The 70,833-nt window shown below is 46.2% G+C and overlaps 6 protein-coding genes and 1 long non-coding RNA gene across 8 annotated transcripts; 1 reads left to right on the top strand and 6 right to left on the bottom strand.

The window, feature by feature from the left end:
- Positions 1-19,367: 19,367 nt before the first annotated feature.
- LOC139835159 (uncharacterized) lies at positions 19,368-20,119 on the bottom strand. Its single transcript, XR_011750888.1, has 2 exons — positions 20,030-20,119; positions 19,368-19,952 (listed from the first exon to the last, which is right to left on the bottom strand). It is a non-coding gene; the product is annotated as an uncharacterized lncRNA (long non-coding RNA).
- Positions 20,120-32,661: 12,542 nt separating this feature from the next.
- LOC127332741 (uncharacterized) lies at positions 32,662-33,406 on the bottom strand. Its single transcript, XM_071825119.1, has one exon. The coding sequence runs from the start codon at positions 33,341-33,343 to the stop codon at positions 32,912-32,914; it is 432 nt and encodes a 143-aa protein (XP_071681220.1). The 5' UTR covers positions 33,344-33,406; the 3' UTR covers positions 32,662-32,911.
- Positions 33,407-37,980: 4,574 nt separating this feature from the next.
- LOC139835494 (uncharacterized mitochondrial protein AtMg00810-like) lies at positions 37,981-38,529 on the top strand. The gene has a single exon (XM_071825350.1). The coding sequence runs from the start codon at positions 37,981-37,983 to the stop codon at positions 38,527-38,529; it is 549 nt and encodes a 182-aa protein (XP_071681451.1).
- A 5,112-nt stretch (positions 38,530-43,641) lies between these two features.
- On the bottom strand, positions 43,642-44,304 carry LOC139830110 (uncharacterized). The gene has a single exon (XM_071825118.1). It carries the CDS (start codon positions 44,243-44,245, stop codon positions 43,814-43,816), a length of 432 nt encoding a protein of 143 aa, XP_071681219.1. The 5' UTR covers positions 44,246-44,304; the 3' UTR covers positions 43,642-43,813.
- A 3,449-nt stretch (positions 44,305-47,753) lies between these two features.
- Positions 47,754-48,466, bottom strand: LOC139830111 (uncharacterized). 2 transcript variants are annotated; one of them, XM_071825117.1, is made up of 2 exons: positions 48,044-48,466; positions 47,754-48,001 (listed from the first exon to the last, which is right to left on the bottom strand). In XM_071825117.1, the coding sequence occupies exons 1-2, from the start codon at positions 48,393-48,395 to the stop codon at positions 47,919-47,921; spliced, it is 435 nt and encodes a 144-aa protein (XP_071681218.1). In that variant the 5' UTR covers positions 48,396-48,466; the 3' UTR covers positions 47,754-47,918. The 2 variants fall into 2 exon arrangements, with proteins under 2 accessions (XP_071681218.1, XP_051215039.2); XM_051359079.2 differs by having other exon boundaries at positions 47,754-48,465.
- A 2,986-nt stretch (positions 48,467-51,452) lies between these two features.
- LOC127332742 (uncharacterized) lies at positions 51,453-52,092 on the bottom strand. Its single transcript, XM_051359081.2, has one exon. The coding sequence runs from the start codon at positions 52,020-52,022 to the stop codon at positions 51,603-51,605; it is 420 nt and encodes a 139-aa protein (XP_051215041.1). The 5' UTR covers positions 52,023-52,092; the 3' UTR covers positions 51,453-51,602.
- Positions 52,093-54,922: 2,830 nt separating this feature from the next.
- On the bottom strand, positions 54,923-59,323 carry LOC127332740 (ribosome biogenesis protein WDR12 homolog). Its single transcript, XM_051359072.2, has 14 exons — positions 59,080-59,323; positions 58,896-58,996; positions 58,687-58,793; positions 57,570-57,605; positions 57,351-57,433; positions 57,163-57,230; positions 56,958-57,068; positions 56,738-56,872; positions 56,243-56,386; positions 55,865-55,973; positions 55,650-55,786; positions 55,535-55,570; positions 55,332-55,457; positions 54,923-55,219 (listed from the first exon to the last, which is right to left on the bottom strand). Exons 1-13 carry the CDS (start codon positions 59,225-59,227, stop codon positions 55,365-55,367), a joined length of 1,308 nt encoding a protein of 435 aa, XP_051215032.1. The 5' UTR covers positions 59,228-59,323; the 3' UTR covers positions 54,923-55,219; positions 55,332-55,364.
- Positions 59,324-70,833: the final 11,510 nt, after the last annotated feature.

Raw genomic sequence — 70,833 nt, 5'->3', positions numbered from 1 at the left:
GGTGTCGGAGGCGATCTCCTGAATCCCCCGAGATGGGATTGGCGGCGGCGGCTGATACGTCTCCAACGTATCGATAATTTCTTATGTTCCATGCCACTTTATTGATGATACCTACATATTTTATGCATACTTTATGTCATATTTATGCATTTTCCGGCACTAACCTATTAACGAGATGCCGAAGAGCCAGTTGCTGTTTTCTGTTGTTTTTGGTTTCAGAAATCCTAGTAAGGAAATATTCTCGGAATTGGACGAAATCAACACCCAGGATCTTATTTTTCCACGAAGCTTCCAGAACACCGGGGGAGATACGAAGTGGGGTGATGAGGCAGCGACACACTAGGGCGGCGCGGCCCAGGCCCTGGCCGTGCCGGCCTACTGTGTGGGCCCCTCGCGTCGCCCCTAAACCTACCTCTCCGACTATAAGAAGCCTTCTTCGATAATAACTCCAGTACCGAGAGCCACGATACGGAAAACCTTCCAGAGACGCCGCCGCCGCCAATCCCATCTCGGGGGATTCAGGAGATCGCCTCCGGCACCCTGCCGGAGAGGGGAATCATCTCCCGGAGGACTCTTCATCGCCATGGTCGCCTCCGGAGTGATGAGTGAGTAGTTCACCCCTGGACTATGGGTCCATAGCAGTAGCTAGATGGTCGTCTTCTCCTAATTGTGCTTCATTGTTGGATCTTGTGAGCTGCCTAACATGATCAAGATCATCTATCTGTAATGCTATATGTTGTGTTTGTTGGGATCCGATGAATAGAGAATGCTATGTTATGTTGATTGTCAATCTATTATCTATGTGTTGTTTATGATCTTGCATGCTCTACGTTACTAGTAGAGGCTCTGGCCAAGTTTTTGCTTGTAACTCCAAGAGGGAGTATTTATGCTCGATAGTGGGTTCATGCCTCCATTAAATCTGGGACAGTGACAGAAAGTTCTAAGGTTGTGGATGTGCTGTTGCCACTAGGGATAAAACATCGATGCTATGTCTAAGGATGTAGTTGTTGATTACATTACGTACCATACTTAATGCAATTGTCTGTTGTTTGCAACTTAATACTGGAAGGGGTTTGGATGATAACCTGAAGGTGGACTTTTTAGGCATAGATGCATGCTGAATAGCGGTCTATGTACTTTGTCGTAATGCCCAATTAAATCTCACAATACTCATCATATCATGTATGTGCATGGTCATGCCCTCTTTATTTGTCAATTGCCCAACTGTAATTTGTTCACCCAACATGCTATTTATCTTATGGGAGAGACACCACTAGTGAACTGTGGACCCCGGTCCATTCTTTACATCGAATACAATCAACTGCAATACTTGTTCTACTGTTTTCTGCAAACAATCATCATCCACACTATACATCTAATCCTTTGTTACAGCAAGCCGGTGAGATTGACAACCTCACTGTCACGTTGGGGCAAAGTAATTTGGTTGTGTTGTGCAGGTTCCACGTTGGCGCCGGAATCCCTGGTGTTGCGCCACACTACACTCCGCCGCCATCAACCTTCAACGTGCTTCTTGACTCCTACTGGTTTGATAAACCTTGGTTTCTTACTGAGGGAAACTTACTGCTGTACGCATCACACCTTCCACTTGGGGTTCCCAACGGTCGCGTGTTGTACGCGTGTCAAGCTAAATTTCTGGCGCCGCTGCCGGGGAGATCAAGACACGCTGCAAGGGGAGTCTCCACCTCCAATCTCTTTACTTTGTTTTTGTCTTGCTTTATTTTATTTAGTACTTTGTTTTCTGCATTATATCAAAATACAAAAAAAATAGTTGCTAGCTTTACTTTACTTGCTATCTTGTTTGCATTCTCCATACTAAAAACACAAAAAAATTAGTTACTTGCATTTACTTTATCTAGTTTGCTTTATTTACTGTTTCTAAAATGGGTACTCCTGAAAATACTAAGTTTTGTGACTTCACAACCACAAATAATAATGATTTCTTATGCACGCCTATTGCTCCACCTGCTACTATAGCGGAATTCTTTGAAATTAAACCTACTTTACTGAATCTTGTTATGAGAGAGCAATTTTCTGGTGTTAGTTCTGATGATGCTGCTGCCCATCTCAATAATTTTGTTGAATTATGTGAAATGCAAAAGTATAAGGATGTAGATGGTGACATTATAAAATTAAAATTGTTTCCTTTCTCATTAAGAGGAAGAGCTAAAGATTGGTTGCTATCTCTGCCTAAGAATAGTATTGATTCATGGACTAAATGCAAGGATGCTTTTATTGGAAGATATTATCCTCCTGCTAAAATTATATCTTTGAGAAGTAGCATAATGAATTTTAAACAATTGGATAATGAGCATGTTGCCCAAGCATGGGAAAGAATGAAATCTTTGGTTAAAAATTGCCCAACCCATGGACTGACTACTTGGATGATCATCCAAACCTTTTATGCAGGACTGAATTTTTCTTCGCGGAACCTATTGGATTCCGCTGCTGGAGGTACCTTTATGTCCATCACTCTAGGCGACGCAACAAAGCTTCTTGATAATATGATGATTAATTACTCTGAATGGCACACGGAAAGAGCTCCACAAGGTAAGAAGGTAAATTCTGTCGAAGAAACCTCCTCCTTGAGTGATAAGATTGATGCTATTATGTCTATGCTTGTGAATGGTAGGACTAATGTTGATCCTAATAATGTTCCGTTAGCTTCATTGGTTGCTCAAGAAGAACATGTTGATGTGAACTACATTAAAAATAATAATTTCAACAACAACGCTTACCGGAACAATTAATGTAACAACTATAGGCCATATCCTTATAATAATGGCAACGGTTATGGTAATTCTTATGGGAATTCTTACAACAATAATAGGAATACACCCCTGGACTTGAAGCCATGCTTAAAGAATTTATTAGTACACAAACTGCTTTTAACAAATCTGTTGAAGAAAAGCTTGGGAAAATTGATATACTTGCTTCTAAAGTCAATAGTCTTGCTGCTGATGTTGATCTTTTGAAATCGAAAGTTATGCCTAATGAAAATAATAATAATAAAATTGTTACTACAGCAAATTCCATCCAAGTTAGAATTAATGAGAATATAAGATTGATGGCCGAATTGCGTGCTAGGTGGGAAAAAGAAGATAATGCTAAAGAAGATAATATAGCTAAAGTTTGGACTATTACCACCACTAGCAATGCTAATGCTCCACATGTTGCTGCACCTCCTACTATTAATGGTAAAATAATTGCTGTTGGCAATGTTTCCACTTCTAATGCAAAGCGTGAAAAACTGCCTGAAACTGCTAAAACTCATTGAAACTTTTGTGATAAAACTGCTGAATTTTTTTCCAACATTGGGGACAATGACCCCATTGCTTTAGATTATAATGGTTTGGATTTTGATGATTGCCACATCTCTGAAGTTATAAAGTTCTTACAAAAACTTGCTAAGAGTCCGAATGCTAGTGCTATAAATTTGGCTTTCACGAAACATATTACAAATGCTCTCATAAAAGCTAGAGAAGAGAAATTAAATCGCGAAGCTTCTATTCCTAGGAAGCTAGAGGATGGTTGGGAGCCCATCATTAAGATGAAGGTCAATGACTTTGATTGTAATGCTTTATGTGATCTTGGTGCAAGTATTTCCGTTATGCCTAGAAAGATCTATAATATGCTTGACTTGCCACCATTGAAAATTGTTATTTGGATGTTAATCTTGCTGATAACTCTACAAAGAAACCTTTGGGGAGAGTTGATAATGTTCGCATTACGATTAACAATAACCTTGTCGCCGTTGATTTTGTTGTCTTGGATATTGAATGCAATGCATCTTGTCCCATTATATTGGGAAGACCTTTTCTTCGAACTGTTGGTGCTATTATTGATATGAAGGAAGGTAATATTAAATATCAATTTCCTCTCAAGAAAGGTATGGAACACTTTCCTAGAAAGAGAATGAAGTTACCTTTTGATTCTATCATTAGAACAAATTATGATGTTGATGCTTCGTCTCTTGATAATACTTGATACACACTTTCTGCGCCTAGCTGAAAGGCGTTAAAGAAAAGCGCTTATGGGAGACAACCCATGATTTTACTACTGCACTTTTATTTTATATTTGAGTCTTAGAAGTTGTTACTACTGTAGCAACCTCTCCTTGTCTTAGTTTTGTTGCATTGTTGTGCCAAGTGAAGTCTTTGATAGTAAGGTTCATACTAGATTTGGATTATTGCGCAGAAACAGATTTTTTGCTGTCACGATTCTGGGCCTAATTCTCCGTAGGTAACTCAGAAAATTATGCCAATTTACGTGAGTGATCCTCAGATATGTACGCAACTTTCATTAAATTTGAGCATTTTCATTTGAGCATTTTCATTTGAGCAAGTTTGGTGCCTCTTAGAAATTCGTCTTTACGAACTGTTCTGTTTTGACAGATTCTGCCTTTTATTTCGCATTGCCTGTTTTGCTATGCTTGATGGATTTTTCTATTCCATTAACTTTCAGTAGCTTTGTGTAATGTCCAGAAGTGTTAAGAATGATTATGTCACCTCTGAACATGTGAATTTTGATTGTGCACTAACCCTCTAATGAGTTGTTTTGAGTTTGGTGTGGAGGAAGTTTTCAAGGATCAAGAGAGGGAGATGATACAATATGATCAAGGAGAGTGAAAGCTCTAAGCTTGGGGATGCCCCGGTGGTTCACCCCTGCATATTTCAAGAAGACTCAAGCGTCTAAGCTTGGGGATGCCTTGGGCATCCCCTTCTTCATCGACAACATTATCAGGTTCCTCTAGTGAAACTATATTTTTATTCCATCACATCTTATGTACTTTGCTTGGATCGTCGGTTTGTTTTTGTTTTTGTTTTGTTTGAATAAAATGGATCCTAGCATTCATTGTGTGGGAGAGAGACACGCTCCGCTGTTGCATATGGACAAATATGTCCTTAGGCTTTACTCATAATATTCATGGCGAAGGTTGAATCTTCTTCGTTAAATTGTTATATGGTTGGAAACGGGAAATGCTACATGTAGTAATTGGTAGAATGTCTTGAATAATTTGATACTTGGAAATTGTTGTGCTCATGTTTAAGCTCTTGCATCATATACTTTGCACCTATTAATGAAGAAATACAAAGAGCTTGCTAAAATTTGGTTTGCATAATTGGTCTCTCTAAGGTCTAGATAATTTCTAGTAAGGGTCGAACAACAAGGAAGACGGTGTAGAGTCTTATAATGTTTACAATATGTCTTTTATGTGAGTTTTGCTGCACCGGTTCATACTTGTGTTTGTTTCAAATAACCATGCTAGCCTAAACCTTGTATCGAGAGGGAATACTTCTCATGCATCCAAAATCCTTGAGCCAAACACTATGCCATTTGTGTCCACCATACCTACCTACTACATGGTATTTCTCTGCCATTCCAAAGTAAATTGCTTGAGTGCTATCTTTAAACAATTCAAAATTTATCACCTCTGATTTGTGTCAATGTTTTATAGCTCATGAGGAAGAATGTGGTGTTTATCTTTCAATCTTGTTGGGCAACTTTCACCAATGGACTAGTGGCTTCATCCGCTTATCCAATAATTTTGCAAAAAGAGCTAGCAATGGGGTTCCCAGTCCCAAATTAATTAACCTTCATAATGTTACAAAAATAGACACTCCTCCATGGTATGTGATTGTTGGACGGCACCCGAGGATTCGGTTAGCCATGGCTTGAGAAAGCAAAGGTGGGAAGGAGTGTCATCTAAATAAAACTAAAATAAAAAGGCACTCCTTCATGGTATGAGATTGTTGGCAGGCACCCGAGGATTCGGTTAGCCATGGTTTGTGAAAGTAAGGTTGGAAGGAGTGCCACCCAAAAATAAAAAATGTTTAATGGGAGCCGCTCTTTGAAGGTTTGTCTGGCAAAGGGGTTAGAGTGCCCACTACCATTCGTTGACAACAACAAACACCTGTCAAAATTTTACTTTTATGCTCTCTATATGTTTTCAAAACCAAAGCTCTAGCACAAATATAGCAATCAATGCTTCCCTCTGCGAAGGGCCTTTCTTTTACTTTTATGTTGAGTCAGTTCACCTATTTCTCTCCATCTCAAGAAGCAAACACTTGTGTGAACTGTGCATTGATTCCTACATACTTGCATATTGCATTTGTTATATTACTTTATGTTGACAATATCCATGAGATATACATGCTACAAGTTGAAAGCAACCGCTGAAACTTAATCTTCCTTTGTGTTGCTTCAATGCCTTTACTTTGAATTATTGCTTTATGAGTTAACTCTTATGCAAGACTTATTGATGCTTGTCTTGAAAGTACTATTCATGAAAAGTCTTTGCTATATGATTCAATTGTTTACTCATTACATTTACCATTGCTTTGATCGCTGCATTCATTACATGTGCTTACAATAGTATTGATCAAGATTATGATGGCATGTCACTCCAGAAATTATCTTTGTTATCGTTTACCTACTCGGGACGAGCAGGAACTAAGCTTGGGGATGCTGATACGTCTCCAACGTATCGATAATTTCTTATGTTCCATGCCACTTTATTGATGATACCTACATGTTTTATGCATACTTTATGTCATATTTATGCATTTTCCGGCACTAACCTATTAACGAGATGCCGAAGAGCCAGTTGTTGTTTTCTGCTATTTTTGGTTTCAGAAATCCTAGTAAGGAAATATTCTCGGAATTGGACGAAATCAACGCCCAGGATCTTATTTTTCCACGAAGCTTCCAGAACACCGGGGGAGATACGAAGTGGGGCGATGAGGCAGCGACACACTAGGGCGGCGCGGCCCAGGCCCTGGCCGCGCCGGCCTACTGTGTGGGCCCCTCGCGTCGCCCCTAAACCTACCTCTCCGACTATAAGAAGCCTTCATCGATAATAACTCCAGTACCGAGAGCCATGATACGGAAAACCTTCCAGAGACGCCGCCGCCACCAATCCCATCTCGGGGGATTCAGGAGATCGCCTTCGGCACCCTGCCGGAGAGGGGAATCATCTCCCGGATGACTCTTCACCGCCATGGTCGCCTCCGGGGTGATGAGTGAGTAGTTCACCCCTGGACTATGGGTCCATAGCAGTAGCTAGATGGTCGTATTCTCCTAATTGTGCTTCATTGTTGGATCTTGTGAGCTGCCTAACATGATCAAGATCATCTATCTGTAATGCTATATGTTGTGTTTGTTGGGATCCGATGAATAGAGAATGCTATGTTATGTTGATTGTCAATCTATTATCTATGTGTTGTTTATGATCTTGCATGCTCTCCGTTACTAGTAGAGGCTCTGGCCAAGTTTTTGCTTGTAACTCCAAGAGGGAGTATTTATGCTCGATAGTGGGTTCATGCCTCCATTAAATCTGGGACAGTGACAGAAAGTTCTAAGGTTGTGGATGTGCTGTTGCCACTAGGGATAAAACATCGATGTTATGTCTAAGGATGTAGTTGTTGATTACATTACGCACCATACTTAATGCAATTGTCTGTTGTTTGCAACTTAATACTGGAAGGGGTTCGGATGATAACCTGATGGTGGACTTTTTAGGCATAGATGCATGCTGGATAGCGGTCTATGTACTTTGTCGTAATGCCCAATTAAATCTCACAATACTCATCATATCATGTATGTGCATGGTCATGCCCTCTTTATTTGTCAATTGCCCAACTGTAATTTGTTCACCCAACATGCTATTTATCTTATGGGAGAGACACCACTTGTGAACTGTGGACCTCGGTCCATTCTTTACATCGAATACAATCAACTGCAATACTTGTTCTACTGTTTTCTGCAAATAATCATCATCCACACTATACATCTAATCCTTTGTTACAGCAAGCCGGTGAGATTGACAACCTCACTGTCACGTTGGGGCAAAGTAATTTGGTTGTGTTGTGCAGGTTCCACGTTGGCGCCGGAATCCCTGGTGTTGCGCCGCACTACACTCCGCCGCCATCAACCTTCAACGTGCTTCTTGACTCCTACTCGTTCGATAAACCTTGGTTTCTTACTGAGGGAAACTTACTGCTGTACGCATCACACCTTCCACTTGGGGTTCCCAACGGTCGCGTGCTGTACGCGTGTTAGCGGCGTCTCTGGAAGGTTTTCCGTATCGTGGCTCTCGGTACTGGAGTTATTATCGACGAAGGCTTATGTAGGCGGAAGGGTAGGTCAGGGGGCGCCACGAGGGGCCCACACGCTAGGGCCGCGCCGCCCTACTGTATAAAACATGTAGGTATTGTCATAAAACAAGCATGGAACATAAGAAATTATCGATACGTTGGAGACGTATCAGGCGCCTAGGGCTGCGGATGTGGCGGCGGTGGAGGCAGTGCCCAGGGCTGCGGTTGTGGCGCCGTCGAGTCCTGTAGTGCCAGTCGAAGGGCTTCATCCTCCGACAGCCCGGCAACATGACGCCGGTGGCGTACCGGGGCAGCGGCGGCTGCACAGGCGCGTCGTTCTCGGAGACGAGGACGCCGAGCTTCGCCATCTCGTCGTCCGTGATGTTCTCCGGGAACTCGAAATTGCGGTCCTCCGCCACGGCCTGCTGCCATTCGTGGAAGACAGCCGCGACGTAGTCGTCGCTGTCGTCCTTCACCTCCTCGTTATGGTACGCGAGCGCCTCGATGTAGTCGTCCTCATCATCGTACGCGGTGTAGGCGTCATCGTCGTCGTTGTGCTGCGCGCGCGTCGCCGCCTGCTGACGACGACTCGACGCCTCCTATCGTCGTGGACGAGTCGGCGGTGCAGACCCGAAGGGAAAATCCATGTCGCCCATGAAGCCCGCCCTTCTTCTCTTATCCGTCTCAGTCGACAGATACGTACGCCAGCTGTCGGAGTCGATGGCGTACGCCGGATCGTCGCAGAGGTCCGGCGGCAGGTACCGCCTCCTTCGCCAGATCTCCGCGCTCCGATCAGGCTCGCGCGCAGGGACGGGAGGGATGGGCGCCCGGCTGCAGCTGAGCCACCAGGCGCCAGGCAGTTGCACCCCGGCCCAGCGCTTGCACGGCATCCATTTGTCGTGCATGAGCCTCCCCAGCGTGACGGGGAGCGGCACCCTCTTGCAGCCGCTGCCGGAGGCCTCGAAGTCGTTTTTCTTCCCCATGGCGCTGCGGCGGTGGTGGTGCGAGTGGAGGTGTGGGGGAAGGAGGAACGCGGCCGGTGGTCTTAAGCGCGGCCGCGCGCGGGATACGATGGCATCGAAGGCGGCGCAGAAGCCCAGCCGCCGTCCGCCAGTGCGCGTGCAAAACAGGCAGCCGCGCCACTGATGGTGAAGCCTGCGACGCAGACGCGGAAGCGCTGACCGCCGAAGCGATGCCCTCGATGCAGGCTCGCTGCCAGACGGACCCGGTGGAGAAACGAACGGACACTTTGCGCGTCCGCCGAGACGCAAACCTGGCGTATATTTGGGCCAGGTTTGCGTCTCCGCGCAACGTTCGTTTGCATCGCGCCGCTGGAGATGCCCTTAAAGGCAACACTTGTATTCGGGCGACCGATGTGGGGGAGTTATCGGTCGTTCCAAACCGCGCCTAGATTCCGATCCTTGGCGTGGGTCAATCTGCCACTGCCGCACGCCACCAGCTGACCAGCATAGTGCTGGCCCCAGACCAGTTGCTTCCTCTTGCACGATACTTGCACCGCACAGATCTGCAGCGGTACTATCCTGCATGCTTTTTCTAGCATGTGCATGTTAGATGCCTAGCTAGCTAAATATTTTTGTTGTAACTTAATTTGTAGCAAATTAATGCTTGCTTGACCGCTTTAAATTGTTCACAAATATATAGATTTTGTTGTAATCGTTTGAGATTTTTGTAAAAATATATTTAGTTCATTTTTGTTGTAATTAAATCCATAGTGATTTATTTGTTACTTGACCACTTTGAATTGTTCGCAAACATATGGATTTTTGTTGTAATTGTTTGTTATTTTTGTAATTAAAAGTTTGTTGACTTTTGTTGTAATTAAATCTGTAGCAATTTAATTGTTACTTGACCACTTAACATAAGGACTTTTGTTGTAATCATTTGTGATTTTTGTAAAAATAGTTTGGTGATTTTTGTTGTAATTAAATCTGTACCAAATTAATAGTTGCTTGACCATTTGCATTGCTCGCAAATATATGGACTTTTTGTTGTAATAGTTTATGATGTTTATAAAAATAGTTTTATGATTTTTGTTGTAATTAAATTTGTACCAAATTAATAGTTGCTTGACCACTTTTCATTGTTCAAGAATATATGGATTTTTTTTGTTGTCATAGTTTATGACTTTTGTAGAAAGTAGTGAGTGATTTTTGTTGTAATTAAATCTGTACTAAACTAATAGTTGTTTGACAACTTTGCATTGTTCACAAATATATGGTTTTTTTTTTGTTGCCACTCTTTATGGCTTTTATAAAAAATACTTGGTGCATTTTGGATAACTAAGAGTGAAGCGAGCAGCCTAATTGTAGTAGATAGCAAGTAGCAAAGGTGGAGCCCATCTGCGCACAGGCAACAGCTAGCAGCGGCCAAAGGATTCGCCCATGCATGCACTCAGAAGGAGACAATGCGCGGCACGACTAGCTTGAAAAGCCACCTGACACCGCCGCTGCAGCATGACAGCGACATATCCTTGAGTAATTCCCGAGTGTTGGATCCGCTGAACGAACAGCGGTGCAGCGACCGATCCAGGGACGGGATCGGTCGGCCGACGCCTAGCACGACCCTATAATTAATACTCAATACCAAGTTAGAAAAACACAAATTCAGGTGGTATAAATAGAAGTATGGGATATATTTTACCAAACAAAGGGGGTGTAACAATATTGTACACTGGTCAACTAAAAAATGAAGACTGTAAACGCAATGGCATGCCTATGTATGTATTTTTTTTTTCTTTACTCAAGAAGTGGATGTGTTTCTGACAACTTAATGTCAGTCACAGAATAGACTTTGGTAGTGATGTATAGACCCTTTATTGTATATTTCCAGTGCATGAGGGGCTTCCATGCATATTGTATCACCTGTACATGTACTTTGGCCCACAGTGAATACTAGTTGCTCATTCTCAACATGGTATCACAGCTCTAGGCTTAGCACTTTGCACGCTACAACTGACATAGGCATCCCAAATGGGCCTGCCGAAGATAGTACCCGGGGTTTACTGAAGGCCCACTACCCGAAGAATAAGAAGATTCGGGAGCCCAAGATATATCAAGGAAAGTCAAGAGTTGTAATAGGAAGTGTTATTTGTAATCTGGCGGGATGAGTTAGAAACCGTCCCGGACTCTGTAACTTGTATAGCACGAATCCCTCGGCTCCACCTCCTATATAAAGGGGGAGGCGAGGGACGAAAAGGGAATCGAATCATTGTCTGCAAACCCTAGTTTTCATATTCGTCGAGTACTTTCCGGCTGAAACCTTCGAGATCTACTTACCCTCTACTTCCAACTAAACCCTAGCCTACAATCCATAGGCATTGACAAGTTGATACCTTGTCAATTGGCGCCGTCTGTGGGAACTAGAGGCGTAAGGAGCTGATCTCGATGGCACGCTCAAGATCTTCGACATCGTCAACCGCAAGCAACACAATGGATCGAGGTAAACAGATCGCTGCTGGTCTTGTCGATTTTGTTCCTCACCCACCCTCCCGTTTGGATGCATATGCGTATCTGGCGGAGCCCATGGAGATGACGTTCGGAAGGTTTCACTTTCGCGTCGAGAAGGAAGGATCGTATCGTGTCGAGATTCCGATTTCGTCGGGATCGTCGGTGGTCGATTCCGATTTTTCAAACTATGCATCGTCAACCGAGTCAGGAGGAGAAGAAATCTCGGCGACACGCTACGTCAGCACCAGAGCAAGAGAGAAACTCGCCAAGATCTTCAACGACATGTCGTTTGAGTCATCTGCGGACTCATATATAAGCGATGGCTCAAGCGATGTCGACAGTTACGACTTCATCGACAAATCTCTCACAGTGGGCAAGGTCTTCATCAATCTCAACGATGATGTCACCAAACCCAACGTAGATCTGAGTACAAAGTATCATCAGATTTACGCCATTGAAGATCAAGAGGAGACATCTGAGGCTTTCGACAGTTTGGGAAATCCATACGTCGATCCTTCCAATCTACGACAAGGCCTGGGCAACAAATACGTCGGGCCAGAGCCGCGAGATAGAGTTCAACTTTCGCAGGCAGCGTGGGACAGAGCCGCGAGAGCTATGAACGGCACAGAACCAATGGCTACCACAGCCACACCAGAAGAATTGCAAGCATATCAATATAGGCTCGCACGAGCTGCCAGGGAATTGGAAAAACAGACTTGAGTTGAACAGAGAAAGGAGGCAGCTTCGCATCCAGCAGAGAAGGGCAGATCTAAGTCGACAATCTAGAACTACGGGTGATAGCCACCGGGAGGCGCGGAACAGAGCAAGATCAAGGCTGCAACACATACCCGAAGCAGAAAGAGAGCACTTGGTCCAGAACCTCGACATGTCCTTCATGTCGATAGATACAAGAGGAAACATCATCCCTAAGACACCAGAGGCTGGGTATATGGCGACACATGCTTTTATCCTTGCGTCTAAACCACCTCCAGGTGATCCAAGGGAAACATTGTACAATATGGCGGTAGCAGGAGTTGGAGCTATGGGGACAGCGTTTGTATCAACGCCTCCCGAAGGAGCGGCAAGGCAAAATAGTCCACGACCTGCAGCAGCAACGGCAAGACCCGAAGGGCCAAGTGGAGCAAGAGACACAAGAAGCACAGGCAATAGTCGATAGAGCGCGGCAAAGCAGAAGGGATCATCGGCAATCTCCGGAATTGACCGACGAAGATATGTGTGGCTTGCCATGCTTTACGAGGAGAGTCCGGAAAACTCGAGTCCCCTCAGGATTCAAGTTACCCGATAATTTCAAGAAGTTCGACGGCCTTCAAGATCCAGAGGATTGGCTAATCGACTATCTAGAGACGGTGAAGCTCACAGGAGGAACTAGGGCAACAGCCATGCAAAGTATCCAGGTGCATTTAAGTGGAGCCGCACGATCTTGGATAAAGAAACTCGCTCCAGGATCCATCGACAGCTGGGAAAGTTTCGAGGATGTGTTCGTCAAGAACTTTAGATCCACGTGCAAAAAACCCGCGTCGTTAGAGGAGTTGAGAGCGTGTCGACAAAAGCCAGATGAGCCAATGAGGAAGTACATCCAGAGGTGGAATATCATTAAAAACTCGGCAGAAAATATATCTGACGAGAGAGCAATAGATGCGTTTGTCGCAGGAGTCAGGCGTGGAGATTTCGTCGAAGACTTGGGAAGGACCAATCCAAAGACAGTATCCGCGTTAATGGAGATAGCAAATAAATGGGCAGATGGAGAAGACGCTGTCCACAACAAACGACACAGTCGCGCAGGAGGACCGCGGTCGAAACTATCAACCGAGGCGAAGATTTCCTCGGACGTACTGTAACTACGACGCTCCAGGACAAATTTCGGCAGGTTTTCGGACAAATACAGGAGGAAACAACAGAGATGATTACCAGAGAAGCAGTGAGCAGCGAGGTGATAACAGTGGATGATTCACGCAACAGCAAAATAACGGGCCTAGGTTCCCAAGACCTTTCGTGTCCCCCGAAGAGATGATGAATGGACCGTGCCGGATGCATTTTTCCTCGACAAAGAACGGAAAAAGACAAGTCGTGGCACTTGCAGAAGGATTGTCGAAATTTTCAAACAATGTTGCGGTATGCGAGAGAACGCTAATGCGCGGGCAGCACAGAGAAATCCTCGAGAACCCGTGGCGAGATTCACTTGCCGCTTCCTCCCGCGACACAGACGACAATCGGCATCAGCTCAGAATAGCGGCAGCACCTGCACCACCACCTTATGTTGATCCTAATTCCAATGGAGCAAAGTGTTGATGATTCGTAAGGGAAGGCCGTCCAATAGAGCTCGTAAAGTAATCTCACGACAGTGTTTATGGCAGAGAAAATGCCTCCACCAACAGTTGAGTACCTTAATTGGTCGGGACAAGATATCGGCTTCACAATAGCAGATCATCCGCAGCAAGTTCCTCGACCAGGGCAATCGGCACTTATTCTCACAAGAAGCTATCGCGGGATTTGACGTCTCTCGAGTGTTCATAGACGGCGGCAGCAGCTTAAACCTTATGTATGCAGATACATTGAGGAAGATGAACATATCCTTAGCAAACTTGAAACCAACAGACACAAGGTTCCACGGCATCACACCGGAGAAACCAAGTTATCCATTGGGAAAGATCAATCTCGACGTTCAGTTTGGGACCCGAGAAAATTATAGAATCGAGAGGCTCGAGTTTGAAGTCGTGGATTTTCCGTCGCAATATCACGCTCTGTTGGGACGACCAGCATATGCTAGATTTATGGCAGTGCCACACTATACATACTTGTTGTGGAGGTTGCCTGGACCAAAGGGACCAATCACAGTTAAAGGAAGCTTTGCCTTAGCCGATAAGTGCGACAAGGATTTCCACCGGTTGTCAGAAACCTTCGGGATGCAAGCTGAGTACTTGGCGTCAAAAAGCATGACTGATTACGACGTACTGCCAGACATTGGAAGGCCAAACAAAGAATCAACTTTCGCATCGAGAAAAATTCAAAAGAGGTGCAGATTCACCCGACAGACCCAAAAAAGACGACATCTATCGCAAAACGACATGGATATCGCATAGGAAAGCGCGCTCGTCGAGTTCCTCCGTGAGCACCGGAAAATCTTCGCATGGTGTCCAGCTGACATGCCAGGAGTACCTGTGGAACTTGCCGAGCACCACCTAAACTTGGATCCACTAGCGAGACCAATCAAACAACCTTTGCGACGTTTTTGAACCAAACCGCAAAGCCATGCCGTCGTAAATTAATCGACTACAAGAAGCTGGTTTTATCAAAGAGATATTCTCAGAAGCCCCATGGGTAGCAAATCCTGTGCTGGTGCCGAAGAAAAACACTAAGGTCCTTCGCATGTGCGTCGACTTTACGTGTGTCAATAAACATTGTCCAAAGGATCACTTTCCCCTCCCGAGGATCGATCAAATTATCGACTCCACGGCTGGATGTGAACGTCTTTCCTTCCTGGATGCATATTCTGGTTATAACCAGATCAGATTGAAAGAAGATGATGAAGTAAAGACCGCGTTTATTACACCTTACGGCGTGTTTTGCTACAGAACAATGCCCTTTGGTCTAAAAAATGCGGGAGCAACATATCAAAGGATGATGCAGAAGTGTTTGGCGACACAGATTGGGAAGAACGTGCAAGTATACATTGATGATGTCGTCATAACATCAAAAAAGGGGGCAACACTGATCGAGGATCTCAAGGAAACCTTCGACAACCTTGATAAGTTCTGCCTCAAACTGAACCCGACGAAGTGTTCCTTTGGCGTCCCAGCAGGAGAACTTTTGGGGTTTCTAGTATCAGCAAGAGGGATTGAAGCAAATCCCGACAAAATACAGGCTATCGTAACAATGAGGAAGCCAACAAAGTTGAAGGAGATACAACAGCTAACGGGGCGAGTCGCAGCTTTGAGTAGATTCGTCGCTAGGCTGGGAGAAAAGGCACTGCCGTTCTACGCTTTGATAAAACAAGGAGATAAATTTCAGTGGAACGAAGAAGCCGACGAGCTTTCGAGGATTTGAAGCGCACAATTTCGACACCGCCAATTCTGGTGGCACCAAAAGAAAGGGAACCCCTCCTGCTATATATCGCAGCCACACCCCAAGTGGTGAGCACGGTGCTAGTTGTCGAAAGGGAAGAAGAAGAGAAACTCCACGGCGTGCAGAGGCCAGTATACTTCGTCAGCGAAGTTCTATCACCATCTAAACAAAGGTATCCGCAGTACCAAAAGATAGCATATGGAGTATTCACGACAGCACGAAAATTGCGCCACTATTTTTCGGCACATCCGATCATAGTGGTCAATGAAGCTCCCTTGTCAAATATACTGAACAACCCAGAAGCTACGGGTCGTGTCTCCCTTTGGGGAATAGAACTTTCCCCTCGGGACATCACGTATGAAAAAAGAAAAGCAATAAAATCGCAAATATTGCCGGACTTCATCGCAGAGTGGATGGAGTTGCAAAATACAGGACCTCCAGATTTATCGAGAACTTGGACCATGAACTTCGACGGGTCCAAAAGATCGAAGGAGTCAAGCGCAGGAGTAGTACTCATATCACCTGAAGGCGACAAGTTGAAGTACATCCTCCGGATGACGTTCCCTAACGCATCTAACAATGAAGCAGAATACGAGGCTCTCATACATGGAATGAAGATGGCGAAAGCCTGCGGAGCAACTCGACTAAAAATCTTTGGCGACTCACAGCTGGTGGCACAGCAAGTTATGAACCAATGTGATGCAGTCAATGATAGCATGATGGCATACAAGGAGGTATACAACGAACTCGAGAAGTTGTTCGATGGATGCGAAGTAAACCATATTAGCAGATTGAGCAACGACGAAGCCGATGTTCTTGCAAACATCGGGTCGCAATGCCTTGCAGTCCCGCCTGTGTATTCTGGAAGAAATAACGAGAGAGATCCACTAAGTCGACAAAATCAAAAAAGAAGGAGAAGAAACCCTCGGGGGCTACCAAGGAAAAGCAAGAGGATGAAGAAGAAGATCAGGACCTGGTCATGGTGATACAGATACCGTGGATGCAGCCGTACATATCATACATCCTGAGGAAAGAAATACCCGACAATCCAGTTGAGGCAAGGCGAGTAATTCGACGCTCCAAAGCTTTCACGGTGGTCAAGGGAGAATTGTATAAACGAAGTATTTCAGGCGTGTTGCACAGGTGCGTCACACGGGAGGAAGGACGAATAATTCTGAAGGATGTACACGAGGGAATATGTGGCCACCACGCAAGTAGTCGAGCTATCGCAGCCAAAGTTTTTCGAGCAGGATTCTACTGGTTGACAGCAATCGAGGACGCCAAGGACATAGTAAGAACTTGCGACGCGTGTCAAAGGTTTGCCGCAAAACCTCACTCTCCAAAGAAGCAGAGCTAGCACCAATACCATTGTCATGGCCCTTTGCTCAATGGGGACTTGATATGGTGGGTAAGTTACACAAATCCTGGCCAGGAGGAAAGGAGTACATGCTAGTAGTCACGACAAGTTTACAAAATGGATAGAAGCGAAGCCGATAAATTCACCAGATGGAGCATCCGCAGTAAAATTCGTAAAAGGCCTCGTCTTCAGATTTGGAGTGCCCCATAGCATCGTCACAGACAACGGCAGTAACTTCACATCCCATGAATTCAAAGATTATTGCGAAGAGGTGGGTATCAAGCTGAATTTTGCGTCAGTTGCACATCCTCAAACCAATGGGCAAGTCGAGAAAGCCAATGGTATCATCTGCAATGGCATCAAGAAGCGCTTGTTAGGACCACTGGAAAAAGCTCGACATACCTGGCCGTAAGAACTACCAAGCGTGTTGTGGAGCATCCGAACAACACCAAACACAAGAACGCAGGAAACTCCGTTTTTCTGGTTCATGGAGCGAAAGACTACCAATCGAGATAGAGCACAACTCTCCACGTGTCGCTGAATATGATGAAGAAACATCGAGAAGAGCGCTAGAGGACGACGTCGACGCACTTGATGAAGCTCGAGATGAAGTATTATCTCGGGTAACCAAATATCAACAGGACTTGAAGAATTACCACGCCGACGTTTGCGGCCAAGATCTTTTCAGGTGGGCGACCTAGTTCTTCGGCTCACGCAAAAAAGTCATGAAAAACTCGAGTCACCATGGCTTGGCCCTTACATCGTCACGGAAGTAATCGGAGGAGGAGCATATAGGATAAAGGACAAGAAGACAGGGGTGGAGGAGCCAAACCCCGGAACGTGGCGCAACTTAGGCGGTTCTACGCCTAGAGTCGAAATATAGTCCTTGTAAAACTTCAATGTACTGAAACGCCCGCGAGTTTTCAGACGCACTCTTTTCCTTTTTCGGGGCACCGAGTGGGGCCGGAGAAGGTTTTTAATGAGGCAGGCTCGCGGTGCTGCAATATAATAAAGATAGTGACAATATAACTTTTCTTCTTTATCGACATGACCAAAATCTTTGCTCCGACGAATTTCAATATAGTTCATCGACAAAAGAAAAACCTTGCCTTGGTATTCAAATACCTCGTGAGTCAATAAAAATACAAAATATTACTCAGTAAAAAGCTCGGGGGCTCATATTCACCTTAAGTATATATATGCCTTGGTTTAAAACCTCGCAAATATACAAATATAATAAAGAGTCACCGAAACACTCGGGGGCTAGACAAACAGAGAAATATAATGATTGCTTTACAATATAGTCATGGATTACAAAGAAGAAATATCTACAAGAAGAAAATAACTAGTCTTGATTCAGTATGTCATCAAGAGTAACTCTGTTTTCCTCAGGAGCAGCACCAAGAAAATCGGCATAATGGCCATCGGCAAAAAAGTCGGCATCCATCCGAAGCAGGTCCTCAATCATTTCTTCGGCTATGGGCGTAACCTTCGTGTTAATCCTGTCAACACCAACTCTCCGACGTTTTACCTTTTGGTGAACCTTCTCGACAACCTGGGTAAGGTCAAGTTTCGAGTGGCAGATCTGGAGCATGATAAGAGCAAATCTGGCGCCAGCTACTAGTTGAGCTCTGACAAAATCATGGATACTGCGAGCATCCTTAAACCTTTCCATCAATTCAGGAAGAGTTTTTGGTTGGACGCCCGAGGAAACATGGAGTTGTAAACCATGGACAAGGTCTTGGCACGTAAGTCAAGGAAATCGGGTTTTTGAGTGGTGCTATCTTTAAATGTGACAATTTGGGGGGTCCTCTCCGGGGTAGCCCAAAAAAAAGAACAATGATCCAGGTAAATATTAACAAGGAGGTTTGTCCTAGCACTTACTCTCTCTTCCTCGGCAGCAGATCGCAAAGGCACCTATCAGAACAAAGTGGAAACCTTTAAGAGACAATAGCATGAAGATGAAAGATATCAGAGGATGAAACAGGCATACCCGACATATCTGCACTGGCTTCATTCATTAATTCGAGCATGAAATTTTCTCGAGTAGTCGCCTTTTCAGCCTCGGAAGTAGCAAACTCCTTGGCAGCCACGGCCTCGCGAGCTTGCTGAGAGCAACTTTTTCGGCTTCGGATGACTTGCGAGATTGTTCCATCATCACAAGTGTTTGCTTCTTTGCATACCGAAGCTGTCGAAGTTTGTCCAGTTCTTGCGACAAGGTATCGTCGACAGTGCGATATCGCAAAAGTTCTCGCGTGAGAAGAAGAAGGCGACACATTGGAAGGAGCGGAAGTTGGAGTATAGTTATCAAATATCAATCGAAATATAAACAGGATAAAATCAAACGACAAGCAAAGATAGAATTTTTCATTAATCTCTTGGAATAATTACAAGGGCATTACAGTGGAGCTAAGGAAATACGTGTCGCTAAACGACTACTTTGGCGACAAAAGCAAAAGAAACAAAGAAAAACAGAGGCATGCAACTAGACCTCCGGCCTTGACGAGCTAGGAGTCGACGCTGGCTTAATCCCGAGATAGGCCAAGATCTTCTTCGTGTTGGGCTTGGCCGCCTTGATCAGCGACTTCCACCTTGATTGTTCTATTTGCTCGGTGTCGCCAACTTTCATCCAGTCGATAGTTTGTCGACTGTCAGCAACCAAGGCGACAGTGTTTTCAACGGCAACCTTCATATTCTCTTGGCGCATCTTCAGTCCAAGATCTTCCGGTGTATTGAACATCTTGGCAAGGTTGAGGAAAGTCGCAGGCTCCTCCTTCTTCGGGAAGAAGTAGGGGAACAATGCCGACAATACTGCATTAGCATTCGATACACCTTCACGAATCTCGGACCCATGAAGCTCCAGATAGGAAAGTGCGTCAAGGACCGGATCATCGACAGGATTCGTCAGGTCAAAATCCTGGTTTGTTTGGACTGTCAAGGAAACAAAGTATTAGTGAAAAGACAAGAAACAAAGATTCTCCTAAAATAGAAGGGAGCAGTAAAATTACCGAAAGTACGGCGACTCTGAGTCTTCAGGCGCTTGAGGATTCCTTCTTCACGAGAAGCTTGCGCAGCTTTGTGCTCATCTAAAGCAGCTGTAGCATCCTTCAGCTTTTTCTGCAGTTCCTCGACACCAGCAGCTTTCGCCTTGGCTTCATCGGCCGGTCTTGGCTTTGCTAGCAGCGAGGTCCGCTTTCTTGCGAGCCGCCTCACTTTGCTCAAGTTTTCGAGAAAGTGCGTCGGCGCGTTCGTTAGCCTCTGCAAGTTTCTCTGTCGAGATATGAAAAAAGAGAGGAGAAAGATCAAAAATCGCGACAAGCACCAAGAGTAAAAAATCAAGGAAAAACAGCAAGTACAAAAGTCGTTACCTTCGGCTCTATTAGCATATTCCCGGTACCCAACAAATTGGGAACCGATGCGGAGAAGATCCTTGATCATAGGCTGTTCAACGTGAACACAGAAAGAAAAACATCGGCATGAAAAAGAGAAAAGGTGTGAAAAAACAAAATAAGGAAAATATAGATGTCGACAAGCTTACATCATCTAGGAGCAGAGTCGACGAACTGCCCAACTGAGGGGCAGGTTCAATAATCTTTTCAACCCTTGCCCTTTTTGGTGAAGGAGCAAGGGGGCTTGATGGCGGAGTAGTGGTGACGACGTTTTGTTGAGGAGGCGAGGTTTCTTCTCCTTCAACTAGCGTGTCTGAGGCAAGTACAGTACGTGACGTGCTTGTCCGAGGAGCCACGTCAGTAGTTGGAACTTCTTCCTCGTCATCGCTAATAATCAAAAAATCGGCAGCATAAAAAGCAGGACAAGCTAAATATTTCGAGTACAAAAATAGAGAGAAATAAAGACGACTTACGAGCTGATGAGGGATTCAAAGATAAAGATCGTAAGTTGCCTTCGGATGAGAAGGAACAACTTCTTCAGCCTTAGAGGTGCCAGAATCTTCAACATTAGTCCTTTTCCTTTTGTTCTTGGGAGAAACAGCAGGAGGAAGGGATTGCGTCGATTCACTGGCTTCAGACTCAACTTCTTTTTCATGAGAAGCCGCAGATTTGTGAGAACCCGCGACTTCACTTTCGCGAATAGAAGAACCTTGAGTATCTTCGGCAACGATGGCCTGTTCTTCGACTTCTCCACCCTCCGGAAGAGGAGGAAGGGAAGTCATGGTAGGATGGTTCTGTAAAAAATAGTGACCAGAAGGAAAATTAAAAGAGATGACAATATAATGAGGTGCAGAGAAAGTGCAAAATAAGGTAAAAACTCGGCAAGACAAAATACCTCGGGGAGTGGATTGGCGGCGCTGTACGGTTCCACGCGACAAGAGGAAGGAATTGGGTCTTTACCCAGGCGAGAAAGTCTTTGAATCAACTTCTCCAAGTCCTTGGTGGAAAGATCACCGGAGATTCTGTTGGCGTCATTTTTACCAGAATATGTCCAAAGGGGATTTTTGCGAGCCTGAAGAGGCTGCACCCTAATCCTAAGGAAATAGGCAGTGATTTGAACACCAGAAAGCTCTTTGCCTCGAGTGTTTTGAAGCTGGCGAATACGAGACATGAGCGCCTCTGTCGCCTTTTTCTCTTCCTCGGAAGCTTCGGCATCCCAGGAGCGGCGGCGTTGAATTTTGGCACTTCCGTCGAAAGGAACTATGTTGTGCTCAACGGAGTTGGCGCTTTCTTCGTGAATGTAGAGCCACTTTTTGCGCCATCCTTGGACAGAATCAGGAAATTTGACGTCGAAATAGTCGACATCAGTGCGAACACAGATAACAACGCCACCTATGTTATAAGTGATGTTGTGGGAGCCATTGCGGCGGAGGCAGAAGATGCGTTTCCACAGAGCCCAATTGGGAGGGATTCCGAGGAAGCATTCGCAAAGTGTGATGAAAATAGAAATATGAAGGATGGAATTGGGAGTCAATTGGTGCAATTGAATCCCATAAACAAAAAGAAGACCGCGGAGGAAATCGTGGATTAGGGTCGAGAGGCCGCGGATGAGATGATCAACAAAACTAACCCGATACTCCATTGGAGGTTTGGGGTAGCTTTCTTCGCTAGGGAAGCGGATGGCGTCCTCCTTCTTCATGAGGCCAAGCCTCTTCAGCATGTTGGTGTCTTGGTTGGAGATTTTGGATCTCTCCCACTCAAGATCCTCGGCGGCCATCTTGGATTCCGGAGTGCTGTGGCGAGTCAGACGCGCGCGCGGTGGCATCAATGGCAATGACAGAGCAATGTGTGTGAGTGCGGAAAATCAGAGAGAGATTGGGCGCAGGAGAAGTTTTGCGAAGAGGAACAGGTGAGCGGCGCAAGCGAGGGGATGAACGGAGGTTGAAGAAAGGTTTATATAAGAATCGGGTGAAGCAGTGTGCCGTTGGATGAGGAAATCGTATGGTGAGAATAGATCTTCTAGATACAAGGGTAAAAAGGTATTTTTACTGAGATAGGCGTTACTGTACGTGCGCCAGAAAAAGCGGAGGACGTGTGTCCCCCACTTGCACGACGTGTTAACGTGGTGGAAGCAATGGACCCACAGGGCAGAAAGATCACGACTATTCGAGAGGGATGAAGTAAATTTGGTTAAGGGAAGCATGTCGATAAGAAAAGTTAAAGAAGATTGGCGACAGGAAGAATTATTCAATACTTCGGGAGCCTTTGATCAAATACAAGTTTTTGCCCAAATGCTCGGGGGCTACTTCGGAAAAAAGTAAATTTTCGAGTATGACAAATATAGAAATTGCGGGAGCCTACAACCAAGCACAAGTCCTTGGCTGTAGCCTCGGGGGCTACTCCCATCGGGAGCGCTGTTCGCGCACCCGAGAGATAAAAAAGAGAGAAGAAGAAAAATATCATATTGGGAAATAATGACAATATAGCGACAAGGTGGATTAAAATGTTGAGCCTACAACCAAGCACAAGTTCTTGGTTGTAGCCTCGGGGGCTACTCCCATCGGGAACGCTGTTCGCGTGCCCGATGAAATTAACAAAGGAAAAATAGAAAAGCAAGAGAGTATATTTCGAGTTGTAGTTAACTCTACATATACTCCCATCGGGAGAGCAGTATAAGTCATATTTGACTCGATAAAATGTGCCATTCCAACAGCCGGACAAGCACTCGACAATATATTCTCAGAACGCCGAAGTTGCGATCAATTTCTGAATGCCGCAAATTTGCGAAGGTAAGACCCCAGATCCGTTCTGCTGGGCGTGGCATCGCCGAAGACTGCGCTCTGCTACTTTTATCCGTATCAGCAGATACGAAGAAAATCCTAACGGACGCGTTAGGTACCCGATAAATTTGACTGGGACTCGACAGAATGGTAAGACCTTAAGCGGCACCTGTCGAAGTTTACACCAGTATCCCGAGATCATGTCCAGGGACGTGATTTTGAAGTAGGTTTTTGCGGATTGCCACTAGAGCAGTTAACTAGTACCTGATCCGTCAGATGAACTAGCCCCAACTACCATTATCCCTGTACAATATAGAATCTTATGTGAAGAAATATAAAAAAGTTAAAGCTTTCGAATAAAAATAAACAGTGGAGATTTTCCCTGATTCTACGATTCAAGCAAAATCTCGGGGGCTACTGACATAGGCATCCCAAATGGGCCTGCCGAAGATAGTACCCGGGGTTTACTGAAGGCCCACTACCCGAAGAATAAGAAGATTCGGGAGCCCAATATATATCAAGGAAAGTCAAGAGTTGTAATAGGAAGTGTTATTTGTAATCTGGCGGGATGAGTTAGAAACCGTCCCGGACTCTGTAACTTGTATAGCACGAATCCCTCGGCTCCACCTCCTATATAAAGGGGGAGGCGAGGGACGAAAAGGGAATCGAATCATTGTCTGCAAACCCTAGTTTTCATATTCGTCGAGTACTTTCCGGCTGAAACCTTCGAGATCTACTTACCCTCTACTTCCAACTAAACCCTAGCCTACAATCCATAGGCATTGACAAGTTGATACCTTGTCAACAACTCCGTGCTCGATTCGCGCCGCCGCAGATGATCTTTCTGGCCGCCACTGCTCCACTTCCTTCTTCCTCTCCCGTTCTCGTCGGGATTGAGTTATCTTCCAAAAAAATTGGCCATTTTCGTCGGTTTTAGAGCTCCAAATTGAGCTCGATCTGCTCCTTCGGCCAGCCCTGCTCCGGACACCCCCGCCGCCGGCCGACCTTGCCCCGGCCGGCTCTGCCCCGGCCGTCCCCGTCGCAGGCTGGCTTCGCCCCCGCCGCCGGCCGGCCCCGCCCCCGCCGCCATCGCCTCCGGCCGGCATTGCCACGGCCGGCCCCACCCTCGATCGGTCCTCCCACGGCTGGCCTTGCTCCGGCCGCCCGTCGTGCTGCCTGGCCCGACCATCTCTGTCTCCGGTTGGCAGATCTAGATCTCGTTCCAAAAAAAATGGCTTCTTCTATATCTGGCTATGTCAGTATTCCTCGGTGCCCAGTGATCTTTGATGGTACCAACTATGGAGAGTTTGCTGTCTTTATGTGCATCCACATACGTGGGCTTCGGTTGTGGGGTGTTCTTACCGACGAGGTCCCTTGTCCGTCGCATCCCACTGCTCATGTGCCTCCTACACCACCACCAGTGCCACATGCCCTTGTTGATGATGCTCCCCAGGCTGCTCAGGAGGCAGCCAGATCTACCGAGCTTGCTGCTGATGAGGCATACGAGCAGCATGTACTTGCTTACTCCGAGGCTCTTGGCTCCTATCGGGATAGTCTGGCAGCTTATACTCAGTGGTATGATGAGGATGCCAGAGCTACTACTGTTCTTTCTCAGAGTGTTCAGCCACATTTTGCTTCTGAGTTTATGGGCCTTGCTACTGTTGCTGAGATGTGGTCTCACCTTCGTCAGCGCTATCAGCCCTCCGGGGATTCTCTGTATTTATATGTGTTGCGTCAGGTGCATGATCTTCAGCAGGGTGACTCTAATGTTGATGAGTTCTACACCCAGAGTGCGGCGATCTGGCGCCAGCTTGACTCACTTCGCAGTGATGTCTGTGGTACTTGCCAGTGTTGCCAGACAGTAAGTTCAGATATGGATTTTTAGAGGATCCATGAGTTCCTGTCTAGACTTCGTCCAAAGTTTAAACCCCGCCGTGCCCAGTTGTTTGCTCGAGGCCGTGTTCCTATCTCAGAGGTGTTGAATGATCTCCGTGCTGAGGAGACTCGTCTGCGTGGTGCTGGTCTACTTGGGACACCATATGTTCTTGTCACTCGGTCTCCGGCTGCTCCTGCACCATCGCTTCTACCCACACCAGCGCCTGCTGCTACTGGAGGAGCTCATCCTTCTCGCGGTGGAGGCCGCCCTCGCCCTCCTCGGTTTTGCACTCACTGTCGAAGGGCCTGGTCACCTTGAGTCCGATTGCTACCAGAAGCAGCGAGGAGTACCTCCTCGTGCTCCACCTTCAGCGCTAGTCACCACCGGTTTCACTGAGCAGGATATTGCAAGGCTTCGGCGCCTTCTTGCCTCCTCTGTAAAAGGACGAGATGTCACCTAGAGGGGGTGAATAGGCATTTAAAAAACTATTACGGATTTGGCTTGTAAGAATGCGGAGTTAAACTAATTTTTAGTTTACAAGCACAACCCCTAAATATGCTAGGCTCAACTAAGTGCAACAACAACAACTAGAGCTAAGCAAGACAGGCACAAGATATATGTAGCACAAGTGATAGCAAGATATATGTACTTAAAGCACGATGGCTATCACAAGGAAAGTAAGCTCGGGTATAGAAATAACCGAGGCACGCGGAGACGGGATGTATTCCCGTGTTCACTTCCTTTGCAAGAAGGTACGACACGTTTGGAGAGGTGGAGGTCCCACGAAGGATTCCCCAACGCCACAAAGGCTCGCCCTATTCTCCGAGCCAAACCAACGAAGGATAATGGCCCTTTCCTTATGGTTAGCTTTTCCTCCATTCCGGAGATGGCAAGCTCCAAAACCACTTCACAAGCTCCACGAAGGAGAAGCCCGGACCTCTTCACAATATTCCTTGAAGAGATCACTGGAGCACCAACCGCCAAGCCAACTAGGAGGTCTCCCTCCAAGAGTAACAAGCTCACAGTCTCTCACTCGAACTAATCGTGGTGGAGAGCTCAACACTATGCAATGATGCAAAGCAAGAACACTAGAGGTGTTCAAATCCTTCACACCCAAATCCCACCAAATCAACAAATTCTAGGATGAGATTAGAGAGGAAGAACAAATAGGAAATCAACAAATGACTCCAAGATCCAGATCCAAAGGGTTCCCCTCACTTAGAGGAGAAATGGATTGGTGGGGATTGTAGATCTAGATCTCCTCTCTTAGATCCCTCAAGAATGAGCAAGAATCATGGGGGAATCAAGAGATAGGGAAAGTTCTTCAAAGTCAACAATGGAGGAGAGAGAGTGGAAGAACTTGGTAAGCCCAAGGTGGAACAGGGCCTATTTATAGCCCAAGCCGAAATCTAACCGTTGGGGAAGTGTCCATCTCAGCAAACCTTCGAGGAGCCCGGTCAACCGGGCCTAGGGCCAGGCCATCCGGTGCAGGGGCCGGTCAGACCGGGCCACAGACCGGACCGTCCGGTCCAAACCGTACCTGGCACCGGGCCGTGACCTGGGTGGATCGGGGACATACAGAACATGTCCCCGATTGTCACCGGAGCAGGAGCCGGTCGGCGCCAGGGAGGCCGGTCCACAGGCCAGTCAGACCAGGCGAGGGGCCGGACTCGGCCGGTCCAAACCGGACCTCAGGGCGGACCAGCACCAGGCGAAGCTGGAAACCTTACTCGATAGTGCCCGGTTGGCACCGGTCCAGGAGCCGGTTTGTGTCGGGCTAGCCGGTGCCACGGCCGTCCAGCCGGACCCCTGAAGAGATGTTCTTTTCCTTTTAAACATAAAATGCTCCCGAACTCCAATTGACATGAAACCAATTTTTTTGAAAAGATAACGACAAATAGAACCACAACAAAAACTGGAAATATGGAGACTCCTCACAGGATTTTTTTAAAGATTCTAGAGAGGAAGTCTCCCACCGTCAAGAAACGGTGAAGACGTCCAAACTCGAAAACGCAATAGAAGATGCATGCGGATTCCGTTTTCGATGAACTTGGGCTTGTTGTAAAGCTAGCAACAAGCTCAAGAACATCACACAAAGAAACACCAAGAAGTAATATGGATATGCAAAGTATTCAAAGGGTTGAGCTCCCTAAGACGATGTGATCAAGTTACCCAACTGAAAGCCCCTCTTGATAGTGCGGCTATCTATCCTATAACCCGGTCTCCCAACAACCACCATGAGACCGGTAAAATGGAAACCTAGCAAGGCCATACCTTTGCCTTGCGCATACCGCTTGATCTTGATGATAACTCTTCAAGCTCCACTCAAGCCGGAATGCCTCACTTGATCATTGTTGTTTCGTGAAGACTCACAAATGCTCCCCCATACACCATGATGGGAAAGCTCCATTGATGCACATCTTCACATGCCCATTATCACCAAATGGATGGCAAGCTTCAAACATATGATCCTCTTGAGATGCTCAACTTGAACTTTCCCAACTCAACCTTGATGACGATCACCACTTGACGTCATTCTCTCATGGGCTATATGAGATCTCAGTTTTGATGCATGCCCATGGAAAGATACCTAACCCACATAGACAACACGAGGGAACATATATGATGGGTTAGTTCATAAAGCATAATTGACACGGCTTACCATACCACATGACTTCTCGTGGCACATTCTTCATGCTTCATGTGTTGACCAAACTTGAATCTATTCTTCACTCTTTGTATTGGTCAACCTTGTATCTTCTCATGCTCTATCGTACTATCTTGAGGTGTATATAGAGTTCTTCATTTGTTTGCACGCTCTAAATCTTAGTCAACCATAGCTCAACTTATGAGACTATCATGACACCGGCTTAGAGCCATAACTTGAATTCTTCACTTGGAATCAAGCACTCAAGATCTTGATCATTCATTGCTTATCACATAAGCTAGAGCATGGCTAATATTGAATTCCATATAAGAAATCCATCTTCATTTCTTCTTCTTGATCATATCACATATATATCCTCCAATCGATGATCTTGATGCCAATACACAAGGTATATCCTAATCTTCATGGCATCCATACTTGAATCCAACACATGGAATGCAAGTAGTACCTATGAAATATTCCTTCATATAAACTCAATGAAAACATTAGTCCATAGGGGTTGTCATTAATTACCAAAACCACACATAGGGGCAATGTACCCTTACACTCTGGCTCTGCTTCGACGGGCACTGTTGCCTTTGTGGCCAGTTCCTCTACACAGTCAAGTAAATCCTCGTGGGTTCTGGATTCTGGAGCTTCTTTCCACATGTCGCCTGATTTTTCCTCTCTTTCTTCTCTTCGACCTCTGCCCCTTCCTGTTCATGTTCTTACTGCTGATGATACTTCTCTTCATGTTGCTAGCTGTGGCACTATTTCTACCCCTCCTTTTCCGTTCCTCATGTTTCTCATGTTCCCCGTCTTACCATGAACTTGTTTTCCGCTGCTCAACTCCCTGATTCTGGTTGTCAGGTCATTCTTGATGTTGATTCTTGTTCTGTTCAGGACACTCACACTCGGGCACTGGTTGGGGCTGGCCCTCGGTGCCGTGACTCCCAGGGACTTTGGGAGATTGACTGGCTTCATGTTCCTTCTTCTACCACTTCACCGACCACACCACATGTGCCTGCTGCTTCCACTCCCGCCTCCTTTCAGCATTGGCATCATCGTCTTGGTCATGTTTGTGGTTCTCGCTTGTCGTCTTTACTTCGTCGTGGTCTTCTGGGGCCTGTCTCAGGAGATGTCTCGCTTCAGGGTTGTCAGGGTTGTAGGTTTGGTAAACAAAATCAGTTACCTTATCCTACCAGTGAGTCTGTATCTCAGCATCCTTTTGATTTGGTTTATCCTACTATGTTATTTTTATCGATGACTTTTCTCGCCACACTTGGATCTATTTTATGACTTCTCGTAGTGAGGTTCTCTCGGTATATAAGCGTTTTGCTGTCATGGTCCATACTCAGTTTTCCACGCCTATTCGTGTGTTCCGGGCAGACTCCGCTGGTTGCGTGGTTTTCTTGCTGAGTAGGGCACACTCTTGCCAAGTTCTCCTGCCGTGGTGCCCATACCCAAAATGGCGTGGCTGAGCGCAAGCATCGCCACCTGCTTGAGACGGCTCGCGCGATAATGATCGCTGCCTCTCTTCCTCCTCACTTCTGGGCTGAGGCTGTGTCTATTTCCACCTATATCATCAACCTTCAACACTCCACAGCCCTGCAGGGTGATATTCCTCTTGAGCGTCTTACTGGTCGCACTCGTGATTATACGACGCTTCGTCTTTTTTGTTGTGTTTGATATGTTCTTCTAGCTCCACGCGAACGCACCAAATTTACTGCTCAATCTGTTGAGTGTGTCTTCCTTGGCTACAGTTCTGAGCATAAGGGATATAAGTGATGGGATCCGATTGGTCGTCGGATGTGCATATCTCGGAACGTCACTTTTGATGAGTCTCGCCCTTTCTACCGGTGTCCCTCCTCCTCTTCCTCTTCGGTGAATGATATCTCCTTTCTCATGTTTCCTGACTCACCTCCTCCCGTGCCTCAGGTTCCTGCTCCGCTGATTCTCTCCCTACCTTCTACTTCTTCTTCCCCCACCTAACCCCCCTCTCCTCCCTCACCACCTTCCCCACCCTCCACACCTTCCTCTCACATGTCACCTTCCTTACCTACGGTGGTTCTTGCCTACCTCTTTCACTATTCCCATCGTCCCCGTGAGGATGATGATGCTCCTCCTGACATGCCCTCCACCTCTGCTGTGATGCCCTCTCCGTCCGAGCCGACACATCATCTTCGTGCTCGTCTGACTAGCTGTGTGTGTGCGATCTTCCCGTACAACAATGGAGTGTGTGCCTATCACAAGGGTTTAAAAAATAAATGTTCGTTTATGATCATTTGAGGATTTTGAAAGTTTTGTTAAAACTATTTATATTAATTATTAATAATTAGTTTAAATATATATTTAAATTTTAGAATTGTGCATGTCATCCTATGGTTTAAGTGGATGTTAAATTTCATGAAATACTTCACGAAAGATATTTTATCTGACACTCCTGCATATATTCGCTACCTGACATGATACCTATTTCAGTCATAATTTGAAATGTAGCTATGATTACCACTTGGTAGATTCATATGACACGTTTTACAAACAAACCACTCTTCATAGTGGTTTATTAGGGCTATTATAGCTCCTTCAGCTTGAAGGGGGTAGTTGTTATTTTGTGGACTCATAAATTAATGATGATAATTTTAGAAATCGATACTTGGAGAATGATGAAGACGACACGGATACCATAGATTGTAAAATGTGATCGATACTCGAAATCGAATGATCATAATATTAGATAGAAATAAATGCTTGGAGAATGACGGATACTAGCTTGGAGAATGTTGCTTAATTTTTTTAGATGGTTGTGTAAGTAATTATAAAATACTTATATGATTGTGAATTTTATGGGGAGACATGTGCAAGCTAAAAAAGAAATAGGATTCACAATTTTTTTATGACACGGTATGAGACAAGCTTACTAGTGACATGTAAGTAGGCGATATACTGATAAATGATTCACCGATCACGCATCGCGCACAAGACTCGCGGAAAACCCGGACCAACAATCACACAAAAGCGCAACACAAGAACCGGATACAAATGTACAAAAGTGGGGAAAGGAAAGGACACAAGTGAAGACAGTCAGTCAATCATCATGGCTTGGCCTCCGGCTCTGGGAAGTGGAACTCCGGAATGGCTGGCATCTCCGGCTTCGGTGGCAGCTCCACCTTTGGAAACTCCGGCTTGGCTGGAAGGTGCACCTCTGGGAATGTTGGTAGCTCTGGCTTGGGTGGCAGGTGCACCTCGGGGAACGAGGGCAGCTCTACCTTGGGCAGCTCGGGCTTTGGTGGCAGAAGAACCTCCGGGAATGGCGGCAGCTCGACCTCGGGAAGCAGTGGCAGCTCGGGCTTGTGCTCATCGTCCTTGGACGGAACGGCCTCCTCCTGCAAGGTCCGCACAGCGCCACTCATGGCAACACATGAGAGAAGCAGCCCGAGGAGGAAGATACTGGTTTTTCTCGAAGCCATACTGCTGGGCGTGTGGTTGTGCAGCTCGGTAACTCTATCTGTGTGGTTTAAATGTGGGAAAGATAGCAGATGCTTCGTTCTACTTATAGAGTTCAAATACGCTTGACGTGTACAGCGAGGGTCCTTCGAGACAAGGTTGGTTGCCTACTTGTTTATCCTTCATGTTCATGTGTGATGTGTGCGCTTTGATTTCGAGTGTATGTCTGGATTCTGCTTACGATTTGGGTAAATACAGACGGAGACAGTTCTTCGGCTGTTGTCGGCTGCAGTTGACTAGTTGAGGCCACCATGATGTTGTAGGCAGGGCAGGTACGAACCGTGCGATCACAAAGAATTGTTAGGCCAGCAGCTAAGACGAAACGCTGTGTCCTAAGTACCATGATCGTACAAGAACACAAGCAAGTTGCTGGTCAAACTTTTCCTGCCTTTTCTTTCTTCCTACTCCCTCTTCTTCATCCTCCTTCAACCAAGCTCAATGATCGGACGAGACCGAAGAGGCATGGGCATGAAAGAACTAACACTTGACCAACTTCTCTTACGAACTCTATTTTTCAAATTAAAAGGGTATTAATCGCATGAAACAGAAACTTGTCTAAGGGGAATATGCAAGATTTAGTTCGTCACAACAATCGCGAGAGTAAATTTAATTGATGTGGATATAGTTTCAACAATAAGAGTTCCATTGCCTTAGTGGTTTTCAACCCCAACAAAGCACAGGAGGACTTGGAGTTTTGTCGGCGCTAAGCATTGGGTAACCATATTCCAGGAAATTAGACTTGTATTCTTGGGTTGTAGGCTTCGAGCACAAGATATGTGTTAGTTGATTCTTCTTTATTCGATGAATTAAGAAAAAATATATTTCCTTTCTTTCAAAAAAATATTTACCCCCATATTTATCTCACCTCCTTTCGCTCAATCATCCATGAACTCTTTAACGTTTAATCTAGTGACACCCCAGATGCATTGAAGTATATGTGGATTATCTAACTCTTTCTACCAGCTCTAACTTTTAGTTGCGTTTAGCTAGTGCATGAAGCTTGTTATGGTATCAGAGTCTAATTTCTCGAGTTCATCTAATAATTCTTGTTAACCTCTCGTTGTCCATGTAACCTTCTTGAGCCATATCTCGAGTCACTGGTCCTCACTAGTCCACGTTTAAAACCTCTTGAGCCATATCTTGTTTGGTCGGGCTTATTTTTGGCTTTTTAATTTTGGCTTATAAACCAAAAAGGCGCCGCTTTGATTTTGTGTTCGGATTTTTAGTTGTGTTGGCTAGTACAATTCTTATTCCCCCCTATGTGCAGTTGTTGACTTGTGTTTCCCGTCACAAGTGAGTTTATAAAGGGCCATGCAATCCACATATATTGTCCTCCCGCCACAGCATTAAGAGCGTTGTACGTTTTTTGGACTGTAATTATCACATGTCAGAGCAAGGACAGCAGTAAGTTGGAAAAAAATGTGCATCTATGCTACTGGGATGGAGAAAATTACAACTGTACATTGAGGGTATAGCATGCATATTTTCAAAGTATTCTTACAAACAAGAAAGATAATAGTGAGAACGAAACAGTTCTCGTATATATGCCAAATATATAAGCACATCACTCACAAGACTAGCCAAATACCACGACTAAACGAACACATCAGCGAAGCAACACAACAACAGGTACATGCACGAGCAATCAGAAGACGCAAGGCAACAATACTGAGAAGACAGTTCTCCATTCCTCATGGTTTAGCCTCCGGCTCTGGGAAGTGGAACTCGGGAAGGGTGGGCAACTCTGGCTTTGGCGGCAGCTCCACTTTGGGCAGCTCAGGCTTGGGTGGCAGGTGCACCTCCGGGAAGGTTGGGAGTTCAACCTTGGGAAGCTCGGGCTTAGATGGAAGGTGCACCGCCGGGAATGTTGGCAGCTCGGGCTTGGGTGGCAGGTGCACCTCCGGGAAAGGCGGCAGCTCAACCTTCGGCAGCTCGGGCTTAGGTGGCAAGTGCACCTCCGGGAATGGCGGCAGCTCAACCTTGGGCAACGCTGGCAGCTCGGGCTTGTGCTCTTCGTCCTTGGATGGAGCGGTCTCCTCCTCCAAGATTCTCGCTGTGCCGCTCATGGTGGCGCACGAGAGAAGCAGGCCGAGGAGGAAGACAGCGGCGTTTTTCGAAGACATGTCGATGGACGTGCAGTGTGTGCTAACTCTAGCAGTGTGGGTTGGGTGTGGGAGAGGTAACAGGTGATGCATGCTACTTATAGGGTGCAAAACGAGAGAGTTGGAGTTTTGCAGCAAGTTTGGCCATCTACTTATCTGCACTCCCGTCTTATGTTTGCGCTTTCGAGTCTCAACGTTTAGCTGAGCAAAGAGTTCTTCTCAGGCTGCAGTTGACGACACTGACGACGTGCGGTGCGCAGGTACGACCCTGCAAACACATACACTTGTTAGGTCAGCTGTTAAGACTAAATATTTTGTCAAAGGACGCGACAGATTGTAGAATACAAGCATAAATAGCATTACTGAAGTAAAATAGACATTTTTTTGCTGAAGAAAAACCAGCTTGGAGCCTGACAATTAACTCGGAATTGCCGATCATAACATATGTTAGTTTCGATAGTTTCAATAAATAACACAAAACAAAACTTGATTGCAAAATGCGGTGATCCCTAATGTGGACCTACTTGTTAGACTGTATATACGTAGCGTTGTATATGTCTTGTATTGTACCCCTTTGGTACCCATATATATATGAGATAGCCACACCCATATTGGGTGTCGAGCAGTTCCCAAAACCCTTTGTTTTACATGGTATCAGATTAGATTACGATGGCTTCCGCTTCCCCCGCCGCCGCCGTGCCGATCGCATCGGCTCCCGCCGCCGCCGCCGTCGCTGTGGCTGCCCCGGCCGCTGCTCCTGCCTCGCCCTTCCTCGCCTCCCGGCCGCTTGCCATGTGGTGGCCAGCCCCCGGCGTCGCACCTCCGGGTGCCCTAGCTGGGTCGGCCCCTTCATCTGCCGCCACCGGCCCTGGTGCTGAGGGTGATCCGTCACCGCCGATCGCCAACGGTGGATTGTCTTCCTCGACCAACGCGCCTTTGCCGCCGTACGGTGGCCCTCTGCCGCCGCCGGCCTATGGCGCTCAGTATGCGCCGATCTACGGCGCCGCCTCTTCACCGCACTACGGTGCTCCGTCGCCACCGTCTGGCTGGACGGCGCTGCCCCATGGTGCGCTGCCCTCGCAGCAATATGTTGCGCCGCCCCTGCAGCACTACGCGGTGCATCAGCAGCCGCCCTATGGTGCTGCCTCTACGACGCCCTACGGGGCCCCTGCTACCCCGATCGCCCCCTATGGCGCCTATCCTGGGGCGCCGTATGATGGCGCCGCACTGCCCTATGGGGCTTCCTCGGCGCTCACTGCCCCTGTGTCATCCATGGAGGTGGCACCGCCGGCGACGTTCTACGCGCCGCCATCGCTGGCCCATACGGACCCGGCGGCGCCATCGCCGTTCTACTTCTCGCACCTCCTCCCACTGAAGCTCACGCCAGACAATTATTTGTCGTGGCGCGCGCAGGTGCTCCCGCTCCTTCGGAGTCGTTACTTGGAGGGGTATGTCGATGGCTCGCTCCCATGCCCGCCGCCGTATCACCCGGCGCATCACACATGGGTGGCCCAAGATCAGGTCATCCTTTCTGCCATTCAGTCGTCGCTACGCCAAGCGTTTCGTCGCTGGTCCTCTTCGCCTCTACGTCGCGGGATGCGTGGACGGCCCTTCACAGCAGCTTCGCCTCACAATCTCAAGCGTGTGCTCATGCTATTCGCACCGAACTGGGTGAGACCAAGCTCCTTGACAGCAGTATCACGGACTACTTCAACAAGATGGCCGGCCTCACCGACACACTCGCCTCCATCGGATAGCCGCTTCGCTCTGAGGACTTCACCACCTATGTTCTGAATGGACTTGATGATGATTATGATAATCTCGTTGAGAACATCCGTGGTCGTGATGACCCATTTCCGCGCCGTGAGCTTTACTCGCGCCTCCTCGGTCGTGAACAGCGCGTCAAGGTGAAACATGCCTCTCTGAGCTTGTCCGCCGCCAACGCCGCTGCTCGCGGCAAGCCACAGAAGCCGCCAATGGCTGGTGGCAAGTCGGCGCCCGGGCCCCTGCAGCCTCAGCCGTCTGCCGCGCCGCCTGTCACGGGCGAGAGTCGCCCGCGTGCCTGCTGCCCTTCATGCGGAGCTCAACAAGCGTGTCAGCTGTGTGGTCTTGACAACCACATCGCCTCTCGCTGTCACCGGCGCTTCAAGCAAGACTTCCTCGGCATCGGCAACAATGGCAAGGGCAACGACAAGCAGGTTGTTGCTGCTGTGACGGGTCAGGAGCACGGATATACTCCGTCCTATCCCATTGACTCTTCATGGTACATGGACACAGGAACTACTAATCACCTGACAAGTGAGATGAGTAAGATCTCCACCCATGATCCATATCACGGTCATGATCAGGTTCGCACCGCCAATGGAGCAGGTATGCGCATCTCACATGTTGGTCAGGCTTCTCTTCTTGCACATAACTCTCGCTACTTGCATCTTCGTAATGTCCTTCATGTTCCTTCTGCCACACGGAGTCTGTTATCTATTCCTCAACTTACTCGTGATAATAATGTCCTTGCTGAATTTCATCGTTTTCACTTTTTCATGAAGGATCGGGACAAGAGAGCCGTTCTGCTTAGAGGTCATCTTCGCCATGGCCTATATGCGCTTGATGCGCCCCCTGCGCCACATGCTCCCCAGGTGTTCAGTGGTGTGCGTGTATCCTCTACACACTGGCATGCACGCCTCGGTCATCCTGCTGCTCCCATAGTTCACCATGTTCTGCATCGTCATGAACTTCCAGTTGTGTCCAATAAAAGTGTAGAAACTATCTGTGATGCCTGCCAGCAAGGCAAGAGTCACCAGCTTCCGTTTTCAGAGTCGAGTCGTGTGGTTAAACATCCTCTTGAGCTTGTGTTTTCTGATGTATGGGGTCATGCCCAGACATCTGTTAGTGGCCATAATTACTATGTCAGTTTTATTGACGCTTACAGTCGGTTCACCTAGCTTTATCTTATTAAGCGTAAATCTGATGTGTTCGATGTTTTTATTCAGTTCCAAGCACATGTTGAGCGTCTTCTTAAGCATAAAATTCTTCATGTTCAGTCCGACTGGGGGTGAATATCACAACCTCAACTCGTTCTTTAATAAGCTTGGGATCTTGCACCGTGTGTCTTGTCCTCATACACATCAACAGAATGGCACCGCTAAACGGAAACATCGCCATCTTGTAGAGACTGGCCTTACCTTACTAGCTCATGCCTCCGTTCCGTTTCGGTTTTGGAGCGATGCCTTTTCCACGGCCTGTTTCTTAATAAATAGGCTTCCAACACGACTCCTACAAATGAAAACTCCCCTTGAACTCTTGCTCAATGAACTCCCAGATTATACGTTTCTCAAAGTATTTGGGTGTGCATGTTGGCCTCATCAACAAGCGTAAGCTAGAGGTCTAAAAAGTGCGTCTTTCTTGGGTATAGTTCCCTTCACAAAGGGTACAAGTGCCTACATGTTCCCACCAACCGTGTTTACATATCTCGTGCTGTAGTGTTTGGTGAGAATGTGTTCCCTTTTTCCGCACTTCCGAACAACTCTGCTACACCCACCCCGCCTGTACATTCCAGTATACCATTACCTGATCAATTTGTAGATGCTGCATATACTCCTGTACTTGCTTCCTAACCATGTTGCAGGTATCGGACGCGGCGCTCGCCTTGAGCTCTTGGATGATCAGGCACCGGACGTGGAACACGTCCAGGACGTCGATCCCCTGCATGCGCCATGCATGCCGGGTCGCGCCAGCCCGCTGCTGCGGCAGCTCCCTCCGCGACGCCGCCCGCGTCGCCTGCCTCGCCCGGCCCAGCGCCAGCTCTGGACGTCTCCACCTCGGCCCCGCTTGGCCCGCCACTGCTCGGCCCAACACCGCCTAGCTCCCCGCCGCTGTTGGGGACTCCTGTGTCCGGCTCCTCATCGCCGGCCTCTGTATCTCTTGCGCCAGACTCGGCCTCTGACTCGCCGTCTCCAGTACCGCCAGCTCCTGTAGCTCGTGGACCTCGCACGCGCAGTCAGGCTGGGATTTTTCGTCTAAATGAACGCACAGATGGGACTATTGCATGGATTGCTGCTTGTGTCGCTGATGCCACTGCTGATCCCACTGCTGAGCCTCGTCATTTTCAGGCTGCTCTTGGTATTCCTCACTGGCGTGATGCAATGGAGCAGGAATTTCAGGCTCTCTTGAAGAATGATACTTGGCGTCTTGTTCCTCCTGTGTCTGGAGTCAATATTATTGATTACAAATGGATCTTCAAGGTAAAAAAGCATGCTGATGGTTCTATTGAACGCTACAAGGCACGCTTGGGTGCAAAGGGCATTAAACAGAGGTATGGTCTTGATTATGAAGATACATTCAGTCCAGTTGTCAAGCCCACTACTATTCGCCTGTTGCTTTCTTTGGCTGTTACTCGAGGTTGGTTCCTTCGTCAGCTTGATGTGCAGAATGTGTTTCTGCATGGCATTCTCGAGGAGGAGGTTTATATGCGTCAGCCTCCAGGCTTTGTTGACCCTACTCGTCCTCAGCACCTCTGTTGCCTTGTTAAGGCTCTGTATGGACTTAAGCAGGCTCCTTGTGCATGGCATGCACGACTTGGCTCCGTTGTTCGGGCTCATGGGTTTGTTCCGTCCACTGGTGATACTTCATTGTTTCTTCTTTAGCGTCCTGAGGTTACGATGTACCTGCTGGTTTATGTTGATGATATCATACTTATCAGTTCTTCGGATGTTGTTGCTGGTCGCCTTGTGTCTGCACTTAGTGGTGATTTTGTTGTTAAGGACTTGGGTGCTCTGCACTATTTCCTTGGTCTGGAGGTCTCACGATCTTCTGCTGGGCTGACTCTCACACAGCAGAAGTATTCTCTGGACTTGCTGCATCGTGCTGGCATGTTGAAGTGTAAACATGCTACCACCCCTATGTCTGCCACTGATCGCATGTCTGCTCTTGATGGAGACATCCTTTCGCCTGATGATGCTACTGAGTACCGCAGTCTCGTTGGAGGTCTGCAATATCTCACTATCACCAGACCTGATGTTTCTTATGCAGTCAATTGTGTGTGTCAGTATCTTCATGCACCCAGGACGTCTCATTGGTCAGCTGTGAAGCGTATTCTGCGCTATGTCTGTCTCACTGCCTCGTATGGTTTGCTTCTCCAACCGGCTCCATCCTGTGTCCTTTCAGCCTTTTCAGATGCAGACTGGGCTGGCAATCCGGATGACAGGTGATCCACGGGGGGCTATGCAGTATTCTTTGGTCCTAACTTGATCGCCTGGAATGCTCGCAAGCAGGCTACAGTATCTCGCAGCAGTACTGAAGCTGAATACAAGACAGTTGCTAATGCTACAGCTGAACTCATATGGGTACAGTCCTTATTGAGAGAACTGAGAGTCTCTCAACATCAGTCTCCAGTCCTTTGGTGTGACAACATCGGTGCTACATACCTCTCATCCAATCGGGTATTTCATGCCCGAACGAAACACATTGAAGTGGATTATCATTTTGTCAGGGAACGTGTTGCAAAGAAGCTACTCCGTATCAAGTTTATCTCCTCCAAGGATCAACTTGCTGACATCTTCACGAAGCCTCTTCCACAGCCACAGTTTGTAGGTTGTAGGAGCAATCTTAACTTGATTTGTACTTCAGGCCATAGTTAAGATTGAGGGTGGGTGTTAGACTGTATATACGTAGCGTTGAATATGTCTTGTACTGTACCCCTTTGGTACCCATATATATATACGAGATAGCCACACCCATATTGGATGTCGAGCAGTTTCCAAAACCCTTTGTTTTACACTACTTATGCACAACGGGAAAACATGAATGGAGTAGGTGCGCTCCACGCACCTTCTAATTTTTTGTCTTTTTTTTGTTTCTCTCAAATTATATAATCTTTTGATTATATTTTTTGTAAGTCACTCAAAAATAACAAATATAATGGAGGAAAAATAGGTTGGAATTTTTGTGGAAATATGGAGACTCCTCATAGGATTTTTTTAAATATTCTAGAGAGGAAGTCTCCCACCGTCAAGAAACGGTGAAGACGTCCAAACTCGAAAACGCAATAGAAGATGCATGCGGATTCCGTTTTCGATGAACTTGGGCTTGTTGTAAAGCTAGCAACAAGCTCAAGAACCTCACACAGAGAAAGACCAAGAAGTAATAGGGATATGCAAAGTATTCAAAGGGTTGAGCTCCCGGGGGCTGGCCCTCGGTGCCATGACTCCCGGGGACTTTGGTAGATTGACTGGCTTCATGTTCCTTCTTCTACCACTTCACCGACCACACCACATGTGCTTGCTGCTTCCATTCCCGCCTCCTTTCAGCATTGGCATCATCGTCTTGGTCATCTTTGTGGTTCTCGCTTGTCGTCTTTACTTCGTTGAGGTCTTCTGGGGCCTGTCTCAGGAGATGTCTCGCTTCAGGGTTGTTAGGATTGTAGGTTTGGTAAACAAAATCAGTTACCTTATCCTACCAGTGAGTCTGTATCTCAGCATCCTTTTGATTTGGTTCATTCTGGTGTATGGGGCCCGGCTCCTTTTCCATCCAAGGGGGGGGGCAACGCTACTATGTTATTTTTATCGATGACTTTTCTCGCCACACTTGGATCTATTTTATGACTTCTCGTAGTGAGGTTCTCTCGGTATATAAGTATTTTGCTGCCATGGTCCATACTCAGTTTTCCACGCATATTCGTGTGTTCCGGGCTGACTCCGCTGGTTGCGTGGTTTTCTAGCTGAGCAGGGCACTCTTGCCCAGTTCTCCTGCCCTGGTGCCCATACCCAAAATGGCGTGGCTGAGTGCAAGCATCGCCACCTGCTTGAGACGGCTCGTGCGATGATGATCGCTGCCTCTCTTCCTCCTCACTTCTGGGCTGAGGCCGTTTCTATTTCCACCTATATCATCAACCTTCAGCCCTCCACAGCCCTGCAGGGTGGTATTCCTCTTGAGCGTCTTACTGGCCACACTCGTGATTATTTGACCCTTCGTCTTTTTTGTTGTGTTTGCTATGTTCTTCTAGCTCCAAGCGAGCGCACCAAATTTACCGCTCAATCTGTTGAGTGTGTCTTCCTTAGCTACAGTCCTGAGCATAAGGGATATAAGTGTTGGGATCCGATTGGTTGTCGGATGCGCATATCTTGGAACGTCACTTTTGATGAGTCTCGTCCTTTCTACCCGCGTCCCTCCTCCTCTTTCTTCGGTGAATGATATCTCCTTTCTCATGTTTCCTGACTCACCTCCTCCCGCGCCTCAGATTCCTGCTCCGCTGGTTCTCTCCCTACGTTCTACTCCTTCTTCCCCCACCTAACCCCTCTCTCCTCCCTCACCACCTTCCCCACCCTCCACACCTTCCTCTCCCATATCACCTTCCTTACCTACGGTGGTTCCTGCCTACCTCTTTCACTATTCCCGTCGTCCCCGTGAGGATGATGATGCTGCTCCTGACATGCCCTCCACCTCTGTTGTGATGCCCTCTCTGTCCGAGCCGACACATCATCTTCGTGCTCGTCTGACTAGCTGTGTGTGTGCGATCTTCCCGTACAACAATGGAGTGTGTGCCTATCACAAGGGTTTAAAAAAGAAATGTTCATTTATGACCATTTGAGGATTTTGAAAGTTTTTATAAAACTATTTATATTAATTAATAATTAGTTTAAATATATATTTAAATTTCAGAATTGTGCATGTCATCCTATGGTTTAAGTGGATGTTAAATTTCATGAAATACTTCCCGAAAGATATTTTATCTGACACTCCTGCGTATATTTTCGCTACCTGACATGATACCTATTTCAGTCATAATTTGAATTGTAGCTATGACTACCACTTGGTAGATTCATATGACACGTTTTACAAACAAACCACTCTTCATAGTGGTTTATTAGGGCTATTAGAGCTCCTTTAGCTTGAAGGGGGTAGTTGTTATTTTGTGGACTCATAAATTAATGATGATAATTTTAGAAATTGATACTTGGAGAATGATGAAGACGACACGGATACCGTAGATTGTAAAATGTGATCGATACTCGAAATTGAGTGATCATAATATTAGATAGAAATAAATGCTTGGAGAATGATGGATACTAGCTTAAAGAATGTTGCTTAATTTTTTTTAGATGGTTGTGTAAGTAATTATAAAATACTTATATGATTGTGAATTTTATGGGGAGACATGTGCAAGCTAAAAAAGAAATAGGATTCACAATTTTTTTATGACACGGTATGAGACAAGCTTACTAGTGACATGTAAGTAGGCGATATACTGATAAATGATTCACCGATCACGCATCGCGCACAAGACTCGCCGAAAACCCGGACCAACAATCGCACAAAAGCGCAACACAAGAACCGGATACAAATGTACAAAAGTGGGGAAAGGAAAGGACACAAGTGAAGACAGTCAGTCAATCATCATGGCTTGGCCTCCGGCTCTGGGAAGTGGAACTCCGGAATGGCTGGCATCTCCGGCTTCGGTGGCAGCTCCACCTTTGGAAACTCCGGCTTGGCTGGAAGGTGCACCTCTGGGAATGTTGGTACCTCTGGCTTGGGTGGCAGGTGCACCTCGGGGAACGAGGGCAGCTCTACCTTGGGCAGCTCGGGCTTTGGTGGCAGATGAACCTCCGGGAATGGCGGCAGCTCGACCTCGGGAAGCAGTGGCAGCTCGGGCTTGTGCTCATCGTCCTTGGACGGAACGGCCTCCTCCTGCAAGGTCCGCACAGCGCCACTCATGGCAACACATGAGAGAAGCAGCCCGAGGAGGAAGATACTGGTTTTTCTCGAAGCCATACTGCTGGGCGTGTGGTTGTGCAGCTCGGTAACTCTATCTGTGTGGTTTGAATGTGGGAAAGATAGCAGATGCTTCGTTCTACTTATAGAGTTCAAATACGCTTGACGTGTACAGCGAGGGTCCTTCGAGACAAGGTTGGTTGCCTACTTGTTTATCCTTCATGTTCATGTGTGATGTGTGCGCTTTGATTTCGAGTGTATGTCTGGATTCTGCTTACGATTTGGGTAAATACAGACGGAGACAGTTCTTCGGCTGTTGTCGGCTGCAGTTGACTAGTTGAGGCCACCATGATGTTGTAGGCAGGGCAGGTACGAACCGTGCGATCACAAAGAATTGTTAGGCCAGCAGCTAAGACGAAACGCTGTGTCCTAAGTACCATGATCGTACAAGAACACAAGCAAGTTGCTGGTCAAACTTTTCCTGCCTTTTCTTTCTTCCTACTCCCTCTTCTTCATCCTCCTTCCACCAAGCTCAATGATCGGACGAGACCGAAGAGGCATGGGCATGAAAGAACTAACACTTGACCAACTTCTCTTACGAACTCTATTTTTCAAATTAAAAGGGTATTAATCGCATGAAACAGAAACTTGTCTAAGGGGAATATGCAAGATTTAGTTCGTCACAACAATCGCGAGAGTAAATTTAATTGATGTGGATATAGTTTCAACAATAAGAGTTCCATTGCCTTAGTGGTTTTCAACCCCAACAAAGCACAGGAGGACTTGGAGTTTTGTCGGCGCTAAGCATTGGGTAACCATATTCCAGGAAATTAGACTTGTATTCTTGGGTTGTAGGCTTCGGGCACAAGATATGTGTTAGTTGATTCTTCTTTATTCGATGAATTAAGAAAAAATATATTTCCTTTCTTTCAAAAAAATATTTACCCCCATATTTATCTCACCTCCTTTCGCTCAATCATCCATGAACTCTTTAACGTTTAATCTAGTGACACCCCAGATGCATTGAAGTATATGTGGATTATCTAACTCTTTCTACCAGCTCTAACTTTTAGTTGCGTTTAGCTAGTGCATGAAGCTTGTTATGGTATCAGAGTCTAATTTCTCGAGTTCATCTAATAATTCTTGTTAACCTCTCGTTGTCCATGTAACCTTCTTGAGCCATATCTCGAGTCACTGGTCCTCACTAGTCCACGTTTAAAACCTCTTGAGCCATATCTTGTTTGGTCGGGCTTATTTTTGGCTTTTTAATTTTGGCTTATAAACCAAAAAGGCGCCGCTTTGATTTTGTGTTCGGATTTTTAGTTGTGTTGGCTAGTACAATTCTTATTCCCCCCTATGTGCAGTTGTTGACTTGTGTTTCCCGTCACAAGTGAGTTTATAAAGGGCCATGCAATCCACATATATTGTCCTCCCGCCACAGCATTAAGAGCGTTGTACGTTTTTTGGACTGTAATTATCACATGTCAGAGCAAGGACAGCAGTAAGTTGGAAAAAATGTGCATCTATGCTACTGGGATGGAGAAAATTACAATTATACAGTGAGGGTAGCATGCATATTTTCAAAATATTCTTACAAACAAGAATGATAATAGTGAGAGCGAAACAGTTCTCGTATATATACCAAATATATAAGCACGTCACTCACAAGACTAGGCAAATACCACGACTAAACGAACACATCAGCGAAGCGACACAACAACAGGTACATGCACGAGCAATCAGAAGACGCAAGACAACAATACTGAGAAGACAGTTCTCCATTCCTCATGGTTTAGCCTCCGGCTCTGGGAAGTGGAACTCGGGAATGGTGGGCAACTCTGGCTTTGGCGGCAGTTCCACTTTGGGCAACTCAGGCTTGGGTGGCAGGTGCACCTCCGGGAAGGTTGGGAGTTCCAGCTTGGGAAGCTCGGGCTTAGCTGGAAGGTGCACCGCCGGGAATGTTGGCAGCTCGGGCTTGGGTGGCAGGTGCACCTCCGGGAACGGCGGCAGCTCAACCTTCGGCAGCTCGGGCTTAGGTGGCAAGTGCACCTCCGGGGATGGCGGCAGCTCAACCTTGGGCAACGCTGGCAGCTCGGGCTTGTGCTCTTCGTCCTTGGATGGAGCGGTCTCCTCCTCCAAGATTCTCGCTGCGCCGCTCATGGTGGCGCACGAGAGAAGCAGGCCGAGGAGGAAGACAGCGGCGTTTTTCGAAGACATGTCGATGGACGTGCAGTGTGTGCTAGCTCTAGCAGTGTGGGTTGGATGTGGGAGAGGTAACAGGTGATGCATGCTACTTATAGGGTGCAAAACGAGAGAGTTGGACTTTTGCAGCAAGTTTGGCCATCTACTTATCTGCACTTCCGTCTTATGTTTGCGCTTTCGAGTCTCAACGTTTTTTAAACGGAAGGCTCGAAGAGCCCGACTTTGAATTAACAAAGCCATCAACCGGCAAGGATTACAACGATTACAACGGAACCAACAACAAAGCAAAGGAAAACTGGGGTTGCCAGCTAGAGATACAAGCACATGTGGTGCAAAGCTATAGCCTAACCAAGAAAAGATCAGGCAGAGCGGAGCAAGGCTCCAAACTACAGGATCCACAAACACGCCCAAGACTACAACTAAGCACCGACAGCTCCGCCTGAGAAACAAGCAACGAGCCGCCACTCCATGAAGCTGCCCCAAAACTGAGGTACCACACTAAGCCGCCAGACAGAGGACCATCGACACCCGGGGGGACTAGCTAACTGCGCTAGTGAACAAACGAGCCTCCAGAGTTCACAGGGGGAAACTTCACGACAACGCCTTCAGGAAGGGAAACGGCGCTCGCGAGCGTCGCCGTTGTCGGCACAGGGGAGCTGTGCAAAGCTTTCGCGGAAGCTTCAACACCCACCCCACGGAAGACCTAAGTCAATGCACCTGCCATCAAGACAGTCACCAGCTATTGAGAACCACCGGTGCCCCCCGTGCCATGACGCAAACTCCGACAGCCACCCTAGGCTTGAGAGCGGCCGCGCAAAGCCGGAGGCACACCGTTTATATGAAGCTGGTCACAACGAGACACAGGGAATTGACGAGTAGAGATTCCGAGGAGGACCTCGGGGAACCCGCAAGTCAGCAGAGCAGCAGATAGTGCACCGGGGCGACAACTAGCAGCAAGAAGTGCATCATGGCCACGCCTCCAAGGAGGTGAACGGCATCCATAGACGTCGTCGTCGCCGGCAGTGGCCGAAGCCTTGCGGTGCTTTCGCGGACACACCATCGAGCCAGCTAGCGTCCCTGCAGGCCAAACCCAGGGTAACCAAAACAGTCCTACAGGAGCAGCTCCGTGACGCGCCGCCCCCGCGGTCGTCACCACTGGTCGTAGGGAAACAAGCAAGCGGCAGCAACAAGTCGCCACCAAGCCAGTGAAGCGCTGCCCTACCATCCCAGAGCTCAAGATCTCTCAGGCCGGAGCCAAACCCGAGAGAGGCCATGGTGTCCCTGCCCCTACCGAGACCACCAGACGCTTGTACCGGACCAAGGTGCCAAGGACCAGCCCGGGCCGCGTCACCGGAGCTGCCGTGCGCCGGCCTCGACCAGAACAAGCAGGGGAACTGGCCTGCACCCTAGCAGGATCCAGCTCGAGATGCATATGGGCAGTTCAGGGCCGAGACAGCCCAGATGCGGCCCAAACCTAGGCCCGCATGCCCAGATCTGGGCCCGCCGCCGCCCCCCATGGCCACGGCCGCACCAGCTTCGGGACGCGCCGGCCACCGGCGACCAAGGTCACCGTGCCGAGCCGCCACTCCGCCAGGCTCCGACGGCGCCTCCCTCGCCGGCCGGAGGAAGCGCACCGACGCCGGGAAGGGCCGCCCCGCGAGACCCTTGCCAAGCGCGGGAAGGGGACAGCCACCGCCGCCGGCACCACGCGGGCTTTGCCCGGCGGCTCTCGCCGGCGGCGGCAGCGAGGAGAGGTGGTGAGGACGGCCTGAGGGGGAGGGGAGGAGAGAGTCGCCCCTGTCGCCGCGGGGGCGGCGCGGAGCGATACAGTTTCGACTTCTTCCTGGAGTCTCAACGTTTAGCTGAGCAAAGAGTTCTCAGGCTGCAGTTGACGACACTGACGACGTGCGGTGCGCAGGTACGACCCTGCAAACACATACACTTGTTAGGTCAGCTGTTAAGACTAAATATTGTGTCAAAGGACGCGACAGATTGTAGAATACAAGCAAGCCTGTAAATAGCATTACTGAAGTAAAATAGACATTTTTTTGCTGAAGAAAAACCAGCTTGGAGCCTGACAATTAACTCGGAATTGCGATCATAACATATGCTAGTTTCGATAGTTTCAATAAATAACACAAAACAAAACTTGATTGCAAAATGCGGTGATCCCTAATGTGGACCTACTTATGCACAACGGGAAAACATGAATGGAGTAGGTGCGCTCCATGCACCTTCTCATTTTTTGTCTTTTTTTTTGTTTCTCTCAAATTATATAATCTTTTGATTATATTTTTTGTAAGTCACTCAAAAATAACAAATATAATGGAGGAAAAATAGGTTGGAATTTTTGTGCAAATTTAAATTTTAAATTATTAAAAATTCAAAATAAATTCCTGAAATATATATATAGCTATTGACATAAAAATTCCAAATATTTTTCCCACAATATAATATTTATGTAAGTGATATGCAAATTTTCAAGTTCAAACAATGTGTGGTGTGAGAGATACAAAAATGAGAAATTGTTTGAGAGGGGAAAAAAGAACTCGCACAGATTTTGATACAGTATAGACGGTCTGGATACGGGTGCGCACCAAGCTTCTGCTCTGAAAGTCCACTCTCACAGCTATGCACGACCGCTGGCACTAAGTGTATCAGCTTCACATGATATGTTGATCTAACGTAGGGTGCAGATGTTTCTAAAAACTTAACTGGCATGGTTTGGGTTTTAAGGATGTCTTGTCAACCAATATAATCTGGACTGAACTGCTGTTAGCTGCAAAACATGCAAAGGAGTTCAACGGGGGAGTGAATCTAAGGCAAGTTATGCAGGATGTAGATGGTTACAAGTTTGACTGCTGGAGGAAACCATCGTAAGGGAAGGATGCTTAGAAATTTGAATGCTGCAGTTTTTAATGAAGAGCTAAATTCAGGTTCTTTGTACTACGAGACAATGAAGGAATGGTAATTCTTTCAGCCCGGGGAAACATTTATCATTGCAAAAATTCCGAGCGTGCTGAAACTATTGCCGGTCTCCTTGCTTTACAAGCTGTCCTTCCAAACTATGGTGGTCTAATTCATGTTTAAAATGGTTGTGCTGAACTGGTTTCTGAAGTCAACCTGATGCAAACGAGCAACTCTGCTATATCAAGTACTGTAAAGGATATCAAAAACCTACTCCGGTTATTCCCTACTTATGTTTTCTCAGTAATTAATCACTCTTGTAATGAAGCTGTGCGTGATCTTTGCTAAATTGGATCGTAGCGCATTTAGTGGGTAAGCGTTGCTAGCTTCTGTTCCGTCCTGCGTGATGGAGTTTACCGACCATAATTGTAACCAAAACTCTATTTATCAATGAATACAAGCACAAGTTCAAAAAACTGAACAACCAAGATTATATATAGGCATCTATGATTTTTCGATGGAAAAATGACCCAGACAAACTAAGCTAAAGCTTGTGCTGAAAACCGCACATTGAAGGAAACATGCATATTTTCGAAGTATTCTTATGAGAGAAAGATAACAGTAAGAACAAAAGAGTCCTCGTATATACCAAATATATAACCACATCACGCACAATATTCGCTGAAAACCACGACTAAACACACATCAACAACACAGACACGAGGCAACAGGTATATGGGTGAGCTGAGAACGCGAGATAACAATACTGAGAACGCAGTTCTCATGGCTTAGCTTCCGGCTCCGGGAAGTGGAACTCGGGAATGGTGGGCAACTCTGGCTTCGGTGGCAGCTCCACCTTGGGCATCTCGGGCTTGGGTGGCAGGTGTACCTCCGGGAACGTTGGCAACTCCACCTTGGGCAGCTCTGGCTTAGGTGGCAGCTCGACTTTGGGCATCTCCGTCTTGGGTGGCAGGTGCACCTCCGGGAACGTTGGCAGCTCCACCTTGGGCAGCTCGGGCTTAGGTGGCAAGTGCACCTCGGGGAATGGCGGCAGCTCCACCTTGGGCAGCTCGGGCTTAGGTGGCAAGTGCACCTCGGGGAATGGCGGCAGCTCCACCTTGGGCAGTGGTGGCAGCTCAGGCTTGTGCTCCTCACCCTTGGTAGGAGCAGTCTCCTCCAAGATTCTTGCCGCCCCGCTCATGGTGACACAGTAGAGAAGCAGACCAAGGAGGAAGAAAGCGCTATTTTTCAGAGCCATATTGATGAACTGTGTGCAACAGTAGCTAGCTCTAGCAGTGGCGGTTTGGATGTGGGAGAGATTGCAGATGATGCGTGCTACTTATAGGGTGCAACATGTAGCCTGTGGAGAGACTCCGGCGCTTTGCAACAAGTTGGGTCATCTACTTCTCTGCACTTCCGTCTCATGTGTGTGCACCTCCCGAGTCTATATCTGCTCAAGGTTTAGGTGAGGAAAGCGTTCTCCGGCTGTTCAGTCTTGCGCATGGCAGGTACGACCGTACAAGCACATAAAGTTGTTAATTAGGTCAGCTGTTAAGAAGGAACATCATGTTCAAAGGGAGCTACGGATTAACACAAGCAAGTCTGTATATATAGCATTACTGAATTAAAACACACAACTTCTGCTGAAGCAAAACTAGCCTGGAGTTATCAGCCTAACAATTAACTCTGAATTACGATCACAACATTGTTATAATATGTTTGTTTTGAGAGTTCCATCAAATAAGGAGCACAAAACAAAACTTAATTGCAAAATGTGGTGCTCCCTAATGTGGAATTACTTATGTGAAACCGCTGGCACTAAGTGTAACAGCTTCACATGGTATCTTGATCTGACACAAGGTACATACGTTTTCAACCCTAATTGGCATGGTTCGACTTCTAGGGATGTCTTGCCAACAAATATAATCTAGATGATCAGAACTGCTATTAGCTGCAAAACATGCAAGGAGTTCAACACGGGAGTGAAGCTAAGGCAAGTTATGCAGGATGTAGAAGGTTACAAATTTGGCTTCTTTAATAAGATTGAAATTTTGAGAAGTTAAAACCTTGATAGCACAACATGTGGGAGGGAATCTTCATCACTATTTTATGGCCTGATGAGAGACACAGCTGGGAAACACCTCCACCACTTATGGTTACAATTCTATTACACTGTCCCCTTTCCACCAATCGGCACAAAGAATCTACAGCCATACAATTAAGTTAAGCATCTCATTTTTCCGAGAAGTATGCAAAAGGTAACGCAAAACGAAAAATTACCTTTTTGCTGTGTGAGTTGACAGAAGCAGATGCCACTGCAGCAGCAGCAAAATCATCAACGGCACGACTATGCATTGATGTGTGAAACCAATGAGATTAATTGAATCTTACTGCTGTTCTTAGATCCCACGACATTATTTTAGGAGACTGTAAGTGTGGTGTTGAGCAGTCTGCATTTTTTTCCCAATCGTATTTCTATGCTATGCAGGATAATAGAGACATAGAAGTTATGATAAATCGAAAAGGAACGCAATCTACGCTGTTCCAACCGACTAGTAGGGGTGACCAAGCAAATAAAGCTAAATGACTGCTGGAGGAACCATTAGAAGAATAGACGAAACTCAATTTTTTTGAACACACAAGAGGGGTCTAGAGACCCTGGTGGAATTCTCATTTCATCACCACGTGGTAGGTACAAATTACATACAGGCCCAGACATAAACTCGCTCTAAAGAACCTATTATTTGAGGATAAGGCCTGCATTTTTGTGAAAAACACCCTAACAAGACAGAAGAAAAAGCAATCACATCCTTGGGTCCCCCGATCGCCGGCGTCCTCCAGGCGTCGCCACCGAGGAACAAGGATGGAACGCTCGTACGCCCCCTTCCGGCGAAGAACAGCCGCCACTGGCCACCTGCAAACCACCGGGGACGAACCACTTGGTGGCTTGGAGGCGTCGAGCTCCAGCAGCATGAGCGGAGAGGAGCCTCCATGAAGGAGGTTGAAGATTCGCCGCCCTGCCAGCAGAAGATCGCTGAGGCAAGATTGCCCTTCGCGTGGATGAGCTCGTCGAAGTAGCACCTCTTCAGCAGAGACCAGCGCAGGTTGAAGCAGGCCGCAGCTCCATCTCCTTCACTCCCCACACCTCCATGGCGGGATAGAGAGAAGGAAGCCATGGAACGCCTCCTGCCGACGCCGTACTCGTCGCAGAACTTGGATCTGGATCCAGGAGCGAAGACCGACCAACCACCGCTTCTCGCCTCCTCGCCACCAAGGTCGGCCGGGCGAAAAGACGCAGTCGATCTCACCAAGACTCCTCGGCTCTCCCCCTCGCCACCATGGCCGGCCAGGGGAGCTTCCCAGTCTTGATTTCCAGGCTCATGGACAAGATCCTCCGCCAGCAGCTTATTGATGAAGATGGCCTCACTCCTGCCTCCGCCGAGCTCCATCCAGAGGAACCCAAGCACCAGCAGCAGCGAGCCTAAGCTGCAGATCTGGCGGCAGATCGCAGCACCACCTTCTCTACGGACAGAGGCCCAAGACGCGGCATCAAGCCAAACACAACAACAAAACTAACCCTAAACTACTCCTAGACTACTCCGGCGCCAGCCAAGACACAAACCGGCCAGCTAATCTGGCGGCGCAGCCATGTACGGCCCGGTCAAGGGAGAGCCCCTCTCAAGACTACTGGCGAAACTCAACTTTGAAGCGGGTTTCAGAGAAGAACTAAATTCAGGTTCTTAGGCCACTGTACTACGAGACGATAAGGAATGGTAATTCTTTCAGCCTGGAGAATATTCCTCATTGCAGAAATGCCGAAATAATGCAGGTATCCTTGCTTTACAAGCTATCCTTGCAAACTATGGTGGTCCAATTTAATTTGAAAATGGTTCTGCTGCCCTGGTTTCAGAAGTCAACCTGATGGAAACGGGCAAGCCTGCTATATCCAGTACTCTAGAAGAGATCAGGAACCTACTAAGTGATTACCTACTTATGTTTTCTCAAAAATTAATCGCTCATGTAATAAAGCTGCGCATCATCTTGTAAAGTAACGTTGTAGCGCGTTTAGTGGGCAAGTGTTGCTAGGTTATGTTCCGTCCTGCATGATGGAGCTTACCGACCGTGATTGTAACCAAAACTATTTACTAATGAATACAAGCCCAAGTTCAGAAAACAGAACAAAAAAGATTATATATAGGCTTCTATGATTTGTCGATGGGAAAAATGACCCATACAAACCAAGCTAAAGCTTGTGGTGAAAACCGTAAACTGAAGGAATCATGCATATTTTCAAAGTATTCTGATAAGAGAAAGATTAAAGTATTAATGTATCAGTCCTCATATATGGAGTAACAAATATATAAACCATGTCACGCACAACCAGGACTAAACAAACACGTCAACAACACGACACAACAACAATTACATGGGAGAACACGAGATAACAATACTGAGAACGCAGTTCTCATGGCTTAGCTTCCGGCTCTGGGAAGTGGAACTCGGGGATGGTCGGCAACTCTGGCTTTGGTGGCAGCTCCACCTTGGGCATCTCCGGCTTGGGTGGTAGGTGCACCTCCGGGAACGTTGGCAGCTCTACCTTTGGGAGCTCAGGCTTAGGTGGCAGCTCCACTTTAGGAAACTCGGGCTTAGGTGGCAGGTGCACCTCCGGAAACGATGGTAGCTCCATCTTAGGAAGCTCAGGCTTAGGTGGCAAGTGCACCTCCGGGAACGGCGGCAGCTCCACCTTGGGCAGTGGTGGCAGCTCAGGCTTGTGCTCCTCACCCTTGGTGGGAGCAGTCTCCTCCAAGATTCTGGCCGCGCCGCTCATGGCGACACAGTAGAGAAGCAGACCAAGAAGGAAGAAAGCGCTATTTTTCAGAGCCATATTGATGGAATGTGTGCAACACTAGCTAGATCTAGAAGTGGCGGTTTGGATGTGGGAGAGATTGCAGATGATGCGTGCTACTTATAGGGTGCAACATGTAGCCTGTGGAGAGACTCCGGCACTTTGCAACAAGTTGGGTCATCTACTTCTCTGCACTTCCGTCTCATGTGTTTGCACTTCCCGAGTCTATATCTGCTCAAGGTTTAGGTATGGAAAGAATTCTCCGGCTGTTCAGTCTTGTGCATGGCAGGTACGACCGTACAAGCACATAAAGTTGTTAGGTCAGCTGTTAAGAAGAAACATCATGTCCAAAGGGAGCTACGGATTGCAGAACACAAGCAAGTCTGTATATATAGCATTACTGAATTAAAACACACAACTTCTGCTGAAGCAAAACAAGCCTGGAGTCATCAGCCTAACAATTAACTCTGAATTACGATCACAACCTTGTTATAATATGTTTGTTTTGAGAGTTTCATCAAATAAGGAGCACAAAACAAAACTTAATTGCAAAATGTGGTGATCCCTAATGTGGAATTACTTATGTGCAACCGCTGGCACTAAGTGTAACAGCTTCACATGGTATCTTGATCTGACACAAGGTACATACGTTTTCAACCCTAATTGGCATGGTTCGACTTCCAGGGATGTCTTGCCAACAAATATAATCTAGATGATCAGAACTGCTATTAGCTGCAAAACATGCAAGGAGTTCAACACGGGAGTGAAGCTAAGGCAAGTTATGCAGGATGTAGGAGGTTACAAATTTGGCTTCTTTAATAAGATTGAAATTTTGAAAAGTTAAAACCTTGATAGCACAACATGTGGGAGGGAATCTTCATCACTATTTTATTGCCTGATGAGAGACACAGCTGGGAAACAGCTCCACCACTTATGGTTACAATTCTATTACACTGTCCCCTTTCCACCAATCGGCACAAAGAATCTACAGCCATACAATTTAGTTAGGCATCTCATTTTTCCCAATAAGTATGCAAAAGGTAACGCAAAACGAAAAATTACCTTTTTGCTGTGTGAGTTGACTAAAGGAGATGCCACTGCAGCAGCAGCAAAATCATCAACGGCACGACTATGCATTGATGTGTGAAACAAATGAGATTAATTGAATCTTACCGCTGTTCTTAGATCCCACAACATTATTTTAGTAGACTGTAAGTGTGGTGTTGAGCAGTCTGCATTTTTTTTCCCAATCGTATTTCTATGCTATGCAGGATAATAGAGACATAGAAGTGATGATAAATCTAAAAGGAACGCAATCTATGCTGTTCCAACCGACTAGTAGGGGTGACAAGCAAATAAAGCTAAATGACCATTAGAAGAATAGGCGAAACTCAACTTTGATGCGGGTTTCAGTGAAGAGCTAAATTCAGGTTCTTAGGCCACTGTACTACGAGACGATAAGGAATGGTAATTCTTTCAGCCTGGAGAATATTCCTCATTGCAAAAATGCCGAACTAATGCAGGTCTCCTTGCAACTATGGTGGTCCAATTTAATTTGAAAATGGTTCTGCTGCACTGGTTTCAGAAGTCAACCTGATGGAAACGGGCAAGCCTGCTATATCCAGTACCGTAGAAGAGATCAGGAACCTACTAAGTTATTACCTACTTATGTTTTCTCAAAAAATTAATCGCTCGTGTAATGAAGCTGCGCATCATCTTGTAAAGTAAGGTTGTAGCGCGTTTAGTGGGCAAGTGTTGCTAGGTTATGTTCTGTCCTGCATGATGGAGCTTACCGACCGTGATTGTAACCAAAACTATTTACTAATGAATACAAGCCCAAGTTCAGAAAACAGAACAAAAAAAAATTATATATAGGCTTCTATGATTTGTCAATGGGAAAAATGACCCATACAAACCAAGCTAAAGCTTGTGGTGAAAACCGTAAACTGAAGGAAGCATGCATATTTTCAAAGTATTCTTATGAGAGAAAGATAAAAGTACGAATGTATCTGTCCTCATATACGGAGTAACAAATATATAAACCATGTCAAACACAACCAGGACTAAACAAACACATCAACAACACGACACGGCACGGCAACATGTACATGGGAGAACGCGAGATAACAATACTGAGAACGCAGTTCTCATGGCTTAGCTTCCGGCTCTGGAAAGTGGAACTCGGGGATGGTCGGCAACTCTGGCTTTGGTGGCAGCTCCACCTTAGGCATCTCTGGCTTGAGTGGTAGGTGCACCTCCGGGAACGTTGGCAGCTCTACCTTTGGGAGCTCAGGCTTAGGTGGCAGCTCCACTTTAGGCAACTCGGGCTTAGGTGGCAGGTGCACCTCCGGAAACGACTCCACCTTAGGAAGCTCAAGCTTAGGTGGCAAGTGCACCTCAGGGAATGGCGGCAGCTCCACCTTGGGCAGTGGTGACAGCTCAGGCTTGTGCTCCTCACCCTTGGTGGGAGCAGTCTCTTCCAAGATTCTCACCGCGCCGCTCATGGTGACACAGTAGAGAAGCAGACCAAGGAGGAAGAAAGCGCTATTTTTCAGAGCCATATTGATGAACTGTGTGCAACACTAGCTAGCTCTAGCAGTGGCGGTTTGGATGTGGGAGAGATTGCAGATGACGCGTGCTACATATAGTGTGAAACATGTAGCCTGTGGAAAAACTCCAGCGCTTTGCAACAAGTTGGGTCATCTACTTCTCTGCACTTCCGGTCTCATGTGTGTGCACTTCCCGAGTCTATATCTGCTGAAGTTTTAGGTGAGGAAAGAGTTCTCAGGCTGTTCAGTCTTGTGCACGGCAGGTACGACCGTTCAAGCACATACAGTTGTTAGGTCAGCTGTTAAGACGAAAAATCATGTCCTAAGGGGGTGACTGATTGTAGAACACAAGCAAGGCTGCATATAGAATTACTGAAGTAAAACAGAAAATTCAGGCAAAGCAAAACCAGCCTTGAGTTATCGGCAAGCAGTTAACTCTGAATTACAATCATAACATTGTTATACTATGTAGGTTTTGAGAATTTCAACAAGGAGCACAAAACAAACTTGATTGCAGAATGTGGTGATCCCTAATGTAGATCGCGCAACCGCTGGCACTAAGTGTAACAGCTTCACATCGTTATATTGATCTGACATTCGGTACAGATGTTTTCAACCCTAATTGGCATGGTTTGGCTTTTAGAGATGTCTTGTCAACCAATATAATCCGGATTGAACTGCTGTTAGCTGCAAAACATGCAAGGAGTTCAACACAGGAGTGAAGCTAAGGCAAGTTATGCAGATGTAGATGGTTACAAAATTAGCTTCTTTAATAAGATTGGAAATTTGAAGTTAAAACCTTGAAAGCACAACATGTGGGGGGGGATCTTCATCACGCTATTTCAACCCCTGATGAGATACACAGCTTGGAATCAGCTCCACCACTTATTACACTGTCCCCTTTCCACCAATCGGCACATAAAACCTACAGCCATAGTATTTAGTTGAGCATCTCATTTTTTTCCATAAGTATGCAAAAGGTAACCCACAACAAATAATTACCTTTTCGGTGTGTGAGTCGACAGAAGCCAAAGGCCACTACAGCAGGAGAAAAATCATCAATGACATGCACTGATGTGTGAAACAAATGAGAAAAAAAAATGAGATTGAATCTTACTGCTGTCCTTAGATCCCACAACATCACTTTCCCATCAAATGAAGATGATAACAAATGATACCAGGAACTTGGATGCCATTTGCAGGCAGAGATCCAGCTTGAGTGCGAAGAGAACTGAAAAACAGGAGCCAGTGTCCCTGTATGAAGAAAATGTATGAGCTAATCTGAAAGTGTTCAAAGAAATCAATAGAGGGCTCAGTGTTTTCTATGCTTACCAGGTTTGCGAGGATCCCATACCCTCAATACAGTGTCAGAACCACCAGCAGCGATTAGTGAAGAGCCCTCACCACCACAATCCAAACAATTCAGGGCCTTCCCACAAAACTATAAACAAGGTTTGGAGACCAAAAAGAAATTAGATAGGTACAGTTATGAAACATCCATTGAGATGCACTAGTCATACGACTGGTAGACAAAATATTGTTTGGGCAGTATACAAATTAGTTAATGAATAAGTAGGGACTTGGGCAAGAGACAAAACTGAGAGATACAAATAGAAAAATCAGAACACAAGAGTACAGATGCCAATCAATATGTAGATAAACTGTTTCTTTCTCTAGAAAATTTGCAACCTACAGATATACTGTGCATACCATATTCCATGTTTCTTTCCCTGTTTGAGCATCCCACTGCCGAACAGAATGATCCCAAGATGCCGAATATATTGTTTGCTGCTCAGGCCAAGCAACAGAAGAAACACATTGTGAATGTCCCTCAAATGTTGAAGATGCTGAACCCTGGAGTACAATAGGATGAGAACTGTGAGATCAACAGGATTTATCATGAGTTCATGCAACAAATGAATCAATTATAGCACAAGGATTTGAATACCAATACCAAACCCAAGCCCATTTGCAACTGAATTAACTTGAACCAAGTGGTCCAGTCCAAGATAAAGCACTATGGAGAAGTCAAGAGTAGCTCACAACTTGAACAGAACCAAAGCCAATTTTCACACTGCTGAGTATTTATTCTACTTATTCAGTGGCTCCTGACCTTTAAGTAATTCACCGGCAAATGCAAAGTGGGGTACTTGGCTTCCTACCCCCCAAAACACAATAAAATGCAATGTAGCAACTAACAAGTACCTCTAACTGAGACTCTTCGGGTCCAGATGCATCAGAGTTCGTCCTTCTCTTTTTCACTGTAACAGAATCACCATCTTCTTCAGATCCTTCGACTGCCCATAGCTTAATCTTGGTATCCCAGGAACCAGAACATATCTAGTTACAGAAAAATATGTTAAGAAATCAGGTAAAAAATGTGATATAGCATTGCAGTGTAACATCAGATCGAGTGACTTAGTACCATATTTCTGGAAGGGTCGACAGCAATACTTTGCACAGATGATGAATGACCAGGGAAAATTTTGTAAGCTCCAATTTGCTTCGGGGAGTCAGTGGTGACTGAAGTATCAAACTTCAGGAATGCATAGCATAATGTAAGATAAATAGAAAAGTGCTGCAGGGTAAATGAACAAGAGTTGTAAAAGCAAAAAACTGAATAGATTTACCTTGAACAGGCGCAACGACCTATCCTTTGATCCAGTCACGACATGCAAACTGCCATCAGTTTCAACTCCTGGAACAACATTATTCAAGTTAGTTTGCTTCAAGATAGACATGGCCTTGCACGGTGGCAATGGTAGGAAAACAGCAATTTTGGCAGATACCCCGTAACAAATATTTTGAGCAAAGCAACCTTTATTGATGAAGCTGGCAGAAGTAACTGCACCACTGTGTCCCTCCAAAACTTGAGTACATACAGCTCCATCTTTCCATATTCTATGCAATAAAGGACGTTAAATGGGTAAGAGACATTAAAGTGGTACAGAATTTTTGTGTACCAATTGACAATGTTTATGTTGTTGTTTTTTAACAAGGTCAGACAGAATAAACAGGAGACTTGATAGATGCACACCTTGCAAGACCATCATAGCAACCTGTTAATAAGAACCTGCCAAAAGATAGGTAGTTTAGGCAATACTAGAATCAACACAGAAAGAAAAAAAACATTAATGGAAAATCAACAGATGGTTCATTTGAAATATCGAATGATTTATGCATATCAAGGAAGTACTGAAATAAATCACTGCATAATTGTTCATGAGCATATAGCTTTACAATACTGATCTGCTTGAGCCATAAAAACGATATTTTTACAACATCACATTGGGCCAGTTAGTACAATCAAGTGACTGAGTCCAGGAATGTCGGAAATGTAGCTCCCTATTTCGAAATCTACCGAAGCATTTAACTCACAAAAGCCCAGCGATATAAATGGATATCTTGGATTTCTTATTTCACTTGGCTCTGGTTGAGATAGGAGGACAATAGCTGATTTTAGCCTAGTCTTGGCAAGCTCCATATATCTTGGCCCAACAATTTAACGGTTACCTCATTTTAGTTGTATTAAAAACTTACAACTATATTATATAATTATCATCAGCCAGGTGAGTTGAACTGAAAACCACAGCAATACCATACAAGTTCTATTACTTGCTGATCGGGATTCAAAAACTTGGTAGGAAAGAATTCAAATATTGCCTAAGTGAGATATATAGGTACAACCCTAATTCTTTGAACTTAGTAAATGGTTTCTTAGATGATGCATATCGTTTACACAAAATCATTTGCTTGAAACATGTCCGCAAGAACAGACAAGGACATGATGTTTCGATACTACCATGTACCATCCCTGAGTTTTTCCATTTGACTACACCATATCCTCTGATTTTTGGTTTATTAAAGTGTTCACAGACTATTTGGGCAAGCAGAAAGATGATAATGCTCATTTTAATCCTCTCCAGATCAAGTACCACCTACACTGAAACGGAAATGGACATAACCGTTTTTTTTTTTTTGCATCAACTGATACTTACTGTCACAAGTACGGCACATCATCAAATTCAAGAAAAAAAAGACCATCCTCTAACCAATACACACATCGTCACAAGGAAAAGGGAAAGATTATGTAAAGTTCTTGACAAATCAGTTCATCATTGATCACCTAAATCCTCAGCAGAGCACAGCCATACCTTGAGTTCGACCCATCAACCGCACTAACCCAGTCATCATGTGGCAAGGGCTGCTCCTGTTTCTTCGGCGCCACTGCCTTTACATACTCGAGCTCAAGCACCCGTTCCTGCAAAAACGTTCACACCAAAATCCTCAAATGATTTCCACAGCCATGTCCAAGGCAAATAAGTAGCTCCCAGAACACAAGTCTCCGAGCAAGAATTCGTACCGCGGAGATGCCCTTGGCGAGCAGGAACTGGTGGAGCGGCATCCGCACGAGCTCGCCATCCACGATGAAGTCGAAGGGCTGCGCCTGGTGGTCCGGCTCGGCTGGGAAAATGAGCGAGCGGTTTAGAAAACTCCCGGGACGTCTCGCCCTAGCGGGATGAGGGTTAGGGGGCGGACGCGCTCACCGGAGAGGATGAGGCTGTTGACGATCTCCGAGAGGCCCATGCGGGAGAGCTCGGCGGGGACGGCGATGGCGGTGGTCGGCGCCCGGAGCGGAGGCGGGAGCTTGGTCACGAAGCGCACGCGCACCTGGCGGGACTCGTCGGCGTCCATGGCGGCGTCGGCGGGTGTGCGGCGGCGGGAAGGGTCTGGGGAGGGTTTTGGGAGCTGCAAGGTGGGCTTATTTGGTTAGGGTTTTGGAGTCTGCGGGACCCGGTGGCAGTGAAAGAGAGCTCGGAGACAAGTCAAGGGCTTTTCAGGAAACCCCTTCAGGTATGGCCTTATTACATTTTAGCTCAAACTTATAGACTTTGGGCTTCTGGCCCAGTGGATGCGCATTCACTGGACCAGACCAGACCCATCGTGGACCTGAGCCTGTGGCCCACTATGAACTAGGCCTTATACAAGTTGCATGTCCACATGTCATCAGCTAGTGTGTCTTAGATTTTGTTTTGGAAAAGTTTGAAAATTGCATAATTTTTTTGCCGAACCTCACAAAAGGTGATGAATTTGTTCAGTCTATCGGTTGCTATATTTTTTTTGAAGAGTTTCAACATTTCAAAAAATATTTGCCAAGTGAAGGCCGAGTTTCAGAAGCGATAAAATTTTCAAATGGTTGATCCAAATTGTTTTTTTTTAGATTAGATTAGTTGGTGTACATTGTTAGATGTTGACACACCTCTGACCTGTTGCTAATTAGCTTGATCTAAGATTTGGATACGATAGTATGTGCAACCTGTTACACGAATTAGTGGTTTATTAGAAGAAAAAAAGTAAATAAGTAGTTTCTGTAGAAAAGACGTCGTGGTTTTTGTAATTTTGTTTTTTCGTTGTTAGCAATAGAGCTACTAAATTCATTTGATTAGAAAGAAGATAGTGAAAACACTCAGGCATCACGGTTTATTCGAGGAAAACCGCCCCACTATCACTGGCCAATGGCCTCCTCTTAACCAGACTGCAAAATCACAAGTCCTCGGCCGCTTACGCCCCTTAGCAGCGCTGCAATAGCACCGGCCAGTGGTCCCCTTTATCGCTTAGGGCATCTCCTGCATCCGTTTGCGTTTAGGGGTATCCCTAGCGGCCCGACGTATAATAATTTTTCTATTGAAAAGTCCATAATTCACATGATTATAAAAAAATACATCAAAATCCTTAGAAATTAAAAAGGGCCAGCAAGGCCTGCTAAAACCAAGCTATGGATTACTTCTCATTATCGTTGACGAGGTCAATGAACTTCGGCATCCACCATGTGAGCTGGTACGCCAGTGGTGGAGAAGGAAGGGGAGCCTGCGGTGACTGCTGCCAGGCTGACGGTGGAGCAGGAGGCTGCGGTGAAGGTAGCCAGGATCCCAGGCTGTCGATGGAGCATGAGAAGGCACGCGTCGGTACGTGTTGACGTGGCTGGAGGAGTCGCCGGCCTCCCCTGCGCCAGCGACGACTCGCGAAGCTGGACGGCGAGGCCGCCCCACATAGCGAGTTGGTCGAGCTCGCTATTGGCCATTGCGATGGTAATGGCCTCCTCTTCGCTCATGTCCGGCGGTTGGGTCTCCAGATCCCACGCCAGGCCGCGGTCGTTGTCTCCGCCTTAGAGATGGTCGTCGACCTCATCGTCGACCTCCGCGGTGGCGTCGTCATCGGCATCCTCATTGTCGTCGTCGTACTAGTACTCGTACTCATCCTCGTCGTACTGGTACTCGTACTCGTCCTCGTCGTAGTCCTCGTCCATGGCAGGCTCGTGGTTGAAGAAGTCAACGCCGTGGGCCTTGTGGTCGTTCTTCGTCTTACGGTACGGCCAACCCTTCCCAATGGCGTTGTTTGGGTGGATATGTCGGGCTCTAGCAATGGCGTGGTCGAGAAAATGGGTGCCACCAGCGGCCCTTAAAAAGGTCGGACGCCACCTCACCTTCAATTCCCTGCTATTGAAGCCGCTACGACGCCACCCACCAGCGCAGGCGCGTAGAACGCAATGCACACCATTAACGCGACGCATAAAGTTGCAACGCTCCGACCGTTAGTTACGCCACGCTGAAGGTGAAGCATCTATGTTGCTGTCAGGCGGGCTCATGCGAGAAGCGCCTGAACGCCCGCGCTGACCACGTAGGGTCCGCCCAGACAAATTCACGGAGCATGTTTGAGCCCTATTTGCGTCTGGGCGGACACTATGCGTCTGGCTAAGGTACATATCTCATTTTTCAACGTATCTATCCTAAACATCGGCCGGCCCGCTGGAGATGCCCTTAGCCGCCGCACGCTATCACCACCCCGCGGACCACCTTTACCGTGCCGCAACATTGCCGGTCACCGGCCGTATCGCAAAGCCACCACACCGTCATCCACTAGTCCGGCAGCCGGCGTCAAGTTCTTGATTTCTGCAATTTTTCCGAAAGAGAAAAACCAGTGCAAGTAGTGCCACAGCAAGGTTGGTGTACCAAACCTGGAGGATCATTCACTTCACCGCCGCCTTGGGCGCTAGCGAGCAAACTAGGGCTACGCGCAAGTGCCTTTCAGGGTTGCAGTCAGTGCTCCATGCCAAATACGTACATGACTGCACAAGACAAGCCCCGCCGTTGAAGCCAAGGCCCAAGCGGGACCGACCATGGATCGCCCGTACGTACGCTTCCACTGTCTCGGCTCTTGATCGATCATGCATATGCCCTCTCCCTCTTCAGTGCATTATTCAGCCGTTCTAATCGCGACCTGAAAATGTCCGAAGTTCAGAATAAGAACTTGGTCAGTTGGTGGTTTTACGTTTTTTCTTTTGCAAGGAACGGCATTGGCAGCACAAGCAGCCGATCCGAATCGCACAGAAGAAACCGCACAAGTCACACAAAATCATATCTTGACCGATCGAGCATATATGCACTGGATGTTCAGAGAGCTAGACAAGTTGCACTGCAGCTTTTCCTGCAAAAAAAGAGCAGGGAGACGATTGGAGAGCCCACTCGCAAGCATATGTTCCCCGCATCGGGCCTGGACGCACGATCGATGGATGAGGGAGATCCCGGTCCCGGCTGGGACGAACGCGTCGTTGCACCTGCACGGCCACGTCATTTGAGGCTGGCAAGTTGGTCGTGATTGAGCTCATGTAATAACTGGTGAATTTGTGACTTCAGGTAGTACCGTCGTCGATTTCGGCAGTGTCGGCTTGCTCCCGTGTCCCGTGTACGTGTGTGTGAAAAATCCAGGTGATGTGGTTCTGCTGTGCGCGATCCCTGTCAAACATTACAAAGAGTAGGATATTGCCAGTGCACCGTGGTATACAACACAGATTGACGAAGCGAAAGTCCGTCTCCGACAACCTTACTTTAACGGCTAGCAACGATGCTTAAACAAATGAATCGGGCGTGCGTCCAGTGCAGTCCTGTTGGAGTGTTTTACCAGAACAAAGTTGCTTGGTCGGATCTGGCAGAGGAGATGGTATGATTTTTTGCAAAGGGGACCAAGGCAAGACTGGAGGAGTGATTCTCTGGCGCTGACCATGTGGACCCAGCAAACGCACCGGCCCAAAATAATGATCTGCCCGAAGATCAAGCAACTTCATACCACACCTCCATCCATAGTATTCACAATCAGGAGTTATTCATCCTAACTGTAAAAGTATGAAATGTAGTGTCAGAAAATGCTGCTTCCTTCAAATAACCGACTTACTGTGTACTAGTTAATTGCCCGTGCGTTGCTACGAGTGTATAAATATACCATCCACGGTACGAATCACCATTGTCGAGGACGTAAGCAGTCGGAACAAATATTGCAAGGACAAACATCCTCGTGGCAACCATGAGAAAAAAATCCTAGATTAATCCGGCGAATCACAATCCAAAGAACCATATCTAGAGAATTTTAACCTTCCAACACCACCATTGACGTCGGCAGAAAAAACTCGTCGTCAAAAACTGGACAGAATATTAATTATTGTAGAGGAGGTGAAGGCAGCGGCTCTTTTCTTTCGGACAGCGGTGGCTTGCTCTCTCTCTTAGACCTATTTTATTTACCCTAACCTTGCAACAAGAAAATGTTTCATCTTCCTATTCTACCTGGTTCCACACTGATAGAATTAATTAATAAAGGATAGTTTATTGTGGAAAACCTCAGCAAAAGGAAGCAGGTGAAGAAAAAAACAAAGGTACTCTGTAGTTCATTATGTGTTAATTATACTCACTATTATTTCTACCTCTCATCTTTAGTTGCTGATTGATATATCAACCAAGTTTTAGAAAAAGATCAATATCAAAAAGTTGGTACAAGGACCAGCGAATTGGTGCCAACAAGTCAACGGTTCGTAATTATAAATATGATACACGTATTTATTAGAGACAATGTCATCCATGTACATGTATCTCTACAACTTTCTTAGACTCCTCGAAAGGCATGATAACTTGTTGAGCTTAGAAACTCCCTTTTTAAAGGAAAAAAGGAGAATAACCGCGATACAGACGCGAACTCCAGCACACATCTTCCTTCTTCTCCACCCCTTCCTTCTCCAGCCTAGCGCCACACCTTTTACGCCACCGTAGTGCCCCACCACCACCCATTTATCTATCTATGTTCTCCAACCCTAGCATGGCCACACCCTATTTTGTTTGTCTTTGTGCCCCACTATTACATCTCGCGGCGTCAAGTCTGGGAGCTGCCACAATAATGTGCATCCCCCTAATGTCGTCGGCTGCTCACTATCAACTCCAAATCTGCGGGAAGCACGAAATTATACAAAATATTTGTGTATGCATAAGCCATGATTAAGATAAAAGCTTCTTCATTCAAATGGATAGATAGCTTTAGATAATTTTATTTAGCATTTGGTTTTAGCATTAATTAAGTAAATGCTTTCATTAGCCAATTGCTGGTTGGAAAGTATCCCAGTGTGTGGCTCCTGCCTGCAATACACAAATAGAAAGTACTTCATGTTAAGATTAAAATTTTATGACAAAATTTAGAAAAGGCTAATGCAAGTTTAGCCCATGACAGCACCCTACTATTTTAAGAAAGTCAAGCTCAAAATATAAGGTACTTGAGAACTGCAAGCTGCCGATTATTTATTCCACTGAAGTAGCTCAAGCATGACACTTCTCCTAATCTATTCCAAAATCATGTTTTCAAATTCAATTGGTATATGCATTTTGTGAGATATCTTGAAAGAATTCAGGTCACTAAACCGTATAAATTTCAAAAGGAAGGTCACTAAACCGTAGAAATTTTAAAAATCCTATGCACTAAAGTAAAAAAATATAAGATACCTCTAGATAGTAGCAAAATCTCCCACATAAATGGATAAACCATTTTTCTAGGAGATGGAAAAGGATATAAATAACAAAAGGTGAATGAATCAAAGTAACATCCCAGCATGCACATCCCGGACAAGTGTGCCCCCAACCTCTCTCCCAAACACAGATAGGCGAAATCACGCTGGAGAAAAGGGAAAGAACATGTGCACCTCATGTCTTAGCAAGATATCAAACAAGCCATGAGCAGGATGGGATGTGCATGTACTAACCTGAACCGGCGACGCGGGCAAAAGTTAATCTTCAATCCAAACACATAGAAGATGGGTTAGATTGCTCTCGATTCCTCGAGCTCACTGTCACCATCATCGATCGACCCCCTGATCCAAACTTTATGTAGGTTTATTTAAGCAAGGATAAGTAGACACATGAAAGGTCTTAATATTTTAAAAAAATCCGACTTGTATGTAGTGAACTCATTTATGTAGTGATCTTCAGCATGGCTTATTCGTCAATAGTAAGGTCAGTGAAATTAAAAAATCTCAGATATTTTAAGGTCACTATATATCTAAAAACCATAGAGAAAGTTGAACCTAATCTTTTGGTTACTTCAACATTCAGCTTTTGTTACAATTATCAATGAAAAAAAAGCAGATCCACATCTCATTTGTGCAAGTACCTCAATGGTAACTAAAAATGAGTTAGAAACAACATGTTGCCCCAAAAAAGTATGATTGAATATGATATAAAGTACATGTTGTGATTGATGTTGAAACTATTGCCCCAAAACAAACTTACCAAGTTGTAATTTATCAATTCATAATGTAAAGGTAACCAATTTCCTAGCTTCGTACTACACTAACCAGTGCGAACTCTAATTCTGAAAACGCATAGTTCAGCTCTCACACTCCTCAGTCAAGGACTTCTCAGTTAAATCATGGTGTATGTAATTTCATATGAAACTGCATACAATTAAATGTTCATTTAATCCGCAAAAATGCTAGGAAAATTCTTGCCAGAATGATTTAAGTTGAAAACATGAATGCTCGAGAAGTACTTAACAAATTTATTTGTGATTACTGCGATCTTCTTATACAAGAAAACTAAATACATTTTATTAACTACAGAGATATATTAAAAGATGCATGGGTAGAAGATCAAAAGGAGCCACTTTCAAGTTTCTGTGTGGTTTAATATACCTCTAATAGGCATCGTCTTTGGCAATCATACAATGAGTGTCCTACAATGCATGTCAATGTTCAGCGGTGGAGCCATGATTCGAGCAAGCCCCGGACCAAAAACTAAGAGCAAAAAAATTACTTAAAAACTCTGATTTAATAGAATATTTTCGTGATGTAATTGCATAGATGAACATGTAATTTAGATTTTTTTTTCCAAAAAGACATTGGACAACTGTTTTTTTATAAAAGTAATACATAGGAGTAAAAGCAAATATAAACAGAGTGCCAAGAGAGTACTCTTTGGCTAGTTGCTTCGGCGAGCCTGTCTGGCGTGGTGACGCACTTGTTCTGGGAGGGTAGGGACTATAAAAGGTTTGATCTGGTCGATGTTGTGCGGCGCTTCCTCATCGTCTCCATTGTATAGGCCACTTCAGTGTCATGGGTCAGAGAAGGGCCGCTACATCCCGGGCCAAATCAATATCTATAAGTAACAGGATAGGCAAAATTGTTGCACCCTTGGCCATGGCCCTGGTTGCCCGGGGTGTGGCTCCGCCCCCGCGTATATTCACATTCAAAACCCATCACACGAAACTACACCGCTGACATACACCTATATCATAGCAAAAGATGGAAGTAAACCATCACCTTAGAAAAAAAAACAGAGTAAATTCCAAGGAGGCAATAATAAATGACAGGGGAAGTTAACAATGGTTATAATCTGTAGGATATAAGCATCTACGTCTTTGATTCAGTTTGTTGCATGGAAGGACCAGAAACAATTATTTGAGGGAAATTTGTAGATGGTCAAACTCAGACACATACACAATATTCAGATATGTAGATGGCGAAATCCAGGACGTATTTCACTTCCTCTGCTCCTTATTCTAGAGATTGTCTCGGTCGCTCCTAGTCCTTCTGACAACCTACGGCCACAACAAAATATTGAACAAACTATCAGCCTTTGAAAAAGAATTCAATACCTGCATTAGAAAATAGGATATAGGCAGAGAACAAATTTACTAAAAGTAGAATCGGGTTGTGCACAACTAATAAGTAACTAACCTTTTCAGGATCCAACCAACCTAAAATCAATATGAATTTGCTGATTCAGAAGAACGAAAAACTGAAGGTTATAGTTTCAGTAAACCTGGGTTTATAGCTAGTAAGACGTCACCTAGGTTTTACATTAACATGGTTTCAGAAACATCAATTACTGTCACCGATGGCAACAATTTTATACAGCACGAGGTGCTGTCTTCCTAGTGAGGAAGGCGACAAAGTACACAAACCTAGTGACGAAGATGATCGAGAGGGTTGCCGGTGGAGAGAGATCGAGAGGCGTGGGGTGCGTCGGTGGATCTAATGGAGGGAGTTTGAGCGACCGGCGGCGCCCCAGACTTTGGAGTGCTCGTGACGGCGGCCTCGCCGTGTCCCCCGACCCGGAACCCATCGTCCCGGCCGACCTGCACACGAAATCAACGCCACAGGCGGATGCCATCTGCGTGTTGCTGCGCGTGCTGGCCGTCTTCATCCTGGAGGCGAATGACACCATCCTGGAGGTTGCGTCGACGCGAGATCAGCCGCTCTGGAATCAAGAGAGTGTGTTGTCTTCCGGAGGAGCCGTCGGCGAGGAAGCCATTGACGTTGCATACTCGCATCCTGAGTTGTCCTGATTCGATCTAGCTAAATTTAAGGGAGCGGGACGAGCAACGAAGCAGACGACGGACCACGTTTTTGTCTGACGATGAAACACGTTCTGCATTTTTAAGTAGCAGAGATAATAGTAGAGAAAAAAAGGAAACCGAAGACCTTCTTTTTTTAGCCTTTTTTACTTTAGGTAGGAGAGATTTCCGTGATTGATTCGCAAAAAAAAGCACGAGAGAAAGGAACGAGTTATTTCCTTTCCATGTTTTCTTCAAATTCTAGTGATTGTGCCGATTCTAATTATTTCTACTATTCTATTTACTACCTTGTTTAAGCATTACGATTTTAATGGTGGGACGTTGATTTTTGGCGCTTAGGAAATTTTGATGCAAGTAGATTTCATGGATGGCTAGATATTAAGTGAGGGACGTTTAGTAAGATTGGACGGTTAAGATGTCTCCAATCTTTGACATCAAACATGTTTGACGACGTACCAACTGGAATATAATAGTAAAGATGAGATAGTAATTGACAAAAATCAGATGTTGAGACTTCCATTTTGCAAAACACGGAGGTAGAATCTGCAGCCGGTGTTGCTTCCTTCAAATGCCACACACGTGACAAGATCAAACTCGTCGATGCCCAACACACCTCGGGACAATCCACTGCTATGTTGCGGAGGGTTTTCGATGAAGTCTAGGGCATAGTCAAGGTCTGTGAAGTTCTAGCAGACAAGATTGCAAAGGAAATGAGTTTAATCAAGAACAAATCAGAAATTCCGAAATCGGCACCAAACCCTAACCCTCGAAAAGAATTGGGGAATTTCGAACTTCCCCCTAGAATCGGCGGGTTCAAACTCTCGTTGTCTTTCTAGCTCGGCATGGCGATTTCGACGTCCGCACGAACAACTCGAGAAAGAGGGGGTAGTTGTCTTGACAAGAACGCCGCCACCGATGATCGAAGATGAGTGGCTGACTGCTGCGGAGCGGCCGGGGAAGAGACTTTGATGGCGGAGCGATCGGAGCTCTTGCTTTCTCCATGGCCTAACACACTCGAGCGGGTAGAGCCACATTTTGCATCGAGTGAGCGCACGACAAGGGTGACTAGATGAAAATGCCTGAATATGATGTTTTCCTTGGACCTTGCTTTGGGCTTCTTTAGAGTTCGCACTGCCCAGTCCATTCTCACATGCAGGCATCCAAACGGCACTACAGGAATGGCGCAAGGCGCCGACAGCCGGAAACCATCGGCGTATCCACAACGGGCTCCTCAGCGAAGATCCTCCTCGGCAGAGCCATGTGGGCCGTCGGTGTAGACCCATCCCTCGGCGTAGCCCGTATATATCGATAGCCAGGATGGACCCTCGACGTCTAGACCCTCGACGCAGGCATGTGGGGCCACGCTGTCCGTTAACGGATGCCCCCTCTATGCCGACGGCCAGGCCCTCGGCTTAGAGGGACGCGTGGTGTGAGCTGGGAAGCCCTACCTGGAAAAAAATTTCAATTTTTTTTCAATTTTTTTAATTCTCTCGCATGGATCATTTTAACTCTAATTACGCTTAGTCTTATATCAAATTATACTCACGGTCAAATTCCCAATTTGGTCAACCATCCTCACACTACTCTAGTCCTAGCACGTTTGGGCCACGCTATCTGTTAACGGGCACCGCCTCTACGCCGACAGCCATGCCCTCGGCTTAGAGGGACGCGTGGTGTGAGCTGGGAAGCCCTAGCTGGATTTTTTTTTTAATTCTCTAACATCGACCATTTTCACTCTAACTACACTTAATCTTATGTCACACTTATGGCCAAACTTCTCAATTTTCAAATTTTTTAATTTTCTCACATGGATCATTTTCACTCTAACGACACTTAATCTTATATCAAATTACACTCATGGTCAAACTTCTCAATTTGGTCACCCATCCTCATACTACTCTAGCCCTAGCATGCGTAACTTCTTTGTTTCTTCCGATTGAGCTTCTGTGAAAGAAACAAAACATTGTTGATAATACTACCATATCAATCCTATTAATCCTTAGACTGTGATATCACAACTCTTTATTATTTTTAATTTTCAAAAATTATTTAAATAAATATCAATGATCAAGTAATAATAATCTTTATGCAGAATGCAATTATTAATTTATTTTAAAAATATATAAAAATATAAAATCTTGAATTTCTGGCAAAAATTAAAATATTTTGGTTTTCCTCGTATTTACATTTGGAATTTTAAGAATCTAAAAAATGGCAACCAGGTAAACCCCGGTGAATTCGGATGACTTTTTGAGACGTTTAATTTTGATAGGTTATACATTTTTTTTCCGATGTCGTATGCACAACATAATGCCATTTTACCGAGAAATAGATTTTTTTTTGAGAAAAGTAAAAATTCAAAAAATTTAATTTACCCTAGTAGTAGGTTGCGTAACAAACAAGAATCTTAAAAAATATTTATTTTTTCAATTTTTATCATTTTCTGCCATTCGATTGAAACTTAAGAAGACGATGTGTGTGTGTGTGTGTGGGGGGGGGGGGGGGCTGTGGAGGGAAAAATTCAGGGCTTGTGCAAATAATTGATACCAATAAATAAATAAGTACAAATATAATATAAGATAATAACTAGGAGCAAAAAAAGAAAAAATAGGAAGGTGTTACGCCGGGGGTGGCTGTCGGCGTAGATAAAAGAAAAAAAGGAAGGAGGCTATGCCGTGGGCAGCCCTCGACGTAGCTCTAACGTCGTGACAACGCCATCACGGCCTGGCTTTGGAGGGGCACGTGTCCAGGTCTACGCCGACAGCCCGGAGTGCACCGAGGGTAGCCGTCGGTATAGCGTTGCCTACGCCGAGGGCGTTGCTACGCCGATCTCTCTTGGCGGGCTAGCTCTACCCTCAACATAGCGTTGCCTACATGGAGGCGTCACTATTCCGATTGGCAGGTTGGCCTAGCCGGACCATACACTGATGGTCCCGACTTTTGGCCATCAGTGTATCAGCAGCCCGTCGACGCTTTGAATTATTCCTATATTGCGGGTCATTCTTATCGCTGACTCCGTTGGTTGGGCTTACCTTATGGAGGTCCTTGCGGCTCTGGGGTTTGGCCAAATTTGGAGAAATTGGGTATGCATGTCTTTATCCTCTGCCACATCCAGGGTGCTTCTTAACGGCGAGCCCGACACCCCCTTCTGGCACTCCCGGGGTCTTTGTCAGGGGGATCCGCTATCCCCCATGCTTTTCATCCTGGCAATCAATCCACTTCAGCGTATCCTCTCCCTCGCCACTCAACAGGGCATCCTCACTCCCATTCGCTCCAGGGTCACAAGATGCCGGATTTCCCTGTACGCCGACGATGCTGGGATCTTTGTGATCCCCCGCAAGGACGACCTCACTGCCATCTCCTCTATCCTAGATTGCTTCGGAAAAGCTAGTGGGCTTGTCACCAACATGATGAAGATGGAGATCTTCCCGGTGCGCTGTGCGGACATTGACCTGCAAGACATCCTCACCGACTTCCCGGCTAAACTGGCCAGTTTCCCTGGAAAATACCTTGGCCTACCTCTCCACTTTCGACGCCTCCGAAAGGTCGACCTGCAGCCTCTTATCAACAAGATTGAGGGAAAGTTGCCGGGATGGATGGGCAAGAACTTAGCGCGGCCAGGAAGAGTCATCCTTGCT

Source organism: Lolium perenne, chromosome 2, assembly GCF_019359855.2.
Source record: "Lolium perenne isolate Kyuss_39 chromosome 2, Kyuss_2.0, whole genome shotgun sequence".
In the NCBI taxonomy this organism is placed as follows: Eukaryota; Viridiplantae; Streptophyta; class Magnoliopsida; order Poales; family Poaceae; genus Lolium; species Lolium perenne.
This window is presented reverse-complemented; position numbering and strand designations above follow the sequence as displayed.

Coding starts and splice junctions, on each gene's coding strand:
- LOC127332741 (XM_071825119.1), bottom strand. CDS start 33,343: ATGTCTTCGAAAAACGCCGCTGTCTTCCTCCTCGGCCTGCTTCTCTCG.
- LOC139835494 (XM_071825350.1), top strand. CDS start 37,981: ATGTACCTGCTGGTTTATGTTGATGATATCATACTTATCAGTTCTTCG.
- LOC139830110 (XM_071825118.1), bottom strand. CDS start 44,245: ATGTCTTCGAAAAACGCCGCTGTCTTCCTCCTCGGCCTGCTTCTCTCG.
- LOC139830111 (XM_051359079.2), bottom strand. CDS start 48,395: ATGGCTCTGAAAAATAGCGCTTTCTTCCTCCTTGGTCTGCTTCTCTAC.
- LOC127332742 (XM_051359081.2), bottom strand. CDS start 52,022: ATGGCTCTGAAAAATAGCGCTTTCTTCCTTCTTGGTCTGCTTCTCTAC.
- LOC127332740 (XM_051359072.2), bottom strand. CDS start 59,227: ATGGACGCCGACGAGTCCCGCCAGGTGCGCGTGCGCTTCGTGACCAAG. Junction 57,606..58,686: donor GTTGATGGGTCGAACTCAAG/GTATGGCTGTGC, acceptor ATCTTTTGGCAG/GTTCTTATTAACAGGTTGCT. Junction 55,571..55,649: donor TGTGGGATCTAAGGACAGCA/GTAAGATTCAAT, acceptor CTCCTGCTGTAG/TGGCCTTTGGCTTCTGTCGA.